The sequence below is a fragment of the Colius striatus genome, chromosome 7, assembly GCF_028858725.1.
Source record: "Colius striatus isolate bColStr4 chromosome 7, bColStr4.1.hap1, whole genome shotgun sequence".
NCBI classification, from domain to species: domain Eukaryota; kingdom Metazoa; phylum Chordata; class Aves; order Coliiformes; family Coliidae; genus Colius; species Colius striatus.
Window position 1 is genome coordinate 18,930,748 of NC_084765.1, and position 71,110 is coordinate 19,001,857.

The following is a 71,110-nucleotide window of genomic DNA, read 5'->3' on the forward strand; positions in this document are numbered from 1 at the left end:
TCCTGAGAGGCTTTTAAAAGGACTTTTCACATTCATGGCCTCTGCTGGACTTGGCATGTGTGGGCTCATTTCAAGCTGGGGGAGAAGATAAGGCTGAAGAGGGGCAAAAGCCACAAAACCCAGGCATTGGGCTTCATGTAAAGGTAGCACTCTCTATTGAGCAAATACTAAAAGTGGATTTCTGAGAGTACCTGGGGTGGTGGATAGAAGAGGATGAAAGAGAAGTGGAGGGGCTCCTGAGCTGCTCCAAAAGTAGATCATGGGCAAGCAGGTTGAAGGTGACATTTTACAGGCAAATCCTCGGCCCCATCTAGTTATCAGGATGGGCCAAGGCCTGCGCCAGCCTAGGCGGAGGTGGCCTTGGGCAGCACCCATGCATCAGCAGGATGCTCATCCCATCTCCCATGCTGGCTGCCCGGGGGCTAGCACGCTGCCCTGGCCTGCCTTGAATCCCAGAGGGGGTTTGCATTCCCTGCGAGAACACAAGCAGGGTTTGGAAAGGTCTCTGCAGCATGTACCACTTGTCTGGTTACAGCTCCAGCAAGAAAAACCACCAGAGTCCTATTTTGCCATCTTGATGAGCTTGGATCATCTCTGGCCAGGTCAGGCCAGCCTGGCAGAGCTTGGTAGGTCACTTGGGATGGGGAGGAACTGGGAGAGCTTGGCAATGTGAGGTTAGTGGTCGGACTCGATGATCTTAAAGGTGTTTTCCAGCTGAAACAATTCTATGGACCTCTGCATTCAGACCACATGCTGTGCTTTAGGATAACATTGTCTGGTGCTTGGCTCTAAAAACCAGACATAAATCCTGGGGTCCAGGAGCAAGCCGCAGCAGCAGGAGACACCTCTGTTCATAAACCAGGGACAAGCAAGGATTTGTCTTCCAAAAAACTCATCTGGTTTTATTCATCTATTAGTTGGTCCAGCTCACTTCCCTGACAAACCTTCTCACAGCCATGAACTTGGGAGAGCTGAAAAGACAAAGTTGCTCCTGCATTTTAGATAGGGGGATCTTCACCTTTTTAAGCTAGAAAGTGTAGGCAATAATTGTCACAAAACTTTCATGAGGACTAGCTATTCATCCGGCAGCCAAAGCCTTCCTTGTGCCAAGTTCACAGCCAGAGCACTCAGCATCTCCTGGGTTCTCATAATAGCAGTGGTTTGCAAATGCTGACTTTCTGCTAGCAAGGGTTTAGTTTCACCAGCTTGAAGATTAAATTATGCAGACAAATAGAAGTTTAAGAAATCCAGGTCTGACTTTCAAAGATTAGAAGCTTAAAAAACATGCCCCCTTTGAGATCAAATAGCTGAGAACTTCCATCCAGAGAAAGCAGGTTTGTATTTTACATCTCAGTAAGAGTGGGTTAGAGTGTGTTAAAACTTCAGGTTTCTGCATGTAGTTTAGGATTCTGCAATAAACCTAATTTTTCACTCATCACAGTATATAATCTCAAGCATGGAGGTCACAGTTAATGCTGCCAGAAGCAGTTAAACAAGCATAACTGGCCTTGCAAACAGATTATAATCCAGCTAAACCCACTACTTACCCTGGAAGAGCCTAGTCAACTGCCTTGGCATCCCTGACTGTTCTCTTGCTGCCTGGGCTATTTGGGAAGGAGCCCCAGGCCTCAGCTCCAAATAATACAGATGCTAATAGTGCTCCTGTTGAATCTGAAAGGGGAAATCAAGCCAACTATCTGAAGAATTAACCACAGCTCCTCTCTTCCTTTGAAAACAGGACTTGCCATCTGACTTGACATCTTGCCAGTCCTCTGCTAAAACAGCCTGAGTTAATTCTTGCCTGAATTCTTCTTTTACACATCAAATTCTGATTTTTCATTATCATTTCCAATGTGTCTTTATGTGTGCATAATTTCTTGGTCACCTCTTCCTCCCCAGCACCTTCATTTCATTGAATCTCTTTTAGCAACAGGGAAAATACATCCTGACAAAATAAAAACCAATGCAAACCCAAGAACTAAGGTGGAAAGTCCCTCTCACCATAAGGCAAGAAGAGTTTTCGCCTACTTTAACCATTCCCCTGCTTACAGCTGCGAATGAACCACAGAGGTCTTGCATTTCTCCTCCTACCACTGACTTGTGGAAACAGACTCTATAACTCTGTAAGGGATGTTTATTCGGCGCCGGGCGCACGGGGGATGGGGGATGCTCCACCACAAACGTGCTCACCCGACTCGGCAACTTGCTTGACTTATATTTGTTACAGAGTTACAAAAGCATATGATGACATTATCCGCCTAGACAAAGACACAACCTGTCCCCGATTTCGCATGTAAATTGGGTCTTTTCTTCCTTTCATTTGCGTGGTGTCTCCCGGTGATGGCCGGTAATGGTCTTTGGGGCCTTGGGAGATGAAGGCTGGTAAGTCCTGAGGCTTTCTCACCCCTGATCTTTGCACAACTTTAGATATCGCTTGGCCCCTCGCAGAACCGGTTTCTGCCTTCAAGGAAGTTGGAGGACCCCGGAGGTATTGTGTAAGGAGATAAGCACAACCTTTTTACAGCTTGTGTGTGAATTTAGTCCCGTCTGAAAAATAAGCTTTATACCATTGCGATAAGTTAGTGTAAGGTTCATTAATACAGGTCACTATAAAGCTCCACATCACCACAGACATCTTGCATTTCTGCTCCCAGGGCACAGCATCATAGCCTGTTCTTTGCTCGCATCTCCCACTCATCTCACACACATGCCAAGAGCCAGGAAAATGCATTCCCAAGTTGCCAATTGACAGCTTTACAACTGTGTGAAGTCAGTCTTGCCTCTCTCAGCTACAGCCAGTTGCACCCACTCAGGGAGACAATGCAGCGCTGGCAGCAGAAAGAGGTGTGCTGAGTCCTGCATGGATGATAAGCTTTTCCATGCCAGAGGGAAAATTGATGGCTCATGGGATTCAGGACTGTTTAACTGGGGGGATGGGAACTAACTGGCCATCATTGTGTCAGGGTCCACAGTTAAAGGCAAGCATGCTGTGGGAGAGGTGATTTATTGGCAATTCCACAAGTTCCTGAAGATGTTCCAGAGCAGACACTTAGAAAAAAAAATCTATCAGGCTGGCACACAGCAGCCCATGGTGTCTGCAGAGAGAAATAAAACACCGGCATGGCTGGTGGTTGTGAAAGCTTCCCTTATTTCGGAACTTTCGCTTTAAACACCGGACGGCGATCACCTCAAGGAAGACGAGAGACCAGCTTGCTGCAAAAACACGAGGTGGCTTTATTTCGGAGCTCCGGGCCGTCTCATACCTCACGCAGGAGATAGAGGAGGCGACCACGAGGCCCGGCGGGGAGGGTTTATATAGAGAGGGGAGGAGGCGGAAAATTCCAGCACATCTGCACATCAATAGTGTGGGGAAGGAGAGTGGAAAATCCCAGCACACCTGCGCAGTTCCATTCGATACAAACCCCAACATGTCCAGACATGCCCAAACGAGCCAAAACCCAAACAAGCCCCAACCCAGGTCACCCTGATAGCGTGGGGGGGGAGGGAGCAATGTCCCCAGTTTTACCCTGCAGTTTCTGACGCCATTTTAGTTCAATTTTTTCCTTTCTTTCATTCCCCACTCCTTTTTGTTAATAATTCTAATCTTAGAATTCATGTTCACGCTCCAGGGTACTTGAGTTGGGCTTATTACCAATCCTATCATCTAACAAAAACAACTAATCTACTAATTATTGTAACAAAACAAGGCTGGAGACCAGGTTGATCAGTGCGAGCCATCCACGCAGACCCCAGTCTCTTGTCAAGCCTTTTCTGACAGAAGTTTTCAGGCTACTTCAGCTCTCTTCTTATGTAACCTTCTCCCATAAGTCGGCTGATGCTGCGCTTTTCTCTGGCAATGATTCCTAAAATACACTTGTAGACAACATAAATCATAGCTACTAATACAACAAACATAATATCATCATCAGGACGTGCCCAGCTCCCCAAAGTCTCATTAATGGGCGGGGCGCCCCATACATAATCTCAAAGGGGGTCAACCCCGTGGGTCCTGGGGTATTTCGCGCGCAGAAAAGAGCAAGGGAGAGAAGGGCTGTCCAATCACCCCCGCCGGTCTCTGTAACCAACTTCGTTAAAGTCTCCTTTATAGTTCTATTCATCCTTTCTACCTGTCCTGAACTTTGGGGCCGGTAAGCACAATGAAGCCTCCAATCAATCCATAATTGTTTGGCCAGCCCCTGACTTACCTGGGCGACAAAGGCAGGTCCATTGTCTGACCCAATTACCTTGGAGACTCCGCATTTTCTCAGGTCCCAAGTGCGTCAACTGGAGGCCACACTCTCTTCTTCAGACAGGATGACCTTTTCTCTGGTTTCTGAGCTTCCCACCGAGGTGAGTTCTTTGATTTTGGTCAGTACGATCATGGGTCCTGGGCCGCCTCCTTGGCATGTTTATCGGCCATTTGGTCAATTCAGCCTTCTGTGCTGAGGTCCCTTCAGGCAAGGCGCTGGCCCATACGACCCTCTTCCCATCTACCACTGCTGCTCCGGCCCTTCGCTTACCTTCCACGAGGTAGCTACTCCCATCTGTGAACCACGACTGCACCCCTGGCAAGGGTTGGTCCGGGAGATCTGCCCGAATACCAGTCTCTTCCGCCAGTATTTTCTCACAGCTGTGGACAGGAAGATTCCCTACCTCAGGCAGCAGGGCAGCCGGATTCAGGACAGCCGGTGGTGCGAGAACGATACGATCTGTTAACAGCAGGCTTTGATAATGGGTAAATAGGCCACTGGGCGTTTCCACAGACCAAAGGCCTGAGTCAGAACCCCTCGGGCAATCCCATTTATTTTTTTGTCCGCTGGCCCCAATTACCAGAGTACAGAATATTCAGCTCCTGTATCGATCAAGAAGTTAACAGGAGTTCCCCCCACACTTAGGGTTACCCTAGGCTTGGGGAGGGGGGCCGAGCCCCGTCTCCCCTAATTTTCGTCTTCCAAGATCATGACTTTCAACCCTTTCTTCTTAGGGCATTCTCGGGCCCAATGTCCCTTCTCCTTGCAAAAAGCACATTGATCATTTTCCAAGGGCGCCCATCCTCTTCCGGGTCTCCTTGGCCCTTGCCTTTGACTGTCGCCCAGGTTCCCTCCCTGTCTGGATCTCTCTGCTCCTTGTCGCTTTCCCTCTTGTATTACTGTACTTAAAATCCTAGTTAAATTCCTATCCTGACACTTCTGTCTTCTTTTTTCTGCTTCCTCCCTTTCCTTTTTTTCTCTCTCTTGTTTCTCCTCCTCTGTTTCTCTCTTATGATATACTTTCTCAGCCTCTTTTACCACATCCCGAAGAGTATAGTCCTGTAACCCTTCTATATGCTGCAATTTTCTTTTTATGTCTGGGGCAGACTGCCCAATAAATGACATAATAACAGACGCCCTCTGCCCTTCTGATGTCAGATCAAAAGGAGTGTATATCGGATAGGCTTCCATAAGCCTCTCAAGAACACAGAGGGAGGTTCGTTAGAACCTTGCATAATTTCCCTTACCTTAGCCAAATTAGTAGGTTTCCTTGCAGCCCCCCTAAGTCCTGCCACCAGAGCCCGGCGATAGATGGACAGCCGTTCCCTACCTGCTGCTGTATTATAGTCCCACTGCGGCCGTGTCAAAGGAAAAGCCTCATCGACTTCTGCCGCCGTCAGCGTTGGTCGCCCAGCAGGATCACGAACAGCTTTTCGCGCCTCCGAGACAATTCTTTCTCTCTCTTCGGTGGTAAAGAGGGTGTTTAGTAATTGCTGACAGTCGTCCCAAGTCGGTTGATGGGAGTACATCAGAGACTCGACTAAACCTGTAAGAGCAGCAGGATTCTCCGAAAAAGGAGGGTGATTAGTTTTCCAATTATATAGATCAGATGAAGAAAAAGGCCAATATTGCAACACCTGCAACTCATTTTGGTCTGCCGGGGGTGGCCCAACCGCTCGAAGAGGCAAAGTGACGGCCGAATCAGGCCCATCCGCCCACGCCCGTCTCCTGCTGCGGGTGCCGGCGGGCGGTCCCCCGGCAGGCACTTGAGGAGGGGGGGGTTGATAAAGAGGGGGCTGAATTAGTTCCAGTGGTGGCGCCGTGGGCCATTCAGGAGGCCCTTCTATTTCAGGGTAAATTTTGGACGGTTCTTTTTTACTTTTCTCACTTTTCTCCTCATTATCTCGGTCAGCCCCTTCCCCAGTATTTAATGTCAAGGCACTGACTTCTGCGGGTAAATCCATTAATCCCCGGGAGGGGAAAAAAGGTCTAACCCAGTTAGGGGGGTAGAGAACCAGGTCTTCCCATACTGAGATGTAAGGTACCTGGTCCGGGTGCCCTCCCTTGATAATAGCCTGGACTCCTCGAACGGTTTTGATATCAAAAGTACCACTCCGAGACCAGCCCACTTTAAGGGTGGGCCATTCGTTTACACAATAGGCTTGCCATTTTCCCTTTTTTACAATTAACGATAAATTCCGTCCTCTAGCTGTAACGTCCGCCCAATGGTCCAGAATCAAAGATAAAGGAGTAGATTCAGCTTGACCCATTTTACTCCAATAAAAACCGAGACTTCCTAGCACGAAAACAAAGAAAAACACTAACACCGAGCCTGTTTCCAACCAACTTTGTTTACACTCAGACAGCAAAGACTGAAGCATTACTTCAGATGGCCTGAGGCCTCTCCTTCCCATTCAACAAAGACCACAATCGCCTGTTAAATACCGATACCGACACCTCATTAACAGAAACAAGACCACAGAAACAAGACCAGCGGTTCACTGAATTCTGGGCAGTCAGACCCTCCTGACTGCCTTCCACCCTTGAGGCGTCCCTCAGGGCCGCAGCCTGCGGTTCTGGACACGTCTATCCCCGCAGTCACTGAGTCCTCACGGTCCTCAGTGACAGCTGCACCAAAATACCAACGGGATCCCAAATCGCCAACACGCCAAGTGAACCAAAAGTGGGACTTTAACCCACGAGTGGGACTTAAACCCACAACCAGGGGTGGGACTCGAACCCACAATCCCTGTCCTCAGACCAGTAAACCAAAAGTGGGACTTTAACCCACGAGTGGGACTTAAACCCACAACCAGGGGTGGGACTCGAACCCACGATCCCTGTCCTCAGACCAGTGAACCAAAAGTGGGACTTTAACCCACGAGTGGGACTTAAACCCACAACCAGGGGTGGGACTCGAACCCACAATCCCTGTCCTCAGACCAGTGTCGGGTATTTTGCTTCCTTCAAACAGATCTTATTCTAACAGGCTAGATTACTTCGTGGTTTTTTTGTTGGTTTTTTTGCAACTATTCTCACGCGGCTCGGAACGACGACAAAAACGAATAAGTCCTGCAATCCAAACTCCCAGTCGTATACAATATAAACAACACTCACTAAAACATTTAAAGAGACACAGACCAGCCTTCCAAAATATACACGAAACAGACCCCCAAGATATAGCTCAGTAAGACACCCACAGTACAAACCAGATTCCCAAGAAAAATGCACAAGAACATTAGTAAAGACATGTAGTGTATCCCTAAAACAGCATAAGATTTTATAGCAGCACAAAAATTCTTTTTCAATCACTCATGTGGCGCCACACACTCACAAACACTCACAAGCACATTCACACAAAAAGCTCACCTCCAAGGGGTCGTCGTTTCCTGAGGTGTTCGTCGATATCCCGGACGAGCCCCCAAATGAAAGCTTCCCTTATTTCGGAACTTTCGCTTTAAACACCGGACGGCGATCACCTCAAGGAAGACGAGAGACCAGCTTGCTGCAAAAACACGAGGTGGCTTTATTTCGGAGCTCCGGGCCGTCTCATACCTCACGCAGGAGATAGAGGAGGCGACCACGAGGCCCGGCGGGGAGGGTTTATATAGAGAGGGGAGGAGGCGGAAAATTCCAGCACATCTGCACATCAATAGTGTGGGGAAGGAGAGTGGAAAATCCCAGCACACCTGCGCAGTTCCATTCGATACAAACCCCAACATGTCCAGACATGCCCAAACGAGCCAAAACCCAAACAAGCCCCAACCCAGGTCACCCTGATAGCGTGGGGGGGGAGGGAGCAATGTCCCCAGTTTTACCCTGCAGTTTCTGACGCCATTTTAGTTCAATTTTTTCCTTTCTTTCAGTTGCACAAGTGTAACTGAAATCTATGATGGAAAAATCACTCTCCCAACTAATTTTTTTTACATCTTAGAAAGCCAACATGAGTTTATTGATGCACTGGGTGCATGGGGGGGATCTCTCCTCCTAACATGCACATCATGTCATGCACATACATTTCTTATGTACATCAAAGAAAATTAATATTCATACTACTTCCATGAACTACTAGTACATATGTTATACGGGGTGATGTTTAACATGATTTGGGTGGAGAGTTGAGGAACATAGTCAGATGTGTTTATTGTGTATCTCTTTTAGCTCATTACCATATTCAGCAATGTACATTTTAATATTAATATTATGTTTAGTGAGGCAAAGGTCTCAAAGGTCTGAAACAGTTTCAAAGTTGTCTACTTGGTTTGTCTTGCTGCCCCAAGGCTCCCTTCCTTGGCTGCTTCTCATGCTGGTTCTCCAGCCTCCTCCTCCCAGGTGTCTGCACAACACATAAGCAGAAACTGGCACTTTTAACCCTTTGCATGCAATTCTCACATAATTCCTTACATTACTATGGTCACTTAAAGCCAAAATCACACTTGTATGAAATATGATGTTAAATGAGGAGAAGACTCTGGAAATCTGTGGTGTCTGGTATCACCACCTCGTGCCAATTCTCCAGTGCTGCTCACTGTTTCCTACCTGACTACCACCTTGAATACTGTGTTCAGTTCTGGGCCTCTCACTACAAGAAAGACAAAGAGGTGCTGGAGCATGTCCAGAGGTAGGCAATGGAGCTGAGGAAGGGTCTGCAGCACAAGTCTGATGAGGAGCAGCTGAGGGAGCTGGGGATGTTTAGACTGGAGAAGAGGATGAGGGGAGACATGCTCACTACAACTCTCTACAACTAGGTTGTAGGGAGTTGGGGGGTTAGTCTCCTCCCAAGTAAGAAGTGATAGGACAAGAGGAAACAGTCTCAAGTTGCACCAGGAGAAGTAAATATTGGAGATTAGGAAGAACTTTTTCACTGTTGTTGGACACAGGCCCAGGCTGCCCAGGGAGGTGGTGAAGTCCCCATCCCTGAAGATACTGAAAAGCCATGTAGCTGAGGTGCTGAGGGACATGATTTAGTGGAGGACTTGGCAGTGTGAGGTGGGTGGATGGACTTGATGGTCTTAAAGATCTTTTCCAACCAAAATGATTCTTTGATTCTATGATCCCAACTACCACACTGTGTCATTGGGACAGTGTGCAGACCGCCTCAAAGCCAGCACTTCCCATGCCAACTTATTGCTTTATATCATATGGCTTGGTCTTGCCTTGTTTTACACTTCACCTGTATGCTTAGTTCAGACGCTCCGCAAATGATTTAAGCACCTCTGCTTCTGGGTACAGAAATACTCCCCAGGCCATATTGTCATTGTCTAGGAAATGCTGCCTGCCTACCCTGACTTCTAGGTGTAGCTTGGCTAATTGAACTCCCCGTAGCTGTGTTAGATGCATTGTTTCTAATGTGCAGTGACCGCCAACCAAGTAGTGGGGCTGCACTTGGAGATAATTAGAATATGAAGCACCAAAAACTTTTCTCCGTGGTATCTCCCACAAAGAGAGCAAAAAAAGGACTGCTGTGTTGGTTGCTGACTGTGTTGGGGAGCTGCCTCTTACTCCACAGCAGGCTCCCTGGGGAGACTTTCCTCTTCCACACAACAGCCTGCAAAGCAAATCTCAATTAGACATGCTACATGGTGTACAGCCATGTTTTCCAAGTACAGAAAGATCAAAGATAGATATAATCCCCACAAGGTGGGCAAGAGACAGCTCATGAATGCTCTGGATAGGAAATCCAGACAGTTTTGGATGGCTAGATAGAGAGTAAGCAGAGCTCCCAAGGCTGGAGAGACAGAAAGGGACTGATCCAAGGCTTTTTAGGGAAAATCATGGAAGGTTAAATAGGGTAAGGAGGGAAAACCAGCTGAGGGAGGAAAGAGAGTACTGGAGGATAGTGTTCCACCTCCTTTCTCACCCACAGTCCTTGGCCTTGTAATCTCAATGTAACTTAGCACCATCTTCTGAGAGAGAGAGAGAGAACCACTCATACTTCTCAAACAGCTCATTGCTTCTAGGCATTTAGGCTCCTGGATTTTATGCCTGACAGCATTGGAAGAGTATGGAATGGTATTGACACAGCGGAGACTATGGATCTAGGTCCAGTAGTGTGTGCAAAGATTTCCCATTCATTGTGGGAATCTAGGTACAGCAGCCCCAGCTCCAACATCCACAGGACATGCTTGTCAAAAAAAAACAAAAGAGAGAGATTTTACTGCTTTGGATAGAGAAAGAAGAGTTAAAGCAACTACATAGCAAAAGCTGATGAAGAGCGTATACTCTTAGCCCACTCATTTATCCTGTGCTTTTTATGGGCTTGCAGAAGTGGAAGGACTTCACACATTACACATCATCTGGAGTCCTGTGTCCAGTTCTGGGCTCCTCAGCTCAAGAGGGATTGGGAACTGCTGGAGAGAGTCCAGCACGGGGCCACCAAGATGATCAGGGGACTGGAACATCTTTCATATGAGGAAAGGCTGCGGGAACTGGGGCTGCTTAGTCTGGAGGAGACTGAGGGGGGATCTTATTAACATTTACAAATATCTAAATGGTGGGTGTCAGGAGGTTGGGACATCCCTTTTTTCTGTTGTATCTAATGACAGGACAAGGGGTAATGGGATGAAGCTGTAACACAAAAAGTTCCTTTTAAACATAAGAAAACACTATTTCACTGTTCAGGTGAGGGAGCCCTGGCACAGGCTGCCCAGAGGGGTTGGTGGAGGCTCCTCCTTGGAGGTCTTCAAGACCAGTCTGGGCCCGTTCCTGTGCGACCTGATCTAGGTGAACCTGCTTCTGCAGGGGAGTTGGACTAGATGATCTCTAAAGGTCCCTTCCAACCCCTACCATTATGTAATTCTATGATTCTATGATCACTATGGATGGATTTCACCCAGAGCACCATGAAGCAGTCTGGAAGCTGAGCTATTCTCCTGTATGTCCTGCTCAGTGCTCAATGGGCCTCTCCTTCAAGTTGCAAGGCAGCTTGGTGTGGAACAGCTCTCAATTTCACCCCAAGGGCCAGGTTTTTCAAGCAGGAGCCAGCCCTCTGTGGTTTTGCTGGAATTAATTAGAGCAGTAGCCCCTCCACCACATTGTTCCCCACATATGTCCTATTCTGAGTCAGCTTTGTCAATATTGACTATTGTCTTGCTGACACGGGTGGCAACTTGCTCTTCTGACACAGCAAATCAGCAGGGTGGCAATTTGCTTTTCTAATACAGCAAATCAGTCTCTTACTGTGTTGGTTGCAGCATGGCACATATATGCTCTCAGAGGGCTCTCAAGGACCTACTTTTACACCATTTCTGGAGATATGACTTTCATTTAAGTTGCCTAGTGTTGAATCAGGCACCTGGGACAAGCTGGGAAGGGGATCCTCTTGGTTTTGCAGGGCAATAGATTTCCCAGTCTGATGCTTTCACAGGGCAGCCATGCTGCTGCTGGGGTTGTCTCCATGGGACTGCAGTGCTTGTTACTGGCAGAGTCACTACTGTACGTGTGCAGTAGCACTGGGTCTGCTATGGGCTGTCACTGCCAGGGCAGGGAATGAGGGATAGAGGGACGGGGCCATGGGAGGACAGGGAGAGGCATGTGTAGTGTAAAGCCTGTTGTGCCCCTGTTGTGTGACAGCAAAGCTGCTCACATCAGTGTATTCTGGCTCACTCAGCAATGCTGGGGCAGTGACTGTCTTCATACCACTGAAAGTCCACTCCACACTGGCAGAACATGTTGTTCCCCTCACTGATGCAATGATATGCAATGGAACCCTCAGCTTGATTACTGTTTCCTTTCCCCAAGACAGGTATCAACTTCCCTGCTATTGTATGAGCTGAGAGCACATCCAAGGATGGCAGCCATCTGTACCAGTGCTTTGTACCTGCTGAGTGAGCATAGCTTCACTCTGGGCACGTGTCTATGGACAAAATCTGGCTGTGGTCCTTACCTGAAGGTTTTGGGGGTCTGCTAAGCCTGCTAGTGGAAGGGGCCTCAGATTCATGAGCAGCTCTTCCCATCCATGCCTTTACATCCATTCACACTCAGATTCATGAGCAGACATATAAGGACTGGCCAGCACAGGAGGAGGTGATGTGATAGGGCCCCCTCCTCTGGAGCAGCTTCACTAGTCTAAAGACAGTATCTTGTGGCAGGTTAGCAGTGAGTGAAATTTCTCAGGCTCCTCTTAGTCATATTTTTTTTCAGGAACAAAGTTGATAGTAAGTGTTTATTTAGGTTGAGATTTAGGTCTCACCCACAGAAAGACACTTCTGCCAGTCACCTCCTGTTGTTTGCTATCACTTCACCTCCAGCAGTGACTGCTGGTGGTACTTTTTTCAGTGCCACAGCAGCTGCATGGGGTCGTGCACCAAAGGGACAGATAACACAATCAGTGATGAGAAATCATACAAGGAAATACCTGGTATGAACACCAGCTTGCGTGGAGGTGAAGAAATCATGAATATTCAGGGCTTCTGTGCAGGAAGATTGATTAATTTGACCTCTGCTTTAAAGCTTGTTTTGGGATGCATAAATGAGCAGCAATTCCTTGAAACAGGTCTTAGCTAAAGCTAGGCACTGTTTCCTGGCTGCTCTTTCTTACTAAAGGTGGGTTAAATCATTGCTCTCATGGCAAAACTAGTGTTTTAATCTCACCTTAGGCAAACAGAAAAGAAAGACAGCAAGTGCTATTCCCTACCAGATCTTTAATGTGAATGGATGTAAAGGCATGGATGGGAAGGGCTGCTCATGTATGAACTCCCCATCCCCTCTTTCTATATGGATTCAATTCTCTCCTGAAAAGTGGGGAAAAGCTCATAAGATATCCTTATCCTGAGGGCACTGGGCAAATCTCTTCCTTTGGCCCTCATTTGGATTACTCAGGCTAAGCAAGGATGAAAGACTATGCCGAGCTGTAGGCCAACAGACCGCCACTCATCTTGGAGTACTGCAACACAGAAGCCAAATTATATTGTTACTTCTTCCCAGGTCTGTCAAGTTCCTTCCAGAGGCACATGACAGACTCTCCAGATTGCTTTCTCCAAATTTCCAGAGACTTCCCCTTGACCTCCATTACAGAGACCAATCAGGCTCTCACACTTGCCCAACAGATCAACAAGTGGGCACCTCAATCCTGCTTCTCCCTGCCTCTCCTCGCTTCCCATTGCCTCCTTTGCCTGACTTAGACCTCTTGTTGCTGCCTTAGACCTTGTTGCTCTACAGGCTGCGGCTCCTTGGGTGTCTTGCTGTCTAGACAAGTCTTCAGACGAGTGGTTATCTGCTGCAGGCACCACTGGAAGGCAGGCACCAAAATCTCCTTGTCTGACGAAGCTGCCTGAAGCTGCTGAGCCAACAGTTGTCTGACTACTGGCCAGCTTACTTCTCCTCAGCACAGTGAGCAAGTCAGGTAGTGACCTCCCAGATACTAATGTCATCACAGAAAAATAAAAAAGAAAAATCTCTCCACCAGCTTCTTCCTCCTCTTCCCAGCTGTGCCAGGTCACAGGCCATGGCCATGGCTCATCCTACTTCTCTCATCCAGAAACATCAGGCCCAGTGCCATCTGAGCACAGCTTGCTGGGTTTCTCCAGGATCCATGTTTGCTGTAAATAGGTCACCAAGCTGTCCCAGAAAGCCCAAGCCATATGGCATTCACATCACATCATCCCTACAGGAGGAGAGGTTGGGTGAGGCCATCAGATCCACTGCCCATGCCCTGGTGTTGGGGGGGACGCACCTTTCCACTGAGCTGGGATCTTCCCAGCTGGGCAGCCCTTCCTTCCAAGACACAAACTAAAGCACAAATTATGCACAAATTAAAGCAGTTGAAAGTGTAAGACAGTGTGACAGCAGTGTTGTCACCCACTGCACTAATTTTTGGGGAACCTGTCTAAACACTCTGCTTTCCAGTGACTGGATTCTCAAGAAGTTTTTAAACTCTGGGCTTGCTGATGGCTTTCAAAACCTACTGAATAAAAGTCCTCTCATCATCATCTCCAAATGTCATCATTTCCAAGCTGGATGGCACTCACTCAGCTTGTCTGTTCCCACAGAGGAGACATGCCCCAAGGAAGGCTGCGTTAGACAGAGAACAGGCTTTGGGGGAGGAAAACACCACTACTTCTACACAACACCACTAAGAAAAGCAATGCAAGCATCAAGGCAAGTACATTGATGCTATGGCAAAGTCAAAAGCTGTCCTCATTTTCAGAAGCCCCACAGAGCCAGTGATGTACTGACTGACCATCTGGTGGAATACATGACCCAAAAACCTACAGCAAGAAAACATACCAGGAGAGAGACTCTACAACTGAAAGGAATGGAGAAGCAAAGTAGAATAGAATAGCATATATTCTATATAAAAGAAAATATTGCTTTTCCAGTTATATCTATGTAATATGAAATACTGCTCTTCCACTTGAAAGAGCAGCGTGTGGCCACAGGGCCGCGTGTGCACCAGGGCCCTTGTTAAATCAATCTCCGCTGTTACAGGATGGTGAGGTCTTACTAGGTCCTACAAACTATGTACCTACCCACATGTGATCACCATGGCCAAGGGGCCTGGTTTCCAGCAGTACTGAAGCCAGCATAAGCTTTGTTGCCGGCTTTGAGAAATGTGGGATCAAGCCTGAACAGCTGCAATACTCGGCTCCTTTCCAGTAGGACTGCCTCATGCAATATTATGTCTAGATTTGAAATGCCCTTCCCCTTTCTCTTCTCCTCCCAGATGTATATGTGAGAGGTGCTTCCTGTAGGCACCATAGAAAAAAGCACCAGCAGTCCAGGTCATGGGCCCACATACTGCTCATTAACTTCAAGGAGACTTTCCTCTTCCACCTGCCCAAGCCTCAGCTTGGGACTACACTGTCCTGATCATTTATGAAGTGAACTCAGCCCCCAGGCATCCCACTGCACAGGCCACCCTGAAGAAGAGCAATGTAGCTAACCACAGGGACCTCCAAGTCCATCCAGCATGCTCTGCTCATTCAGAAGGGAGGTCTTCTGCAGCAGTTGCCCATGGTGAGCCTGGCCAGGTTTTCTTTCACGAAGACAAGCCAAGACAGCGTTCACAGTGGATCAGAGCCTCAAATCCTTGCTCCCTAAGACAGGAAGAGAGGCAACAATCTTTTTGCTTTCTGCCACTCCTTGCTGCTGCTCCTGCTAAGGATAAGTTTTTGACCCCAGCTGATCCTGTGTCCTCTTTAGGACAGCAGCAGGGTTACAGCAGCTCCCCCAGCCGGAGAAGGTTTGCCCCTACGGAAGGAAATTCAGCCTGCCCTGAGGCGCTCACTGTGAACAGACAAGAGGAAAAACGGGTGAAGGGAGGAGCGAATGATCCTATTCATGAGACAGAAAAACACTAAAAGGTTAATTGACTCGTCTAAGCTCAAATGAGAAACGTAGCTGGGAGCTGGAATTTGTATTGTGATCCTCTCCAGCACCTCAGAAAGTCATCACTAATATTTTCCTAGCAGGCTCCAAGGATCTTATTAGGACTTCCAAGTCTATTCCGGGAAGAGCGAGAATGGAGGCCCTGGGGCCACTGAGTGAAACTGTTTTGCTGTGAGCACCGCCCCGCTGGCACGGGAGCTGTTGCTGACTGGAAGGCACAAGCCACCTCTGCTCCGAGACGCCACCCAGAGCCCTTCACTAGCAGCACAGCCATCCCAGAGCTGAACACGGACACCTCTCCCTGCACCGTGGGAACGAGAATGATGTGTCGTCTCTGCCTTCCACGAGGAGGCAACTTCTTTTGCTGCCTGGAAGGAGGCATCTCTCTCCAGGGAAGGATTCTACTCCCTGCAATGCCAAGGTGACCACGACAGCAAGGATCTGCCTGGCTTCATGGCCAAACACAGGAGGCACCAGGGCAAGACACATCAGATGTCTGCCCACCTCCCATCATCCTTCTGCCACAGGAACTCCCCATGGAGCTGAGCTGCCTTCTCACTCTCCTCCCCACTCCAGCTGCATCTGCTGACTCAAGTGTTTCCTGCTCACTGAAGTGGGGAGTTTAATATACTTACTGACATTTTTACTGGCCTTAATTCTAAGTGATCCTGGATATTCTTGCTGTCCATATCCATTTTGCCTTTTACTGAGGCATGATGTATTTTGGCCTTTGGGGATTTCTGGGGCATGTTCATTGCATGCCATAGGGGAAAATTAAAAAGAGATTTTTTTCACAGCTTAAAATTTCCTTTCACCTCTCTCCACATCTTGATGTGATAAGAGAGACCTATTTGTCCTTTTCTGTACTCCAGGCACATCTTCTGACAGATTTCTAAGGCTTTCAAAGCAGCAAATTCCCTCCCACCAGAGCCATCCTCTGCCTTGCCTGGAGGCAGGTATGGGTTGGAATTCCAGTTTTCCTTTGGTTCACATTTTATCTTTGTGACACTGCTTTAAAATCTTGCTGCTCTGCCCCAATCACAAGACACAGAAGGTCTCACCTTCTGAGAAATCTGTTATATGTGTGGATGGATTTTGCATAGAGCATAGCCAAAAAAACCCAGGCTTATATTGGCAGGAGAAGCAAGTGAAAGGAGGCCAGTAGAAATGAGGAGGAAAGTGAAGGTGCTGGTGTGGAAATGGATGCTCCTGCAGCCATTCACACCCTTGCACAGCTCCTCTTGTGTTTGCTTGCCCTACAAAATGTCTTGGTGGCAACATGGATACGACTCCCACATCTGGTGAAAGCAGGAAGGACGCAGTTTGGAGGAGAAAGGCTGGAGGAGGGCTGGTGGTGATGCTCGAGATGGGATGAGGTGTCTCAGAGAGGCTAGTGTTCAACTATCTGAAGTGCAAAGGCAGAGTAGGGGGAGTAGATGACAACTCAAGTGTGTCTGCAGAAGGTGGACAGGATGGTGGTTCCTGGGTAGTGGCAACTTTCCAGGTAAACAGCATCACAGAGCTACAAGGAAGCAACAGAACAGAGCTGATGTTTTTGCCATCCTCTGTACTGTCTTCCCTGTGAACGTAAAACATGGTTTGGTTGGCTTTGGGGTCTCCTTCCTTTCATCCATGATCACCTTCAGCCCTTCCAGACTTTGGTCTCCAAAACTATCCAGACACATCACCATCATCATCATCATCATCTCTTTTCTGACACAGAATGCCCATTGCCCTGACTGCTACCACACTGGAAGCAGAGGCTTTCTCTCGCCTCTTGAGGGGTGTGCTGCTCACTCATGTCTTTTGCAGTCTGCAGTGGACAATTTTCCTCTCCCACGCATGATATATTGAATTTCATGAACTGCATTTTCATTGCAGTCAATCTGGCCTTTCACCGTGCTGCTTTCACATGACAGCAGGTCTGACTCCAGACTGAGCCAAGCGATGTTGAGGTGAGGAAGAGGTGGCTTATATACAGGAGCACAGACAGATGGGGAAATAGCTCTGCAAATCCTACTAGAAAAATACCATGAGAACAAAGTGCTACCAGGCCCCAGAGCTGTAACTCTAATTTCCTTCACATGCAGATCTCCCATCTCAAGGTGAATGAGTGGAGAAGAAGGCAGCCTCTGGCTTACAAGAGACAGTTATTCCACCCTCAGCGTAATGACTCACTGTGTTTACACAGTTAAACTATTAAGATAATTTTGCTCCTCGGACTCTCAAAGCTTCTCATTAGCCTCTGGCAGCTTTAGGTTTGGAGCCATTTACATGAACTGGAGACTCCTTTCCATGCAATCGCTTGTCCCAGTTGCCAGCCTTGCTGGGCTGGTTTGGCTGTGCCCAGGGCAGCTCTGGTAGCCAGCTGCAGGCTCCAGTTCTCACATAGGACTTAGTCCTGCTCCAGCCTACCTGGAGTAACCACAGGCGTTCTAGGACTGGAACACTGAATGTTCCAGTGAATAGCAGAAAAGGTTTTTGTGACGCACGGGTGAGTCAGGAGCTGCAGTGTCTGAGAGCAGCCTGGTGGCAGCACCGCAACCAGAACAGAGCAGAACCGCCACAGCCCTCACGTTTGAGTGGGGCAGCTTCAGCCAGAGCTCTTACCTACCTGTGGTTACTCCTTGCATTTTCCAGGGTGTGTGCAGCCTCTCTGAAGCTCCTCTCCTGGCGTTGGGGTGGCAGGTCTTCAGGCAGGTCTGTGCAGCTGCTTCGCTGGAGGCAAGTGGGATTGTGCAGTTCAGGATATGGTCCAGAGGGTCTGGTGTCACCACAGCCTGGGACCTGCAGTGGCCCCCAGCAGCGCTGGGGCTGCCCCCACAGACACCATGCCCTGCAGCAGAGACAAGCTCTCCTCTGCATGTAGCTTGGATGGAGGAGCCGAAGGAGAGGCCGTTTCTTTCCTCAAGCCCAGAGAGGTTTGCACTTGAGGAGAGCACATCAGACATGTGGCTGCGGGTGTGGAGCTGCGGCTCGCTCACATTGCATGGTTCTCCCAGCATGACAGCAGTGGCACATGCTTTGCTTTTCTGTATAAACAGGCCTAGAGGACTTTAAGTAACATTTGGATAGACTTTGCAAAACACCAAGTAAATGGACTTCCAGTTCAGTTACACCCGGACACCAAAGTACGTGGGTCTCATTTGGTCTTCACTCAGTCAGACATGTTAGATCTCCCCAGAATATGACAGATCTCAGATTCACCTTTGGAGACAAATTTTAGGACCCAACCAGTTCAGCATTGAGCTTCAAGTCCCTTAAGCCACAGTTTCCAGTACTGTGCTGCCATGCAGCTGATGGGAAGGACTCTGAAGGCAGTCAGGCTGTGCTTTGAGACCTCTATCATCTAAGTCTTGTCCCAGCTAGGAGAATATGCAACCAAGCCTTTGCTGGTGGGAACACAAATTCAGATGATCACAAATTTGCCTCCATTGAACAGCACCTTCCTTCAGCTGCTGGCCAGGCAAAAATCACTTCAGAGGTGCTGGCAGCAAGCTCAAGGCACATGTGTGCAGGCCTGAGAGGCCTCTGATTAGCTCGGCTTGTTAATCTGCCCACACGTGCCACGTGTCTCCTCTCCAGGAGCTCCCAGCTGCTTTGGTGCCTGGCAAACCTCCCACATCCCCCATTCCTCCCTCCTCTTCTCTAAGCACCTGCTTCTGCAGCAAGAGGGCGAGCGGATGCCTTTCCCCTTCTGCAGGCCCGATTTCTGTGCAGTGGGAATCCTGCCGCCCAGACACGCATCCCCAGTTGAAAGCAAGGGACAGGCGGCAGCTGCCCTGTGCCCCCAGCCATCACCCCCCTGTTCCCACACTCCCCACGCTGCTGGACCTTTGCCAGCTCTCTCATGCTGTCCCACTGTTTCATTCATGACTCTGCTCCTCAGACTCCACATGGGCACTTTGGGTGAGCAAAAGCCACCCAAAAGTGCACTCAAACGTGAGCCTCTGCTCCCCTGCCCGCAGCCTCCAGCCTGGCAGCAGTGGCCCCTGCTTCCCTCCCCTCTCCCTCCTGTCTCCTCCTCCTGGCCCTTGCATCTGTGTCCTTAAGTCAATGGCAGCTGCTGCAGGCAAATAGGGAGACGCAAAGTGCCAGTTTGTGATGGGCTGTCATGGGAAGGAGCCAAAAATTCTGAGAGTCACCCTGCCTGCCTGCCCCTGTAGGTGTGAGTGTCTCCAGGAGCAGCTCAAACCTCCCAAATGGTGCTCCTTCCTCACTGTTGGCTGGAAACATCAAATCTGGGATAACACTTGCAGTGATTTTGCCTGGGCCAGGTTTTAGTGGCAGGGGTGCTACAGGGGTGGCTTCTTTAAACAAAGAGCTGCCAGAAGCTTCCCCTGTAGCTGATAGAGCCATTCTAAGATGGGCCCCGCAGCTGACCAAGGCCTGGCTGATTAGTGATTGAGGTAACACCTCTATTTAATAATGTTTGAGACAGGAAAAACTTGCTGTGCAGTTGCTAAACTGCAGCAGCAACAGGGAGTGAGAATGTGAGACACCAAGGTCAGTGGAGAAGGAGGGGGAGGAAGGTGCTTAGGCCCTGAAAGAAAGACTCCCCTGTGACCTGTGGTGCAGCCCATGGTGAGGCAGCTGTGTCCGTGCAGTCCATGGAGGCCACCAGGGAGCAGAGATCCACTCACAGCCTGTGGAGGAGCCCACGCCGGAGTGGGTGGATGCCTGCAGGAGGCTGTGACTCTGTGGGAAGCTCACATTGGATCAAGTTCCTGGCAGGACCTGGGAGCCTGTGGGGGAGAGAGTACCCCATGCCAGAGCAGGTTTGCTGTCGGGACTTGTGATCCTGTGAGGGACTCAGGCTGGAGCAGTCGGTACCTGAAGGACTGTTCACCCACATGGGGCAGGGTGTGAGGAGCTGCCCCCGTGGGAGACTCCATGCTGTGAGGAACTGTAGCCCATGGGAAGGACACACATTGGAGAAGTTCATGCAGGACTGTCTCCTGTTGGGAGGGACTCCACACTGTAGCAGTGGGAAGTGTGAGGAAGCCTCCCCATGAGAAGAAGCAGTGGCAAAGTCCATCTGTCATGAACTGACCATAACCCCCATCCCCCATCCCCTGAACTGCTAGAGGGAAAGGAAGGACAGTCCTGGGAAGAGGGAGGGGTGGGGGGAGATGTTTTAAGATTCAATTTTATTTATCATCTCCCTGTTCTGATATTTCATTAATAAATCAAACCCTTTTCTCCCCAAGTTGAGTCTGTTTTGCCCATGATGCTAATTGCTGAGCGATCTCCCCATCCTTATCTCGACAAACAAACCACTCATTTCATTTTTCCTCTCCCATCCAGTTTAGGTGAGGGAGTGATAAACGACATCTGGCACCCAGCCAGAGCTAAAACCACCACAATGCTAATCCTAGTGACTGAACAGCATTTGATGATGCTCTGGTGCAGCCCTGTTTGCTGGTGAGGTGAAACAACCCACCTGCCTGTCCCCCTTCCTCCTCTCCCCACATGCCAGTGGTGCTCCTAGTAAAAACATTAACCACGGCTTCTCTGGAAAAAAACAAACATGTGACTGTTACAAATCCAGTACGGTTGAAGCAGCCCTGAAGAGAATAATCCCTTATTGAGAGTGCTTGGCAGAAGCTGCTGCTGCTGCTGACCCTCCCCAGCAGTTCCTTCCGATCTCACCCAAACCTTGCCTCCAGCACACAGGCTCTGGTGCTGGGTACCACCTTGCACCCAGATAGAAGCCCCAGAGCAAGATCAAACCTGACATCCATGAGGAGGTCACCAGCAGGGAGTCAGGAGGTGTCCCTGTCTGTGCCTGCCTGCCCCAGCCATATACCCCCACGCATTCCTCACATGCTCTGCACTGCGGGGTGACCCCTCTGGGATCAAATCCCTGTGGTTTAGGATTTTTCTGTGCCTGCAAGGACAGAAGCAGGATGTGCTTGGGCCAGCTCTGTGACTGCCTCCTCATCCGATGCCCCACCAAAGCTGTGTGGTTCAGCATCCAGCTCCATCAGGCACTGATAGCCCGTGGTCCCTGTCTAGACAACCAAAGCAGGGAGTTGTACCAATAGCCCCTGTCCACCCAAAGAAGAGAGAAGTTGTGCTTCCCTCCCCCTGTGTTTACCTCACATACACAAAATACAAATGAATATTTAAAAACATACCCTGCAGAGCACTGGCAGGGGACCAGGTGGCATCTCTGTGTCACTGCGTCAGCTGGGTCAGGGCCTACAGCAGCATCGCTGGGATGTCGGTTATCCAAGAGAGGTGCAGGAGGAGCAGTCAGTCCCTGGAAGAGAGAGCAGCAGCATGGGCTTGGCCAGTGGGCCTCCAAGGGCTCCTTGGCTCTCAGTAAGCATCCACCTCCCACACACCACTTATTTCCTTTTCCGAGGCTTCCATTACATACTCCAGGTGGCTTCATGATTGATTAAACTTTTCCAACAAAATAGCTGGGAGGCAAATGTCTCATGCAAGAGGTGAGGGTATACTGACCAAAATCACACAGAAATCCTATTATAAGAAGTAAGAGAATGAAAACCTGCAGAGCCCTGGTTTTGCTCATTAGTAGCAGGCAGAGGCTCTGCTCCACATGGGAGTGCAGCTGTAACCCAAATGAGCTATTCCTCACCCAGACTGGAGACTGTTGCTCCTCAATTGCAATTGCAGTTTGTACCCACATGTCATTCAGCTTGCTGTGACTTTCTGGTATTCCTCCTCAGTGACAGAAGCCACCATGGTAGTAGCAATGCAGATGATAGGTCTTGCAAGACAAAGGCTGATTTAGCAATTTCATCTCTGCTGAAGTCTCTGTGGATTTTGAAGACCCATATCAGGTTTATAGGAGAGTATAGTTTTACCAGCAGGAGAAAGGAGGCCTGATGTGCAGATACTGTGCTAATGATGTGTTGACAAAGCAGCAGCCTGTGCTCCAAGACTGAGCACAGGTCTGTCTCACATGATGCAGGGCTCTGAGTCTGTAGCTGAAGGCAAGTCACTTAAATGCCAAACCCATTTATTTCTTTGAAGAACTCTAAGTTCTTTGAGTGGAGGTGGAGAGGAACAGAGCAACTCCTTCAGTGATGCATTGGGATTAACGAGGAGTTTCCATGTTCAAGGTTGAGAACATGGCTAGAGTGATCAGAGTAGATGCTTGCACCCATTTACATACAGAAGAGTCTCGAGAACAAATCTTATGATGACCAGCTGTCGTGGTTTGGCCCAGCCAGCACAGCAGCACCACAACAGTCTCTCGCTCGGTGCCCCCATTCACCCCCACCCTCGTTAGGATGTCAGAGGCCCCAGAGACATGGGAGTAAAAAGATAAGCAAGGTTGTTGTGGATTGAGACAAGGGCAGGTGAGGGCTGGCTGTCAATTATGGTTCTGGGCAAAACAGACTCCAGTACTCGACTTAGAGAGGAAAGTAGGAAAGTTTATTCTACAAGAAACAGAACAGAATAAAAGCAAAAAGGGAGTAGGATGATGAGAAAATGACACCCAGCACTTTAAGATCTCCTTCCCCCATCCCTCCTTTCTTCCCGGGCCCAGCTCACTGCTCCCGATATCTCTACCTCCTCCCCCCCCAATGGCTCAGGGGGGCAGGGAGTGGGGGATGTGGTCAGTCTCTCACAGATGGGCTCTGCTGCTTCTCTCTTCTCAGATGAGGACGACTCCTGGCATTCTTCCCCTGCTCCAACACGGGGTTCCTCCCCCGGAACACAATCCTTAACAAACTTCTCTGGTGTGGGTTGTTCCCAGCAGCTGCGGCTTCTGCCGATACAGGGTCCCTCACACGGGACACAGTCCTTGGTGAATATCTCTGGTGTGGATTCTTCACCACGGTTGCAGTTTCTGCAGTTACAGGGTCCCTCTCTCAGGACAAGGCCTCTTCTGGGCATGAGTTTGATGAGCTGCTTTGTGGTGGGTTCCTCCCCACAGTTACAGCTGTGGATATTGGGTCCCTTCCTCGGGACACGGCCTGCTCCGGCCATAGTGATAAAGTTTCTCTTATTCTCAGTCAAAAGAAGCCTGCAAATGTTTCTCAGAGCCTTATCTCCAAGGACACCAATTTAACAGTTGGTCTTTTTATTTTTTTTCTTTTGGTTATGTGAGACTGACAGCTGGAAAAATACATCTAATGGAACATTAAGAGGTATTAATAAGAGTAGTCCTGGAATGAAATCAACTGGTGCAGACTGCAGCATGTCCTGTGTGACACAAGGGTCATGCTTTGTGAACAGCTGTCAATGGGAAGCAAACCCCTTCAGCCCAGGGGGTACAATACTCTTGAGAGAGCAGCTAGTCCAGAAACCCAATCCCTGCAGCTCAAAGACCAACTAGACAGCAAGATATATTCCAGAGCATTTGCTTAATAGCACCATGAGATTTTTAACTAGAAACATGTAAATTGAAAACCAAAAACTAGCCCAGAGTGGTTCTGGGTGTGCATCACTTCAGCAGCACAGCAACCATCCAGGGCCCAGGCAAGAGAAAGCCTTCAAGGAGATAGAGCAACGTCATTTCTGCTGCATTTCTCCTTCCAACAAATCCTCATGAGGAAAGTCCCTCTGAGAAACAGAGATCTTGGCCTTCATTCTGGCCTTCGCAGCATCCATTTTGACAATGTTGCTTCAAGATCAGTCCTAAATTCACCCTCTAATTTCACAGGGCTGGCAAGGATGACCATCACATAATGGTTTCAGCTCTCTTCTGGCCAGGGCAAAGCATCTGCTTGGAAGTGATAAATCCCTCTGATATTTAGCTTCCTTTACAATATTTTGTAAAACTCAGGTCATCTTTCCTATCACCACGACTCAGTTTTTATAAGCAAGGAAAAAGGCTGTTCCCACTAAACAGGAATTAAATGGGAAAGCGTGCTCCCCAGAAGACATCGCTAAAACTGAGAAAATCATTTTCCTGGAGCATTGGAGAAATGTTTCAAAAGCCCTTCCATGCCTAAGCAGTTTTTAAAACACAAACCAAAATAAAATCCAGCTGACCAGATGGCAGATTCAGATGATCTAGTTGTCTGCCCAAACCCCTACCAATTGTAAAATACCCTTTTGTAAAATACATTTTATTCCATAGAAACACTTGGTGCTCACCATCACACAGCCCAAGAGCTCTGCCAAGACTCTGCCCAAGAACTGGGGGTTTTAGACCTGCTCCAGACCAGCTCCTCTGAGATTCAGTGCAGCTCAGAGCTGCTCTGCCATGTTTTCACACTCTCCGGTTGCTCAAGAGGCTTGGTGACAGGACACTGGTTCAACCAGTTTGCAGTGGAAATGCAGGCCCAGAAGCATCCTGGTCAGCCCTGTGTGCCAAGGTATAGAAAGGCCTTTACTTATGTGTTTAGAAATAACTACACTGCTGGTGCTCCAGGTTGTTTGTTGTCCAATTTAGGTACTAGTTTTGCTGTATTTACTTCATTTTAGGCCCTTTCATCCCAGTCTCCAAGTTGTTTAAAGGTGAAATGGTACCTTTTAGGGTCTTAGTTTTGTCTTTTTATTTTTAAGGCTTTCTACATGTGGTCTCAGGGGTGCTTGGGGCTGATGTTTCAGAGATGGTCTCTCTCACCATCTGAGTCTCAGCCATTTGTGTAACTATTTTCTTGAGCAAGGCAAAAGATTGTGGGATTTTGGAGAAAATACCCTCAGCACACAGTCTTCAACCTTGTGGTTCTCACTCCTGGGAAGTGAATGAATTCCTTCCCTAATTGAAAAGGAGATATAGTTTTGGGTCAAACCCCCACTAAACAGATGCCTTCCAGAGAATGTCCTTGACATTTGGTTTTAAATGTGTGTTAGTGATCAAGCCAATGCTTCCAAGCAAAGTCACAGCTCCCAGAGAAAGCCTTAATCATTAACCATAGAACAGGCAATCTCCCTGCAGTTTAGAGAGCAGGGCTTGGGATGAAGAAAACATCAAAGGCTGTCAGGATGTGGGCACAGTCCAGCATGCCTGGGGGAGCAGTGAGCAGGGACCACTCAGCCCAACAGTAGATTGGAGAAACTTGCTATAGTAAAAATTATTCCTGACCATGGTAGGGGGGCTGGGACTAGATGGTCTTTAAGACTCCTTTCAACCCAAACCATGCTTTTATCACCTGAAGATGTTTTTTCTCCCCTCAGCTACTGGTGTGCAGCAAGGACAGGACTGGACTCTGACTGTATCCATCTCATGAACACTTCTGGTTTCTTTAATAGCCAAAAATAGGTTCCTCACCTGTATTGCTCCTCCATATTTAACCAAAAGTATCCAGAGATAGCTGAGCAGGTCTCAAATTCAGGTGATTTTCACATCTGCTGTCACAATTTTATGTGCAACCTTGAAAGGAGCAACTGGGCTCTCAAAGTCTTGTGAAGCTTTTAATCCCCAAGCTAATTTGTTTCTAGTTTTTTTGTATTCAAATATTCAGATGGCCTTGTGCAAGCTCTAGCTAGCTACGTTTTGTTAAACAAATGAAACCAAACTGTGACCCTGGGAGGCAGAACTTGCTTTGATTTTCTCAAGGCTGAAGCCAAGGGGGCTGGAAGCACAGAAGTCATGCTGGTGGTTCACTTTGCAAGGGCACTGCCCTGGGGGTGGATTGTCTCCTATTGTCAGCCCAGCATTTCTATCAGCTGCCCCACAAACTCTCGTGGCACACACAGAGAATGTTTGCTTTCAAACGCTGAAGCCAAAGTCAGTCGCTGAAAAGGACACCCAGGACTCGAATGGCCTGGATGGAGAGAGGGTTTTTTTAAATGTCTAGGTGTGTACATAGAACACATTGAGCCAGCTCTGCAAACAAACCTGTGCCATCAGCTGAAAGTTCCCAGCAGCAGGAGAGGAAAACTGGCACCAAAGAAAAGTAAAGTCTGCAGCCAGGACCAGGCACGCTGGAGCTGAATGAGCACCAGATTCCGGGTAACTAGGCCAAAAATGTTCTCTGGGTTTTTTTCTCCTTTGTTTGCAGAGCTTGTGTTGTTCTTTCCTTACACCTTAATGCAGAATCCAAATAACATTCTCCTAGAAACAGCAGGCAGGACCAAATGGCATCTCAGTGACTAGTCAGTGCCTGCAGTCTTCTTAAATCCCAAGGAAACAGAAACATGGATATGTTAATGAAAGGGGCAGTGATCAGGGGACAGTCTTCTGCTCTGTTTTGGTGGGAGGTAAAAGTTGAGACAAGAAGTCTGTAATTTAGGGCTTGAGGAGAAAGCGCTATAAAAATAACCTTTTCCCTTCAGAGTGATATCCTCATCCTCTGTGGTGGGGTAAGAAACTCTACACAAAAGGCAACTGGCCTTGATGTCAGCCCCCATAGCTTGGCCCTTCTTTCTTCCAGGAGGATGCAGGGAAAACCCCTGAATTCACTACCAGTGAATCAAAAGCAATCAGGGACTGTAGGCAGAGCTTGAGCTCAAAGGTTACCCTGGGGAAGGAACAGAGTCAGAATAGGCAAAGCTGTGTTGCAATTTCTGGGACAAAAAAAAGTGTAAACAAGCTATTGACCCACTGAACTCTAGCTACAACAAGGGGACAAATCACACAGGGAACACTAGACCCTGAGTCCTGCTCCCTCGGGTCAGGTTCCAGTGAGCACAAGTTACAGCTATCAAAAGAGCTGCTTTAAGCATCATCCCCTGCTGCTGCTTCAGCTGGAAGCACTCCAAGCTCCCTGGCATCATCACTAGGCTCAAAAATATTCTTTTAAATGACTTTTAATAACTTTTAAAGCCCACACTTGCTACATCTCAGACTCAGTGCCTTCACAACTTTATATGTGTATCCTGAGCCCAATACATCAACATGTGATACTTCTCAGGCGTCAGTGTTTGCACTTGCAGAGCAGTTTTGCCAGAGAGTGTGTGGCCATGCAATACCAGCAGCTTTCCAAAATAAAGCTGGTTCAATGTGGGCACATCACCAGGCTGATGCTGTTCTACCCCTGAAGGTTCTACCCCTACTGTGACATACAAGTGCACTGAAGCTAGCATTGCTCCTAGAACAACATATACAGTGAGAACAGAGAGTAACTACCTCACGGAGATGGTCAAATTCATGCCAAGTTGAGAGATGACTTAGACTTGGTATGAGGCATCTACAAGACAGGAGAGCAAGTTCCTTAAGGTAGGATGAACCTGCTCATTGTGCTGAAAGCAGAGTTGCTAAAACGTGTGTGCTGCCCAACACAAACTCATACTGGGAGCGGAGACAAGTCCAATTGAAAGAGATGTATCCAGAGACATTGACTCACCATTGAACTCTGAAAGCTCAAGTCTCTCCCACACATGAAGATAAAAAGGGAACATGACCAGGAGATCTGAGACATAAACTCCGTAATGATTAAACTTTTCAGAGGGAGACTGTTTTTATTAGGTCCTCTGGATTCCATATTACCACATCCAGCAGCCAGCAAAAGCAGGAAGCTCAGCTTGAGTGTCTGAAGAGAGTGAGGATGCTGATGTCATCTTCCTCAGGACATTACTGCCTAGAGGATCTGTGCTGGAGATCCCACTATGGCATCGTGGTGTCCTTTGAAACCACTCTCTTGTTGCCAGCACTTGCACAGTGTCAAGCTAAAAAACTGGGAGGTAGTTGCATGCCACAAAGCAGCCAGGCAAAAGCAGAAGTAACATGAGCTGGAGTTGGGGGAACCGCTTCTCTGGGACACCCACACTTCAAAGTTGCCACCTCGCTCTGGTACTGAGTGCCAATCTGTGGCGGGCCAGAGGGGCCATGGCAGAGCATGGCCCTGTGGATGCCCTTGGAGAAGCAGTGACTTGTGTAACAGGGACAGTTGCACAACTGCTATTTATAGCATCACCAATTTTGCCTGTCTTCTCCATCCCTTCCTCTTTTTGGGTCTTCTTTACTTTCATGAGAAGTGAGAACAGAAATTGACACAAATGGTGGTTTCATATATAACACAGTTGCAGCAGATAGCCATGGAAACTGCTGCTTAGACATGACTTCATGTTTCTTATTTTTGTCTTATTTTAATTAAACTGAAGCTTAGAAAGGATCTTAACCATGAAATTCACCTCTCCTCAGGAAACATCATTACCTGTAAGTTACTCAGTAAATACTTATTTATACAAGTATTTTATAAAAGCTTCCATGTTTATAAAGAAACCTAGTAAAAAATATACTAAGAAATCAAACCTAGTTGGGTGAAGTCATAAAGAAAAATTGTTGTAGTGGTGCAAGCAATATTGATTCAAAGATGTAGAGAATCTAGGTAATGCACATGCAGAGACAAACACAGGCAACACAGTACAACCAACAGAGTTGACTCACAGCCATCCTTCCTTTGCTAGCTACCTCCTTATATGCTGCTTCTGCCCATGTGATCACCCAGGGCCCAATTGATTAACTTGTAGCACCTGTTTCTGATAATTGGAAGGAGCTTGCCAGCTGCATTAACTTGTCATTACCATCTTTATTCAAGCTGGCTGGTCCAAGCCACATTTGTGCCTACAAAAAACAAACGAAGGTGTTACGGAAAACTTTGATTTCACTTCGTTGGTCACACTTTCAAACAGAAATGAAAACCTCAAAGCAAATTTCAAACACATAAAGTCTGAGTCTTGAGCATTCATCCAAAACATAATTCATTCTAATTGAAAGGTTTGATTCATTTTTTTCCTTAAGAGAGACCAGTACTTTTCCAAACAACCTCACCGAGGGATTTACAAATTAGCCATGCTTCTTTACAGCTGTAGCTTCCTAATTAGGCTTTAATTCTAAGGTGAATTTTTAAGACCTTCAAATCTGAGACCCGATCCTTCATAATCTCTTCCTGAGGAAATGATTGTATTATTTAATAGTCTTTGTGTCGGGTAATTACAGCAGGCTTCCTTCCTCCTTTCTGTTCCCCCTCCTCTTGATTTACATCTGCAAGAGGCTCATAGGGCCACAGTCTCTGCTGACTTCCAGGGTAGGATGATTCAGTGAAACGTGGGCAAGAAGAGAGAAGAACATGGGCTGAGTGAGATTATTGTGGAAGATTTGGAGTTTTAACATGGAAGTCGCAGCCTCTTTCCTTCGGTACGTATGTGCCAAGGCAAACATAGCACAGTGGCTTTCTTGCAGGCTGCAGGAGGAAGTGCAACAGTGGAGAAAGATCCCACATGCAGAGGAAACTCTGAGAGTCTCCAGATGGCAAAAATCAGAGCAGAATTTAGCAAGTCTTTGATCAGATTCCAGACAGGGATTTTTCTGTAAGCCAACAGAGGTTAAGTGTCCTCCTAGGTGGGGAAGATGTCTCAAAGATGTCTTCAAGCTGTCTCCAACGCAGAACACAAGTAACTAGTAATATTTTGGCCCTGTGCAATGCTGTACCTTTTGGCTCCCTTGCTTCCCTAGTGACTTGGTGGGAACTGGGAGCTTCTCATGGATGTGGGAGCTCTGCCATGTGCCATTTAAACTCTGCCTCTACCTTGAAAATTTTGGGCTCTGAAAATTAGGAAGGGCATATTTCCTGAGTCATATTTCATTTCCCTAAGGAGTGAAAGATGAATGAAACTAACACTCCCTATGCCTGGCAGCAGAGTCAACATTTGTAAGGCTTTCTGAGCAGAGACTTATTCCAGCACAGAGCACTGCCTGTGACCTGTAACAAATCCCTTCACCTCCACTTGCCTTTGTGCCTTTCCTAGCATCATTCCTCAGAGAAGCAAGGGGGTCAATGTATTCACAAAGCACAGAGTGGGCTGCCTGCAGACTTTAGCAGCTGATCCCTATGTAATAAGACTGGTAAATATAAATCATATACACACAACCATATAGAGCTTTGTTTGCACATTATAATACAATTGCACTTAGTGCTAAGTCAGCAGCAGCTCTCAGTACTTTGAAAATGAAAGACACGCAAAGTGAATTTCACATCAGAAAAAACCCAAGCAGCCTGTTTGCTACCCATCAGTGTTGTTGCCTGGGTACCAAGGACAGTAGCTCCTTTCTGCTCTTGCCAGGACTCTGTAAGCACACACTGTATTCTGTTTCACTCCAGAACCATTATGGCCATTTATTCATCTCCGGTGAAAGCTCCCTTTGCTGCTGTGTGTGGATCCAGGCTAGCACCAGCTGCCTGCATGCTGAGGGAGCTGGCCCAGGGCTGCCTTGTGGATCTTTGAAGGGAGGATTTGAATTCCTAAAAGCCTTATCACCTTTGTCAGGTGTAGCAAGCAGTGCTTCTTCCTGCCTTTTTTTTTTTGTAAGACACTGAAACAACAAGGAGTAACAGGCACAACCTGGAACACTGGAAATTCTATTGGAATATGAGGAGAAACCTCTGCTGTTCAGGTGAGGGAGCCCTGGCACAGGCTGCCCAGGGAGGATGTGGAGTCTCCTTCTCTGGAGGTTTTCAGAACCCACCTGGATGCATTCCTGTGTGAACTGATTGAGGGGAACCTGCTTTAGCAGGGGGTTGGACTGGATGATCTCTTGAGGTCCCTTCCAACCCCCACCATTCTGGGATTCTGTGCAAGTAGGGCTGTGCCATGCTGCCTCTCAGCTCCTGGCAACAGCTGTATCTTGCTGGGAGAACTGAACAGCAGAGAAACAGTAGCAGGATCTGCTGACTTCTGGATGCTGGACTTGTGGTTTTATCAACTCTGAAAAGCTGCAATGACTTAAGATGTGATCTGCAGAGAAGACAAATCCTGAGGCAGCAGCAGATTAAGTTGCTGATTTAACAGTGTCACTCATCACCTAAGCCTTAGGAGCCCACAGCATCACAGCTGTAAAGGACACATAGGTTCAGAGGTGCTGACACTTGGGCTACTGACAGTCAGTTTTCTTCATTCTGGGAATTCAGCAGCTTTCTCCTTCTCTATTTGCACACCAAAGGATGCATTCTCTAAGTCCCAGACTCCTGCAGAATTAAGCTAGGTTCTTCCCTTCCCATCATTAGGTCCAGTAAATGAACTTCAGGACTGTTAGGTCCCTGGACAATGTGGCTGCAAGCCCCCATGCCCTCAGAGGTTGTCACAGTCCTGTCAGCTGGGATAAATAATTACAGCCACATGAATGAGCAGAACTCAGCTCACTCCTTTTAAGCTGCAGTGCAACAACAATTTGAGAGCAAAAGGCAGAAATTCCTACTGGTATTAGCAGATTGAGACACACAGACAAAGCAAGAGAGTCAAGCTGCAAAACAACCTTTTCAGGTAATTGCTTCTCTGAGCACTGTAACACCTCAAAGCCACTTCAGAGGAACATCAGTCAGTCAAGGGCATCATTCCTATTAGCATCCTCTGTGCCAGGGAAGCAGGATGGTCCAAGGCAGCTTTTGACCTTGAAGAGCAGCAGCCCAGCAGTGAAAAAGCAAGAGTTCTCCAAGTAACTGGTCAACATATTGGTCATCTCTGCTTCTTTCCACTACAGCAAGTAACTCTCAGGCATTTGGTGGCAAGACCAAGAGTCCTGTTACACAGAGAAAAGGCTGCACTCACCTTTCACCATCCCTGCTCCATGCAATGCTCCCCAAGGGCAGGGCTGGAAATAAACTCCCTATCAAAAGAATAGCAACTCCAGAAATGTGATACTCATTCTATTTAGTGGCATCACCACTACAAAGAATGTTTCATTTCTCATGTCAGACAAATAGCTTCAATTAAAAAAAAGAGAGCCCATCTGACATGGCTCCAGGAATGCAGAAGCCACGTGTTGCAAGTTAGGTCCTTCAGGAGCTGTGGTAGGACATTTTACCTCAAGTCTGCACATTCATACTTTCATCTTCTACAAAAGGCTGTAGAAGCAATAGGATATACCCAGGACTCTGCCCATTACCCACCAAATTACTCCAAAGGGGCAGCTGGGATCAGGCAAGCAAATTTCCTTTAAAAGGTTTAGTTGGGAGTTTGGTTTTTTTTTGTGGGTTTGTTTTTTCCAACTCTCATACCAAAAGTCACGTTTTCACCACCTAATAGCAGGTCCTTTCACCAGTGACTGAGGCCAGGTGCACAACAAGACAAGAATCCATCAAGTAGAAATAAAGCCCAGTAGTTTCAAGAAAGAGCTCAAGCACAAGTTGTATTCACAGTCAACTGAAGTAAAGATTAGTCAGTAGTTTTAAACTGCCTTTTTGAAAGAGATAAAAAGAAAAATCCCCTTGACCATTAATATTAGAACTGAAAGATTTAATTCCTTCAAGTGGTTTGGAAGCCCATATACCCTCAGAGATCTGCCACTGGAACAGCCACAGGGGCAGCTACAGCAGTGACCATGAGCAACAGCAACTGTGCTCCAGTTCCTGGCTATGTGCCGCAGTCTCTTGAAGAAAGCTTAAGTAGCTTGCCCTCAATAGCCAAATCTATTGTAAAAACATCACACCAGGAAGGGACTAAGTATTGCTGCTCCCTGCTCATAAGCTTTTACTTCCCCATATCCCCATAGTCCCACCTGGAGAATGCCACTCTTTCAAACTCTGTACATTAGAGAGGGCACAGGATGAGAGCATCTTTGCTTTCCTTAGGGCCTTTTCCTTCACCACAGCCTCAGAAAAGCAGCACCACTGAAGTACAGCTACAGCTCTGGGACTTACTTGAAGCACCTTCCAGGGAATTCCACAGCTTCCCTCTCTCAGCCATCTTGGCTCTAAGAGCTTCACCTCTGACAACCATTTCCTACAGAACCAACCCTTTTGGTTCCATGAGATGCAACAGCTGAGTCAGAAAACAGTCTCTATGAGCTTCCTGAGAACTTGGACTTACCCTTGGAACACAAAAGAAGGCTTCCTACAGGATCAAGACCCCCACGAGTATCAGGCCCTCCCAGCTAGCTCCTTCCCCTACCCCCCCTTTTCCTTCCTATTGCCATTCGCCCCAGGTTTCCTGTGGGCAACAGCACCTGGCAGCTGAAGCTTCCAGTAGGCAGGAGAAAGTCCTTGGCCCCTTTGTACCACACGTGCTTCATCTCCTGGGCCAGAAAAACTCAGCATGTGCTGGTAACTTCTACCTTTGTTTTCAGGTCAGTTAATAGGACAGAAGAGTGCTTAAATCTAAACTTTTCCCACCTCTAGAACTACAGCTTCTATAACCTGATCATCAGCAGGCTTTTCACCCCTTGCTTTACCTACCTTTCTTCCCCACATTTCCAACCAGCTTTGTCACACAATAAATGCCAAAGACATTTAAGGGCAAGGTACATCCCACAGCTCTGAGCCTGAAGCTTGCGTTGCCTTTGAGGGTAAGCATGGAAGCATTCTGGCCTAGATTAAGGCCAGAAACAGTACTTATTTCATCCTGCCAATATAAGGAAGAGTTAAAAACATCAGTTTATATTAAGTGCTTTTTATTATAAAGAAATAATTGAGCATATGGAAAACAATTCTCTGTCCAGAGAATAAAATGTCAGCTTTTACAAGTTATGCTATACAGTACATGAAAGGCTGCATGTTTTTTCAGCTGCTTAAAACAGTATTTGCTATACAAGTGGAAAAGGGTAGACTTAGAAGTTTATTATTTACCATACAGTGTGTTAAGAAAGCACAAACAAATAACATTCAAAATAAACAGGCTCCCCCAAAATCTAAAGAGCTCTTTAGATGGCATGTACACAAGATAATACTCAAGTTTCAATATACACATTACTGTTCCCTATGTGATGCTCCACCTGACAGGGTGCTGAGACACAACGAGAACCAAAGGTGCCAGAAAAGCACCTCCCAAGCCATATACGTGTCGGATGGGTAAAGCAGCCTTTTCCTCAAGTGTTTCCCAGTCTTAGGCTCTATTGTTTCCCACAGCCACACACTGTGGCAACACAAGGAGAGAGAGGGGCTGCCACCACGGGTGGTGTCAGAGCCAATGCCAGTGCGAGGAGTGGCTGGAGTAGTCCAAGGCACATTCCCCATGCTGCCAGCCCACAAAACCCAGCATGGGACTCAGCATTTGGAGACAGGCCAAAACATGCTCTTGAAGGACACGGAATGAACATTTCAAGACAAACTCGTTCTGAATGGTCCATTCAAAGTCCACTCGTACTTCTCTTCCCAGGCACAGGCTGGAGAGACACATTCACATATATGTAGGTAATACTTTGAAGTCTACTGCTTCAACATGTTTAGTTGCTTCATGATTAAAAGTGGTGTAATGGATCAGCAGCTTTGAAGATTAGTGTTCATGGGGCACATTGAACCTAACCTCAGAGTAAGATTTTAAGCCTACTTCAGTTTAACAGTTGTCTCCTTCACTTTTCCTTCTCATTAAGAGGCAGCATCTACAATGAATCACCTTTTACAACTGTTCCGCTTACAGAAGCCATAATGCCAACACTCCCGTAGAAAACACAGTAACACTGTTTGCTCTGATGTATGTGACATTGACACTTAATTGTAAGCTTCTCCCAGAATACAAAATACCTTCTAGATAGAAAGGATTAAAAGATATTGCACTGTTGTATTTTACTTTTGCCTCCCAGTCTCACTCCAAGTATTTCCAAAACTGTAAACAAGTAATTTTTACACAGTCTTCAGCACTATACACCTGTGTTCCAAGGAACCAGCACTCAGTGCCACCTTCGTTAGAGATACAGTAGCCTAAGCATGGTGTAAGTTCTGTCCAGCTGCCCTCCTCCTACAGCACGAACAGGCCACTCGTCCCAGTCACACCTTCAGCTTCTTCTTCTGATCAAAGTATGCATCAAATCGGGACAGTGCATATTCCTGGGGAAACAGGGCAGTCAGACTCAGCACAGCAACCACAGCCCAGCTGGCTTTGCTGTGCTGGAGAAGCATAGGGAAGGCATTAACAGCAGTACCTTCCTCGCCCATCACCTGAATTAATTAGCTTGGCTGAGGAAGGACAATCTCTCCAGAAGTGTTCTGGCCTCTTAAAGTTTCCTCCAATTTTATTTAAACTCTAACACGATTCACTACCAGGACAGCAAAAATGTTTGCCTTTGTCAGGAAAACAACAGGAAGTAAAAATGTCAGGGTTTCACTAACAAGGATGGCTTCTGCAACACTTCCTTCAGGATACTCAGCAGCTCTGAAAGTTGCGGCACTTTACAGCACTCTAAACCAGCATCAGGAGTCAGACTGATCCTTTCCCCGAAGCCAAGATGCTACTTGGCATCAACATTGTTGCACACTGAGTAATGACACTGTTACATGTGTACTTTTGGCTGCTCAGTTCCCAGGTTCACACTTCCTGCACACTGGGTTCCCTCTTGCACAGGGGCTCATTGCAGAAGAACAGTTCACTGCAAGGCACCATCCAACTGCAAGGTCTGACACAACATAACCATAGGAAGACCTTCTGAAGTTTTTACAGTCTTAGATGTTCTTTACATTAAGGAAACAGCACAAACTAGTAGCAGAAAATTATTTTTTAAAGTTTTAACTCAGAAGGTTGCTGCAAGAGGCCCTTTACTTCTTGACAAAGTATCAAGGGTTACTTAGAGTGTACAATTTTAGTTACACAAAGCTACACTTAAATAACTTACCAGGTAACCAAACTCAATGGAGGAAATCTTTGCTTGTACAATTGACCACAGACCCCAGAAGAAGTGCGATGCAAGGGCAAACCTGGAATGACAAGGTTATGAAATACCCAGCTAAGCCACAGCACATCAGTTCAACATCCTGTTAGAACAGTGTTCTAGCTTGGGGATATCCACACCTTTTCTTCAAGTATGACACTGTAAAAGTAATTCCAGTAGCTTCCCCAGAGCAGTGTTTTGTTTACTAATAGTGATTTTTCTTTACCACATACAAACAGCTTCTCTCTCTTGGCTGGAGTTTCTCTACACAACAAGGTGTAGAAGTACAGGTATCACAGGGGAAGTTTCAGGACAGTTGTGAAAGACAAGTTACCTGTTAACTTCTATCAACACTTCTTCTTCTAGTTTGGACTTCTCTTCATTGGTCAGATTTTCAAAGCCATCCTGGAATGCAGGAAGGTAACTTCTGATAAAATGAAGCTGAAAGGCAAGTAAATTGAGTTACCACTCAGGACATACTCACTTCTTTCAGAACTAGGCAGTTCTTCTAATAAGTTTTCTATGATTTTTTTCCAAACATCAGCAGTGCTGGAGTTAGCTTTAACATTAATGGTGGTTCTACTAATTACTTGGAAGTCTGATTTAAGGAGAGCCATAATGTTATGACAAGAGATGACATTTTGCCACTGTCAACTAATTTCCAAGTTGTAGTCCACAACTACTGGACTTTCTGGTGGACAGTTACATGGCACATCGTAAATATTCTACCCTGGATATCTATTACGAAGTTTCTATGATTTTTAAAGCAAAGGTGTCAGGCCCACAGAAAGTGTTATACTTGAAATCAAGGAAGAAAGGTTTTGGGACAGAGTAAGTCCAAAACAGAATGGGAAACAAAAGTTAAGACTTGGAGATTGTGGACACTGGTATTTTATTGATTATGTCTTGGGTGCCTACCTGTTGCTTCTTTGAAGGATATTTAAGAAAACTGGCTTTGAAGAATGGGTACTTCTCATACGTGTAATCATACATCCATTCACAGAAGTGATTTCCAATGTCAAATCCTCTGAAAAAGAGACAGAGTATCTCAATGTTTGCATAATAGCAATTTGGTTTTGCTTAAGCAAACCCAAGATCGAAGTCTAAAAGCACAGTGCAACTTAGAACTTACTGCGGCTTGCTAAAGGAGGTAGACAATCAGCAATTAGAACACAATTTTTGCCAGTTATTACAATCACTTTGTAAAGATGGGCTGTTAAGAATGAAAAGTATCAGCTAAATGAAAACCCTAGACTTTGCCTCCAGGTTTTATACCAATGAAGACAGTTAAAATACTCAACACAAAGCACAAAGTCCTACACATATCTAACATTAGCATTAGTGCAGGCAAAGAGGTCATACTCAGTAACATACCCCACTTGCACATTACCAGAGTTCAGGGCTTCACCATGTTCCAGCTATGGTAATGTTTAAGGATCCCAATGATGCCATATACTTAGCTCACCCCTAAACACAGGTATCAGATGACTGAGGTAGGAACAGAAGGAATTTTGTGTACCCAGGCACTGAAAAACCTAGGATTACTCTCATTTGCATAGATGAGAAAGCCATTTGAAAGGATTGAAGAAAAAAAGTGCAAAAGCAAACCTGTCCTACATCCACCTTTCTCCTCATTGTCCCACTAGAAATTCTCATGTGCAAGAAGCCAGTGGTGCAGAAACAAGCTTGTCTGGACAACCAAGCAGCTCCAACAGCCTGGACTCTGCTGCATGCCAACACATGACACCATGAGGGTCAGAGCTGGTTTTACTAGCTGTACTTGCTGTCCACCACTAATAGTGCAGAAAACAACCCACTACAAGAGCTGGGTCAGCAGCAGCACAGCACTTGCTATGTGTAGCACGAAGAAAGTAACACCCTTTCTGCTAGGTAGAAACATCAGTGATTTACCGGTAATTATAGCTGCTGTATTCAAAGTCAATGAGCATCAGCTTTTGGTTTTCCAAATTCTCTCGGCCTTCCAGAAGCAAGATATTACCTGAAAGTGTTAAGATAATACAGCATATTCAATAAAGTCCCAGGAAAATGACAGAAAAGCAATACTGTATCTGAAGTAGCAGTGTTCAGATAATCCCAGTTATCCCTTCCATCTGTGAAGAATGACAGGAAAAGCCAAGTTGTACTGGCTTGCATATCGGCTTCCTGAAAGCTGAGATCCATACTACAAACCCTGAAAAGTTGAAAGCAAGAAATTTTCTTCTGTAGAAGCAGAGGTAGGTTTGTTCTCCCAAGGGCCCTGGCTCTCCAGTGTTTAGTTTGCAATGACAGTGACTAGCAGCCCTAGCAGCCCTGTGTTTCCTTCCACAGCTTGAGATCTAAATTATGCAGCATCTTCCATGCCTGCATAGCATTATCATTGATCACACAACACTTGGGACAAGGAGTGCTTCTTAGCAGACTAAAAGCCACAGACTGATCACTTTGCTCTTCTAGTATGTGGCACAACCAGTATCTATTAAAAAAGGTCAGGCTTTGCCTTTACAACAGGGAGATTGCTTTATCTGTCTTTCAATTTACATTGTCATTATATTTCAGATGAAAAACAAAATCTCCCTGTAAAGGGCCACCCAGTAAATAAATTTAGAGTAATTTCAATTTCTCCAGTCATTTGTCCACTCCCCACAGGTACATTGTTCTGTATGTCATACTCCAACAACAATACAAGCACAGCATTTCTCCCAAACACTCTTACCTTGGAAATTTAGGCTCCAAAGCTTACCCCAGCTGTACCATGCTCTGACATCTCCAGTACTGCACCTTGTCACACCAGCAAGGACATTTCCAATTCTACTACTGTTGTGCTAGTACTTCAGACCTCAGATCAGTGGCCTTTTCTCCCCATGCTGCCTATCCTTCTGTGTCCATCCACTTCTCAGCCTTAGCTAACAAGGCTGGGACTCCCCAGAGAGAGTGTCCAGTGTACAGTCCCAGTCTAGCATCCCTCCAGCTCAGCCCAGCTTACACTTTACAGGTGACAGGGAGCCCACCACACAGCCCACCCAACACCTTCAGTCCTGCCTCCTTTGCATCTATTTAGAAAAAGAAATTGAAATTAGCCCTTTCTTTAGGCTCAGAAAAAATGGTTATTTCCTCCAAGACCCCAAGAGAACTAAAAAAAGGTAGATACAGTTTTCCTAATGTTTGTTACCAGTACAAGCTGAGAACTGTTGACTCAAACTACCCCAGTCTCTATTTTTGCCATTCTCTATACCTTTTCAGTATTCTTCTTTGAAAAGGACTAAAGCATACCTCACCCTGACCTGCAGACAGCTAAGGGAGGTATGGTCTGACCAGAGATCACCCCTGGCTCCCAGCATCAGCAGACCTGCACTCACACATACGTGCCACAATACCAGATTCTGTCAGCCCTGAGGGCTGCAGAGCCCAACATGCTCTGCTTCACACTGGGAGTGCACAGGCTACTGGCTCAGGTCAGCTGCTGAGGCAGGATCTCGGTACCATCACTACCGCTCAGAAAGCAAACAAGAGGCCAGGAAAGGCTTCACACTGCCTCACTGAACAAGGTCATGAAATACCAGCAGCTTACCTTCTTGACAGTCATTGTGGCAAAACACAACTGGTGATGAAGTAGCTTCAAGCACAGCTCTGGAAAACAGCAATACAGGATCTTGTAAGGAATAAAGCACAAAAGTTCAGTTCCACTTGCAAGAAAAAAAGGGATTTTGTGATAAGAACGAGGTGTGAGACTCCTAGCAAGACTATTTTCTTAATTAGGAGCCCAAGATCAGGACTTCACTGACTAGCAAGTCAGAGCAGCAACTCATTGTATCCATCTGCAGTCGTATGGGACTCATTGGTTACAGAACCAAAACCAATCCCTAACTTGTAGAGTAAAATTACTACAGGGTGTTATACTGTGTGATGTGTTAGAACAAGAATACAAATTCACAGTGAAACTGTGAAAGTTGCAAATCAAGGTATACAAACTAAGCCTACCTTAGATTTTTCATTTCCTGGGGGAGATTGTAACTGAGGAGTTTGTTAAATTTTCTAGTTCTGGATTCTCTGGTGAATTTAATCCTCAGTACTTGGTTTAGATACCTGTTCAAAACAGAGACAAAAGTTCAGTCTTTATAACAATAAGAACTTTAGTTTTCCTATACCAAGATATAATTTGAATGAAAATCAAGACAGTTTAAAAAAGTGTTAAAGAAAATGTTACTATTCTTTCAGGTAATTTAAGTTCCTTGAGTAGCTATGAAACAGTTTCTGGGTACATGTGCTCTCATGCATTCAGGATGAATGATCTGTTTACCAAATATTGCAACAGCTCACCTTTTTTCCATACTTTAAAGTATTGCATAACTTACTTTTCCATTGTTCCAAAAAGCCACTTTGGTTCTTTATTAAATGGCATCTTCATGCCATGGAATCTAGCCATCTTCTCAGCTATTTCAGCAGATATGTCAGGTAAGTTTAGTTCTTCAGTACTTAGTTTCCTGCTCTGTAGGAAAATACAGTATTGTTACAATACAGTGAATTGATTAATTACAAAAATGTGATTAACTACAGATACTAACATTAGTCTCTAGATAGTAGAGTATAAAATACTAGCAGAGTATTTACGTGATACCCTTTTCACCGCAAATGAACTTAGAAAATTGCTGTCTTCAGAAAAGCCAAGTCAGCCAGCCTAGCTTACTTCTGACTTAGTTCTCTTCTAGATTAAGACCTGGGGAATATCACATCTCACACTAAGAATATCTTCAAAGCAGATTGAGTATAAATATTTAAGAACATCAAAAGCATCTGTTCCTGTTGCTGTTGAAGTGTTACTCCGTAGCTTCCAATGATATCTTTGGTATCCAATAGGCTTTTTTATCTTCATTTATTAGTCTCTGATATAGCCAAAGTGTTTTTAGATCTCTCTCCCTGGCAAGAGCTATAATTGGGCTCTCCAACACCGACTAACTGTATCGGGTCAGAGACAGCAATTACTGCAGGCTGCCAAGTATCCCATTCCTACATCCCTGCTTTTCTGGGCCATCTAGAGACCTCCTTGTCACAAACTCATCACAAGCTGGACTTACAGGAATGAATTCCTCCAGTCGTCCTTGTGGAAAGATCCCATACAGTTTTGGGCCAAGGGCTCTCTCTGCAAGAATGGCAAACATAACACTTTCCAGGACCATAGCTTCTGCCCCCTACAAGAACAATTAAAATATTAGTTAGTGCTTGCACAGAAATCAACTTTGTTGTGCCCAACAGTTGCACTTCCATTAAGTGAGAAATTTCAAGGTTAGCTCTAAAAAGACAACTCAACGTTTTACTAATCAAAGTTCCTTGACTAATAACAACTTTTAGTTAGCATGGATGAAATATAAGTGTTTTGTTTTCAAGTTTAAAACTTGGGAGGATATTATGTATTACTAACAGGTACTGTTGGGGGGGTCAGGTCAAAGGAAAACTATGTAAAAACTAAAACACTGTCTCCTCCCTAACCTGTGGGAACTCACTTCCTAAAGGAGCTTATCCTACTGAAGCACAGCACAGGAATGATAAATATTATCCTTGGCTATTTTAACACACTTTGGAACACTGCCCTAACAAAGGATATTTTAACTATGCAAGTGAATGACTGAACTAACCCATTTCTTATTTAGATGGATGATTTAGGAATTGTTTCTATTAAGCATCTCTTAGGTCTTCCCTTCTTCCCCCCCCACCTTTAAAGAGAGAACAATTTGTTCTCCCACTAAGGAACATGTGTATGAGAATAAACATTCTTCTGTTTCTATTTCCAAATATACCTCAAGTTTCAGTAACTTTTCTTCAATGTTTTCCTGACATCAATAAACTCAATCCATTACAATCACAAGCAGATAACCTCTTAAATACTTCAAAATTAATAGAAATGTCTTGCCAACTTTGCCCTTTTCAAGCAATTATTAGGGGACATCTTGTGGGACAGGGTATTAGAGGATAAAGGGGCCCAAGACAGTTGGTCTCTGTTCAAAGATCACTTTTTCCAGGCTCAGGATCAGAGCACCCCAGTGGGTAAGAAATCAAGCAAAGGAGCCAGGAGATCCATATGGTTAAACAGGGAATTGTTGGGCAAACTCAAGTGGAAGAAGAGAGTCTAGAGACTCGTGGAAGGAAGCAATGGCAACTTGGGATGAATATAAGACTGGTGTCAGAGGATCTAGGGAGGCAACTAGGAAAGCTAAAGCCTCATTTGAATTGTGCCTTGCAAGGGAGGTCAAGGACAACAAGAAGAGCTTCTTCAAATACACTGCAAATAAAACTAACACTAGAGGCAATGTAGGCCCGCTGTTGAATGAGGCAGGTGCCCTGGTGACAGAGGATACAGAGAAGGCAGAGTTACTGAATGCCTTTTTTGCCTCTATATATACTGCTGGACACTGTCCTCAGGAGCCCCAGACTCTAGAGGAAGTCAGGTTAAAGGAGAAGTTTTGTTTGCTGTCTCCAAGCATTTAAAAGACAAGAGAGCCATTAGGAGCAGTCAACATGGCTTTACCAAAGGGAAGTCATGTTTGACCAACCTGATAGCCTTTTATGAAGATGTAACCAGGTGGATAGATGGTGGTAGTGCAGTGGATGTGGTTTATCTGGATTTCAGTAAAGCATTTGACAACATCTCTCACAGCATCCTGGCAGCAAAACTGAGAAAGTGTGTGCTGGATGATCAGGTAGTGAGGTGGATTGATCACAACTCTCTGTCTTCTTCCCTTCAACCAGTTAACAATGGGGCAGGGTCTAGTTGGAGGCCTATGGCTAGCAGAGTCCCTCAGCGGGCAGTGCTGGGACTGGCACTGTTCAACATATTCATTAATGATCTTGATGAGGGAACAGAGGGCACTGTCAGCAAGTTCGCTGACGATACTAAACTGAGGGGAGTGGCTGACACGGGAAGGTGTGAGACCTGGACAGGCTTGAGAGAAACCTAACGAAATTCAACAAGTGTAGAGTCTTGCATCTGGGAAAGAATAACCCCTTGTACCAGTACAGTTTGGGGAATGAACTGTTAGAGAGTAGTGTAGGGGAAAGGGACTTGAGCGCCTTGGTGGGCAGCAGGATGACCACGAGCCAATGGTCCTGGGGTGTATTAGAAGGGCTGTAGTTAGTAGGTCAAGAGAGGTTCTGCTCCCCCTCTACTCTGCCCTTGTGAGACCACATAAGAGAGATACTGGAGAGAGTTCAATGCAGGGCCACCAAGATGATGAAGGGAGTGGAGCATCTCCCTTATGATGAAAGGCTGAGGGAGCTGGGGCTCTTTAGCTTGAAGCAGACTGAGGGGTGACCTCATTAACATCTACAAATATATAAAGGATGGGTATTGGGAGGATGGAGCCAGGCTGTTCTCAATGATGGCCAACGATAGGACAAGGTGCAATGGGTATACACTGGAACACAAGAGGTTCCAAAGAGATAAGGAAGAATTTTTTCACTGTTCAGGTGAAGGAGCACTAGAACAGGCTGCCCAGATGGGTTGTTGAGTCTCCATCTCTGGAGACATTCAAAACACACCTGGATGAGTTCCTGTGTGACCTACTCTAGGTGGTCCTGCTCTGGCAGGGGGTTGGACTGGATGATCTTTTGAGGTCCCTTCCAACACTTAAGATTCTGTGATCCGAAAATTCTGTATCATACTTGATACAGTCACTGAACAAATCTAGATACCCAACTCTTCAGTGAAATGTTCACCTGATGACTTTAAATGATCAAGCATTGTAACTAATGAAATTACATATCTCTATGACTTCAAATACTTTGCAATATACTTACATTTCAAAGTCAACTGTTTTAAGCTCTGAAGCTCTCAATTTTTATCACTTTCAAATGGATGTAACCATACACACTTGTATTTAAAACAAGCTTCTTGGGAAGATTTGACCACTTATACTTCCAAATGAATATTTAGAGCTGAATGTTGCATTTCAAACCAAATAATTATAAATCCCTGTTAAAGCATCTTATGAGATAACATCTTTCACCACAGCTGTCAAACACCAGGCAGCTCAGAACAGCTTGTGGGTTTTTCTTCTCTCCAAACGTATCTACAATTTCTACCTAGACTCCAGAAAAACTAGAACTTCTGTCAGGATGGATTTGTTGAGTATACTGATCCAACAGTGAAGCTCTAGCACTAAGAGATTAAGAGCAGAAAACTACAACCTGTGAGCACAGAATCACTATTTTCAGGCAACACACAGTTCTCAAGTTCAAAGCCTTGCTTCCTGTACTGCAAAACTTCTATGACCTGCTGGCACCAGGGTGGGGCTTGTTTAAATTTTTGTTTTTTGGTTTTTTTTTTTTTATAACTTTAGGAACCTTTATTTACTGGATTGGGGCAGACTAAGAGTCAAGCCACCTCCATTTTTTGTCTCAGAAGAAAGTTAAGGAATCAAAACAGTACATTCTTCAGTTCAATCTTGGTTCAACTGATTGAAGCTGTTCCAGTAAACTTAAGTTTAACAAATAGCAGTCATTCAACAACAAAAAAATTTAAACTAGGTTCAACTCACTACAAAATCCCAAATACTTGAAGTGTTTCAGACAGCATTCCCAGAAGGCAGAAAATACACAGGGAGAAAAACAGCACCTCACAAGTAAAATGTACTTCTCCTCCCTAATCACATTAGGGTTGAAAAACAATAGTACATAACAAGCAAAACATACAGCTAACTTGCAGCAATGTTATCCCTTACTGAAAAAAATACTGTAAAGGTACAAAACTACATTAGTAAAAACCTCTTCAGATGACCATGAAAAATTACACTCAGCTAAACATTATTATGCATGAGTAGAAATGGTTCCAAATGCAAGTGTGCAGAACACAGATGATCCAAGCACAATGCCAATCAGAAACATTTCATGTTCAAGTGGAAGTTCTCTCCAACTCCATACACTTTGCTCAGAAGAGTTTATCAATGTAAGATAAAACAGGGATTAGGCTGAACAGAGTACTGATCTTTCTCTACAGAAGAAAGAAGAGCATAGTATTAGAAAGAGTGGTATCAATACCAATGTTAGAAATGGTGAGAAGCCATTTAGAGTAGAACTGGGGTGGGAGGGGGTGTTCCTATTAATGTGGAATGCTTAAAGTTTTTCAAACTACATACAGGCACTCACGATGTTACTTCTATGATCAAACAAAACTTTTCTTCATTACTGTTTATAGTTTCCAGAAACACAGCACAGACACCAGGTGATGTTACTACAGGTTTAGAACAAGTAGGATCATCACATTCCTCTACCATCTATAAAATTCTATGAAATAAGCAAATTTAATTACTCACTTGCAAGTCATTTTCCTTCTGAGACTGTACAGACTCGCCTTTATTACAGGACCTCTATGAATGAGAAAAAGCAAACACAGTAAGAAAATGAAATTTAACATGATTAACCTGCAGCCACCAGAACAAAGGGAGTAGAAGTACCAGCTACAAGTAACTAGATGGCTCAACACTGTCTCAATCTGTGACAGCTACAGCACTAGTAATCCATCTGATCTCTGACCACCACACTATGTCAGCAATGCCAAAATCTTTCAAAAGGATGTGCCACTGAGACTAGGCCACTCCGGTAAATATAGCCCGAGCACCGATTTACAGGTATGTTTTTATTGTTTCCCAATATTTCAGAACAAGATTTCAATGTATTATCAGCTTAGGGGAACATTTTTAATTAAGAGAAAATTAAATCTTCCTGCATGAGATCTGGGATGTTATTCTTTAAGCTAAAGCTCTTGAGACACATTACACAGACTACACAAAAGCTTTAGCAGAACTGTTAGAAGAGGCAGGCTATGAAGCTTGCAGAGTACTTGGGTTTTTTTTCAGCTACCTTGTTTTCCAAATTTCTTGTGACTAGAATTTCATTATTTACGTCACACCATGACAATACAAGAGATTTCTTCAAATGAACTGCCCGTGCAAATTAGATATCTCAGTGAGAACTACATACTAGGAAAACTGGAATGAATCCCATGCATAATGAATTGTACTAGGATTGTTAACAGTCTTTATAAAGTAGTTTCAGAGTATCAAGCTGTACCCTTAGCAACTGAACCCTCAATAGCACATGCTTTTAACAGAGCTGCACATTTAAAATTCAAGATGTAATAAAAACCTTGTCCTTTATAAAGGGCTTCAAGGTAAGGAGAAGAGAAAGCAAATATTTGCTTGCTTAGAATTAGTGAGTTTGTAGCTGCTATTTATGTTGCAATTCCACTGTTTACTGTTTAAACCAGCCTAGGTTTAGAGGCCTATAAAGGCAGCTTGCATCTCCACCTTCTGAACAAAACCACTTGATTCATAGACCCATGTGCATACCTTTCTGTTCCACAGCTCTAACAGTCCAAACCAAGGGTGGAAGTATGAACTTAATGGAATACAGTTAAGCAACACCAGCTGTCTTACATACAGTACAAGCTAAGGATTTACAGAAGCTATACAGTTACAAGTATTTCAGAAGCTATAGAAGAAGTATAGTTAACATGAATCCATGGTCTTTCAGCCAGTACTTCCCACTCCACTAGGATAGTAAGTTTAAAACAAGACAATATGGAAACTACTATTAGTTTATATTCTTCAAAGAAATTAATAAAGTCAAAACATATTCACTAAAGCTAAATGCATAATTACTCAATAGCTTTACAGTCATTTACAGAAGGCTTCTCTGAATAAGCATGTCCTACATCAATACCGCTCTTGCATCTTACAGATTTTTCTTGAACAGTCAAAAAGTTACTCACCATCCAGGAGTCTTTCCTGATTAATGGTGCTCTCAGAATGGTTCATTTCATCAGAAGATAAGCAGATTAGGCTTTCCCCTAGAACCTGAACTGGCATCCACTTTCCAGAAGTCTTACTGTATAAAGAGCTAGCCAGTTCCAAGAGTCCACCTCAAATTAGCATTGAAGATAAATAGCCTAATAGCATCTACTGTGCCATTAGAAAGAGCCAGTTAGGGATGTGTACTACAGAGTCATCAGAAAAGGAGACTTCTGCAGCATCCCTTCCTCTTTTCTGTTCCCTCAGCACATGGAGCATTAATGTCCAGAGGAGAATGAATACAAAGCAATTTGTAAATAACTTGCAAATGTGAATGGGAGATTGGAGAGGATCGGTCTTCACAAGTGGCCATGTATTCAGCCTAGAATTAGGAAAGTCTCCAGTGCACATGGTCAAGGAGCAGGAAGTAAGCAGGATGAAATTATATGTAACATAAGTTTTAAGAGTTCAACTCTAGGAATTTAACAAATGTTTAAGCAGTAGGATAGCCTGGTCCAGCTTACATCCAATTCTAAGAGCTATTTACTTCAGATACAAGATTTTAATTATGCAAATAAGAGAATGACTGAATAATTACAGGAGTTTTTAAATCACTCTCTATGGTAATATTAACTGGAAATGGACATCTGCTTCACATATCTAATACTTCTTTAAATATTTGTTCAGTGCTTCTTCCATTACAGGAAGATACAGACTCAAGGCAGATTAAGCAAGCTCCCTGCACTTTAAGTAAGGGAGGACAGCTATATGCAGAGACAATAGATGTTTTTATAGTCTACTTTGTGATCAGGTAAATTGTTTTTGAGATGGGAAGCTTCAGGTACAAGATGAAAGTCCCAGAACAGAAGGCACTTCCCATTATCTGATCTGGCATCAGAAGATGACCAAACAGTGTTTATACCTCTGTCAGTCTGACAGAGAAAAGTGAGTTTTTTATTTTCTCCCTAATGACCCAAATTTCTCTTGTAGCTGGAAGATGAGCTCTCTCACAAGTCCCAAATGATGCTTGGCAGGAGAATTTGGTATAGAGGAAGAACTTAGTTTTTTCCTCTCCAAGTAACTCTTAGTGCTGCCCAAAAAATTTCAATCTTACATTCTAACTTGATTTTTTCTGAGTTTACTCAGCTTTAGTAGTTTAAGACTTCAAAATACTACAAGACTTTGACTTAGATAAAATCCTCAGAATTCCACTCCCAAGAAATTGTAACATTACAAAGAACTGCCTGAGAGGTTAGAGGCAACCTTCGCAGGAGAAACATTTCTTAACTCTAAAAGCTGTTGGAAGACCTCAATTTGAACTTGAGAGTACAGGAACACAAACAGTTTTAGATTCAGCAATAACTATTTCTGCTTCTGAGAATCTGAAATTGACCACTGATCCCTGCCAAACCTGAAGACACTGATAATAAGTTTTTCAAATTGAGCATGCAAAGAGCAATTCCTAGTTCAAGTCCTAGAAAAGCCACAAAGACATCTCTCATCCTCTTCACTTCAAGTTACCATTCTCTTCTGAGGGAGCAGAGTAAAGGAAGGGACAGTACTTTGATATTTTGTTATCGCTGTAAACATTCAGATGCACAGATAGTAGCTGGTGCTACTTAAGCCTTATTTTTAAACAATGAAATCCAGTACTAAAGAAAATGAAAGCTGTAGAGAATGCTCCAACTTCAGAGATCTCATACTATACCGTGAATCGTGTCTGTCACCTGGAAACCAGAGTGCTCTAGGCACGATCGCATGGGCAAGCCTGCAGCAGAGAACACATGCATATACAACTAAAGTGGTACATTACCCCCCGAAAACCCTTAACTCCACCCAACACAAATATATCCCCGTAAGAGGTGCTTGGTTTCTTTCAAGCCGTCTGCCAGTGCCAGGGATTTGGAGTTACTCCATGCTACAAACAGACATGGACACCAACAACCACAGAAGACGTTGATAATTACAGTTACACAGCAGTCTGCAACTTATTTAGTTACAAAAAATAAAAAGGCAGCAAGGCAGGTATGGAAAAATATTTACCACAGAATTGTGGCAACCATTTATACTTTTTGCATCTGCTCACATAAAAATTTAAGGGCTAGAGAGGAACATTAGGTATACAGGTTTATTCTTCCTCATTCATATATAAAATTTTCAGTAAGAGAGCCCCAGTGAATCAGAGTTCAAGGTTCCCTTGACATGTGTAAAGAAATGGGAATCAATCCCCTAGTTCAATATGCAAACTTCAAAGAAATTCACCTTAATTTGAACTTTTTGTTGCTATCTTATGTTGAAATCCTATCAGCATTTCTAAGATGTGGGAAGTTTTGGTTGTTCTCAATTTTAGTATAAACACTACAGTGATCTGCATATGAAATCCAACCTAAAAGTCTGGATATTAAATGGCACATTATTGGAGAACCTTTTGTTTTGGTTGTTTTCATATCCTTAGAGCCAAAACGGAAAGATATTTCATCAGGAGGAAGCTCTACTTTCAATGTTCCCCTCTAAATTTAGCAAGTAAGCTGGAGCAAAAATAAGTGAAGCAGAGTAAGACATTGCCCTTTTTTAAATGTAGAACATATCTGCATTGTGCCTCAAACTCGGAGATTTAATGTGGTTAGTACTTCAACCTGTCACAAGCACAAATACTTGTCTTAAAAAAAAAAAAAGAGTTCTGCTCAAGGATATACTGAAGAGAAGTCCTTGATTTTTAAACATCCATGCCAGTGTGACCATTCATCATAATGGCTGAGCCATCTCAGTTCATCTCCCCCCAGCTCCCCCCAAAACACTCATGCACACAAAAAATCGGCTTAAACATAACTATAACAGAGGAAGGCACAAAGCCTTCCCTGTGTGGCAGCCTTAGCCAGCTGGCATGGTTTGTATTGGATGAGTTTCATGTACTGACATTTGTCTCTTCCAAGAGTCATAATAAGCAAACTGGGGCTATTTTCAAACTACAAAAAAGGTTCCTTTAAAAGGTGGCTTGAAGAATTATGGTGCCAATATCTTTCATTCTTAAGTTAGTATCAGGCATCTATTTTTCACACGTATTCAAAATATTAGCTTAAAATTGTCTTCTGTACATACCACAATTTGGTGCATATTGCTATAGATCTATACTGTTTACAGTAGAAGAGTAAGGAGAGCCGATATTATCACTGGCTTGTGCTCCAATTTCACCAGAAAGTAAAGTGGACAAGAGTTAAAAACATGCTACAAGGCTTAAACAAACAAGTGGTAACTACTAATATCCAGGGGCAGTTACAATTAAGACATTGAGAATTAAGTTGTAATTTTAGCATAAGATCTCAAAACTCAACTTAAGCAGCATCCCTTAATTTCTATAGGGTTTTAAACTTAAGCAACAGTACTAAAAAATAGCAAATACTCCCTCTTAACTGGCTTGCCATAAGATTCTGCTTATGCCACCCAGAAATTCATAAGAATCCTAAGTGAGGTTTTCAAAATACCCCAAGAAAACAGTTTGCTTATAATTTTAACTTGCATTTAAGACAGAGGGGCTGGAAGAGACAAATGTTTGTTGACAAAAATTGTGAACCTCAATGCAATCTGAAAGTTTTACCTTGGGACTTTCTCTGCTTACTTAACCTTTAGTGAACTGCACCAACAAGAGCAGTCATTGCACTGCCACTACGGAAATAAAGGAAGTTAGACATCTCAAAAGATCCTTTAACACCAAGAGCAGAAAGGTTAGAAAGTTACGAACACACTTTCAATTTTCAAACCAAATTAGTTATGATTTTAGAGCCCGAAATTTTCTTTTGATTTCTTCAGAGGCTAGGGGCACAGAAAAGGCAAGTTAAAAAATGCTGGGGGAAGAGAAGGGCACCTAAATTCTAGAATATAGTTTTCCTTTGAAATTTAGGGAAAGGGCCCCATTTCTTCACAGCTCTTGGGCCACAGAAATTCTATCACTACAGCACCTTTAGACCCCATGTTCCTACTCAAGCCTTCTCTATATTAAGTCAGCATTATGTTAATGCAATTAAGCTTTAAAAAATTTTTTAGCAGCAACCTTAGGAGTCATTTCAAAAACAAAGTTTCTCAACATCATTTTTTTTTTACTTCGCTTTTGGTTTCTCTTCAACTAAAGAAAAACTATTTAAGCTTGAATTAACTTCTACATGCTTGCCTTAACAGGTGAACTTTCGTCAATACATACGGTGGTGTAGCCAAGCATTTCATACTATTTCAAACCACTGGAATATTTTACATATTTCTGGTAAAGTCTGCTGCCACAGGAAAGTTAGAATCTCACATAGTACAATAAAAGAATACTTTAAAGCCAGTTAAGTGACAGCAGCTAGTGAGATTTTTAACTGTGAGTTTAGTCAAGTCAGCAGAAGCAGGAAGAATGGGCTGAAATTTCAGGAACGGTCAATCTCCTGCAGATATTGGATCAGTTATTCAATACAAGCGACTGAGTACTAGAAAATATCAAATTCATGGATAATAAAATCAGACCCTAAGTAAAACAGTTACCAACATTCACAAGTAATTTTATGAAGGTGCAATTTTTCATTTATGTTATGATTATTTATTTATAATCTAATGAAGCCTCTAGTAGCAATAGGTAAGAGAAGATCTGCTGTACAGTCCTACAGTAACAACCTGCAATCTTCAGAAGAGATCACCTTTACAAAATATTATTTTAAACCTTACAATTTGAAACAGATTTGCCAACCACTTAAGGTCTGACAAACCCCAATGTTATTTAAATTCTGATAACCAAATAAAAGAAAAGGAATATTAGAAGAGTTTGACAAGCATCTAGTTGTGCTTCTATGCCAGCTACAAGGCATTTCACACATTTAGGAGAGCGTGTTTTGGAATGAGATGGCTGTACAAGATTGATGTTTGTGTTGTTTTTATCCTAACACTATAGATAAATTTTCCAGCAACATGATTACCCATGACACCTAATCAAATGCTCAAGCACTGTATGAGTTTAACAAAACCTTCAACTTTAAGCTCCAAGATTCATAAGTGCTACCAGGATTAAAATTAAGCAGTTCAGACTCTTGCAATCTTGCTAGTTATGCCAAAGTCCTACATACTTTAGAGAAGCAAACTTCAATAATTTTTCTGAAACACCACAGTCCAAACTTAACACCACAAACAAAACATTACTGAGCAAACAGACAAGTGAGCCTTCAGCTGATACACGCCAGTCAGGATCTGTATAGAAAGGAGCATAAGTTCTAGACAATAACAAACTATGGAGAAAACTGCCTTAAGCAACCTACTCCACTACCAATAAAATACATTCCCCAAAGGATAAAAGCAGCACACATCTGTAGCATGTCACATAAGTGACCAAACCAAAACTACTGCCATTAAGCTACAGAACCCCTCCCACTCCCAAAGCACTCAACGTACTCACCATCTGCAGGATTGCACCATATAAGCGCAGGAGAACTTTCCGTGGTTCATCTGCAACTGTCTCAACAGTATCAGGCAGCGAGCACTGAAACAGCATGTTGCTGAGGCCACCTCTAGCAAGACAAAGAGAAGTTTCAGTTAAATAATCATACATGTTTCTACAAATTAGAAGCACACTAATCATCCTTTCAGTGTGATTAACTGATTTACTCTAACACAACACATTATTTTCCAACAGTAATAAAAACACATAATATACAACGCTTCAATAAAAAGTTGGCAGTTTCATGCTCCTTGATATATAATTCATCATCAAGATCTATTAATCCACAGTATAGCTCAAGCTATCAACACAAAATGCAACAGGCAATTAAGATGAAGACTTCTGTTAATTATTTTCAAGACTCCTAGAAAGCAATGCTAGAGTCTTGTCAGACGTACTTGGATGCACAAGCAAGATGACAGCAGAATAAGTTTAAAATGTTGCACCAAGTAGAAAACCCCACGTTTCAATTAAAAGCTGGTATCATGAGGATGACAGCTACAAAGACTTAACCTGAGTATCTCTGATACAGCATTGCTGATCGAAGCCTCACTCACTCTATTCATCTTAGAGACTCATTTTCAATTTTTAAATTCACAATTAACGCAGTTCTTTAAAATAAAGTGCTCAACTAGTTTGTCAAAACTAAAGTTATCCTCAGAATCTTAACATGTACAACAAACTATGAGTCCTTCCAAACTATAGAGTGCTTCCAATGTTTCAGGAGTTTTACAAGCATGCTGGCTTTTCATATAATTACAGTTTTACAACAGTGAATGTTTTTACAGAAAACACCAACAGCATTTGTTTTCTACAGGCTTATCAAGCCTGATAGATACTAGATTAGAGAATCTAAGTTTCTTCATTTCTAGTATCCTAAGAACATCAGTCTACTCAACCCACATTTACCACACTATCTTTCTGCATCTCCTACATTTACCATTATGTTCATTAATAAGTCTTCAATTTTCCCTTCTGCAAGAGATTTTCCCTGTTCTTCCTCCTATACTAAAAGAGGAGGAAGTACCAAAACTGCTGATTGACTTGCAAAACAGAAATGCCCATCAGCTCAACTGAAAAAAACTTGTATCTCTCACCATTAAAGAGCTTTATAAAAAAAAATCCAAATATAGTAGCTAGCAGTAAAGGGATGAGGCAGCAGATTTTGAAAGCTGTTTTACTTGTAGCATGCTACATATCTTAGTGCAGTAAACTCCAGAATTCAAAGAGCAGTACCTCTGTCACGTTGTGATTTTCTTCACAATGTAATACGGTTTTTTGTAACACTCAAAACTTCAATATTTAATGTTACTTTGCAGTGAGCTTTGACTGCAGGAATCCACAGCAGATTCAAACTGCAGTGGCTGAAATGCAGCTCTTACCCCTAATCTGCCACTCGGTGCTTTTTCAAATATTTTTCTGGGTTTTCTTGCAATGCAGTGGGAAACCAGTAAAAGCTTTCTAAAGAAAGATTCCCAGGGAGATGAGTTGTGTGTGTTTACTGAGAGGATACAGAGAAGGGCTAACTTACCTATCCAAAGCCAATGATTGAGAAAAAAAAAATCTCCAGAAAACAGTAGAACAGCAGTTGCACAATATTCAAGAAAGAAAACAAAAGAGAGACAGGTGGCTTGGCAGGCACCCAAAAAAAAAGGTGTTTTGAGACAAGTACTTTGAACCATGAAGGGTAACAGGTAGAAAAAGACAGATGGGAAAGGTATCAAAGGCAAAGCACAGCCAGACTATTCGGATGCAATCAGAGCACCAGTTAGTGACAAAAACTGCATTTCTGGCTTTACTTAAACTGCGCTAGACAGGTTTTTCTTCTTGAAAAACATGTTAGCCACCTCTTCCAAGCCTCTGATGCGGAGTTTGGTGAAAATATCAATACTTAAATAGAAGAACTAAACATACTGAAACTCACTTTAAAAGAAATAGTAGACTAGAGCTCAAAATCTTGTATAAAGGGTTATATTACTTATTTAAACTTGTGCTTAGCCTGCACTAGAGCCCAGAAATTACTGTTTAAACCTCTCCAGCCAAACGGCAGTGTCCTACTAAGGCTGCACTCCATTAAACAGAAGTTTCACCACAGTTTTATGCACTTAAGATTTCAAAAGTTACGTCTAATCAAGGAGATCTATATAGGAGGCTAATAAAGGGTATTGTTCTCATGAAAGGTCAGTAGACTCAGAAGCTCACTTAAGGGTCAAAAGGGCTTCTCTCTCTTATACAGATAAAGCTCCTACCTAGACTACTGCCACAAATTACTTCCAAAAAGGTCACATACTTTCCAAGCTTCCTATAGCTCTCCCCAAACCACAGCCACAGCAGTAAGACGCACTTATAGACTTTTATTCAGATTAAATATTAATCTATTTCTTTGCTCTCGTGCAATATGGACCAGACCTGTTCATCTTACAGTACAAAGCACCAACAGCTCTCATGAGCATTACTTGCATTAATGCAGTTGAAACAGCCCCGACAGTCAGGGTGGAGAATGCACCACCAGTGCTCGGCTTCTGTGAAACTAGAATCAGCAGATCAGGATGATACTGCATTGTTGATGAACGAAAGTGGGGGGAAGACTTTTGCAAAAATAAATGCAACTGCCAATTAACATGGTTTTACACATTCTTAAGTTTCAGCACACCCGCTCTTTCTCGAGACACCATCAAGTCACTCTGGTGTCTCAGAGGGAAAGTTTCCAAGAAATGAATAATAACTGTGATAAAATCTAAGTCTTTAGAAAAATAAGCAGCAAAGTCAGCAGTACACACCAGTAAGGATGAAAACAGAATTAAGTCAGACTACAGACATGCTAACAGACTAGTCTACGGTCTAGGAACAATATCAGTCTTCTAAAAATTCCCTCCCTTCATAAGCTTATCACAGTTAGCTGTGTCGTTATCACGTGTGAGAGCTGATTCATGCCCGTCTGGTGAACTGGTCTCTCGGCTCAGGAGAAAGTGATTTAAAAATTACAAATACTCATTTTTAATATGGCTTTTAAAGCACATTTGGAAATAAGCAGATGAGTTCTGATTGTACTTTCACATATCAGAACTCTCCCAACACTTTATATTCTCTTAGCCAACTGGGGGGGAGACTTGCTGGTATTTTATGTATCTACAAAAGCAGAAACACTAAGAAAGCAAACTCAGGACTCGAGGGGAGAAGCTGACAACCGTATCCTTTGAAACTGTATGCAACCCTACATTTGGTCAGGTGGAATAATAGAGCACCACCAATACATTAAGCAATCTGTAAAAAGGAGACTCTGAATTAACACTGGTTTAACTAGAATAGAGGATTGACACAAAAATTAGACTATTTAATTCTGCAAAGGCAGTAATAATCTCAAACATATTACATAGGTCTTCCAGAACATCCCCAAGTTAAATAGTTCTGCTGTCAACGTGCTGAGTCACAAGCTCTTGTTACTATATATGCTAACGGTGATTCATATCATTGACACACCGCATGTTACCTGCTCCCTTCCGAATGTCAGAGCGGGGACAGGCACGGCAAAAAAAAAGCGGCTTTTGTTTTGTTTTTTTCTCAGGAGGGAGCTCCGCACTCGGTGCATTGGTTTCTCCCGGCTCCATCACTTTCAGCGTCAAGGTCCGGGGCCCCTTCCCGGCTGAAGGCCGCGGTGCACCTCCCAGACACCTCGCACCGCCACCCTCTCCTGGGAGGAAGGGATGGGCGGAGGGGCGATGTGACATAGCGAGCCTGAGGCCTCCCACTCGTCCCCGGACCAGGCTCCCCGCGCCGCGGCACTGGGCTCGGCCGCGGCCTCGCCCAGCGACCCCCGCCGGTGTGCCGAGCGGGTGCTGCCCTGGAGCCAGTGTGGCAGGCGGATCCGCAGCCGCTTCCCCGTCGGCTGCGAGCCGGCTCCCCTCTACCCGGAAAAGCAAGTGGAGGAAGAATCTAGGTTTGGGTTCTTTTATTTATTTCAGGAGAGAGACCTTCCTCTCCCGCGTCAGGAAGCGGCTGGACCCCAGCGACCCGCCATCCCGGCCCCGCCCCCTCCCACCGCGAGGCCTCCCCCCCGGCGCTGACCTGATGGGGCTGATGCGCAGCTGCTCCTCCCGCAGCCCCCGCCAGGCCCCCGGCAGGAACTCCTTACACCACAGATACGCCTTGCGCCGCGTTCGGGGGTCCAGCGGGGGCTCCTCCTCGGGCGGCGGCGGCAGCAGCAGCGCGGAAGGCGGGGTCGTGGCGCCCCCGCCTCTGCCCGCCACCGCCGGGTCTTTCCCCTCAGGATCGACGTGAGCCAGCGGCGAGGAGGGCTGCACGGCGGCGGGGAGGACGCCCCCGCCGGAGCTACAGCCGAGCAGGAGCCCGAGCGGGGAAGGGTCGGTCTCGCCGTTACAGAACTTGGTCTTCATAGCGTGGGGCGGGCGGGCGACGGCCGTCAGGGCGCAGAGCTCGCGCGCTCCCGCTCTCTCACCTCGCGAGCGTGTCTCCGTCGCCAGAGCCAGCGGCGATTGAGTCGCGCGCTCGCTCCCGGCCCCCGCTTTTATAGGCAAGCGCGGCACGCGGGGCCGCTCGCCTCACGCTGCCCCCGCGCCCCGCCCGGATTGGCTGCCGGCTTTCGGCTGCGGCCCGGGGGGGGGGGGCGGGGCGCGGGATGCGGCGCCGAGCGAGCGCGCGCGCCTTCGCCCCAGCTCCCGCAGCGCCCGGTGATTGGTGCGCCCGGCAGCACGAGGCGCTGGCTCGCGCCGCGGCGGCCGCCCCTCCGCGCGAGAGGCGGGCACGGAGCGCGCCGATTGGCCGCTGCCCGGTTGTCCCGGCGACCGGCGCGCGCGGCTCGGGCTGGGCGCGCGGCGCAAGGTGACCCCTCCCCCCGCTCCCCTCGGCGGCGGCGGCCCGTGCGGTCCGCTCGGGTCCCTGTGCCCTGCCCGCCAGCCGCCCGTCCTAGCGCGCCGCTCAGGGCTCGGCCCCCGCCGGCCGCTTCGCCGGATGGGGATATAATTGGGGGAGGGTCGGGCCTCAGCGGGGGCTCGGCCGGGGCGGGCACTGAGGGGGGAGGGGGAGTCGGCCGCGAGGCGCCTCGCGGCTGCCGGGCGACTCCCGGGCGACGAAGCCGCCTGCGTTGAGTCTCGGCCCGTTCCCTCAGCGGTGCCCGTGCCAGGGCTCCCAACGTGCCGTTGTGTCATTCCCTCCCGTGAAGAGTGGGGAATCTCTGTGCTTTACGCGCTGGATCGCAGCAACCGACAGTGTGTTTAGCTGAATTCTGCATCTTATGGAAAGTTACAGAGCTATGTCGTTATCACGTGTGAGAGCTGATTCATGCCCGTCTGGTGAACTGGTCTCTCGGCTCAGGAGAAAACCCTACCTCAACAGAAAGCTGAGCCACAAGAAGAAAAACAATCTCCACATGCCATGCTTCAAAGATGAGTTTCTTTGTTAGCTTTGGCAGTGGAAGGACATTCTCCTGTTACCTGAAACGTCAGCACCTGCCCTCCACTCCTCAGCAACGTGAGCGTTGGGGCAGTCCCCCACAGGCAGGGGAACGAGCTGCTGCTCTCCAGGCCTCCCATGGCCACAGGGGATGACAATCATAGACTCATAGAATGGTAGGGTTGGAAGAGACCTTTAGAGATCATCTAGTCCAGTCCTCCTGCAGAAGCAGGTCAACCTAGATCAGGTCACATAATGTTGCCCAATGTGTTGTATCACCCCATTGTAAATGAGCAGTAAAGGAATAAATCACGTGTAGGCTTTGAGCTACCTTTGCACTTCCCTGATTTTTTTCCTCCTTTGGCTGTTCTCCCTTGATGGTGTTTTACTGTGTATAAGAGAAGATTGCTTTTAGTAACCGTCGCTGTTACTGTGGAGATGATTGTTGAAACTGAGGACTGCTGGCTTGTGAGCGACTTCCTTCCCTCCCAAAAGTGTTTCACTGCATGGGCTGCTCCCTTATTTGACCTGCACAATTCATTTTGCCAATCCAGTGGTGGAGAACCCCTGAAAAGCTCAGGGATTTCTTGAGAAGTGACAGGAAGACTCCAGAACTGGCTTCAGAGCTGTTTTATGAGGGCAAAGCATCTTTGGCACAGCTGCAACCATTGCAGCTGAGGCATACCAGACTCTAGTTCAGAGAAGGAGTGGTGTGCGGATTAGAGGTACTAAACTGGAACAGAACAGGCACAGAGTCCCTTTTCTTCCCTCAGCTCTTAATTTATGAAATAAAATCCCTTACTTAGAGCTAGAGATGCTAGAGATGTGCAGCAGCTGCTGCGGATGGCAACACAAGGCTGCAGAGAAGCCCTTTCTTTTGCAGGTCCTTGCTGAGGTACTTGACAATACCCCTGGTAGTGAATAACTAAAAGCCAAAAAAGCCCAGTTCTACAGGTGCAAAGCTCATTCCACAACAAAACACTGATGATGTCTCTACATGTTGGAAGAAATTGTGAAAATACCAGAAAAAATTGCCTTTCCAAATGGCCGTTCTGTTTCCAAGGGCTTGAGCTTCACACTGCTCTGTCATAGCATGACTAACAGGACCTTTGTTTTTTCTTCCTAATTAGAGTTAGTTGACTGTTTTTTCTAGATTACTATCAGTGTGGAAAGAGAAGAGTCAAAGACAGAAAAGGTCTATTTTTCCTGGCTAGGAAGAATTCTATCAACTTTTACTAGACAAGAAAACACAAACTTCTTGGTACCAGCCATTTCACTGACATTTGTTCATACTGAGTCATCTCCAACGGTTCCACACCTCAAATAATCTCAGAGAACTTAGAAGGAGATTGGAAAATGATGGCTTTATTTGTTTTATGCTTTTTTGACAACAACACACCCTTTCCCAGTGTCAGTCTAGCTTGGCTTTCAAGTCCTGTAATGACTTCCGTTTCGATAAGTAGCCTGGATCCATATGAAGGCCATACACATATTTCCTTCAGACATTTGTTCAGCTCATTACATCATTTATTAGTTTTACACTTTATTAATATTTAGTAACTCATTGTAATTTAGTATTGAGTTTACGAAAAGGGTGTAACTCACTTGAAAACCATTTAGAGCGTTTTACAACAAGTCTGGTCTGTCTGCTAGGGAGTCCTGAGACTGTACAGCATGATAAAGGCAGGAACAAAGCAGCAGAGGAACTTGTGACAGAAATAAAGGTGAGTAATCATGAGGGCTTGCAAGGTCAATTTATAGGAAGGTATACTGATGTGTTCCTTGCCCAAATTATTTTTCTATTATTTCTTTCAAGTCAGTGTTGGTTAGGGAATTCATTGTTGATTATTTTCATCTGTAATTTGTGGGCAAAAGTCCTTTCAGCCATGCTGTGTTGTGCATTAGAGATGAGGCTGATTAGAACATGACATCAGTAGTGTGAAGTTGGACTTAGTGAAAACCCAGGCAGCAATGCTGAAGATGATGTTCTGAAGGCATGATGCAGAACCCAGCAGAGCACGTGGAAAGACAGCTACTGGTTTCAGTATAAGTGAAAATAAATGATTCTCTGCTGTTACCCAAGACCTTCCCTGGTTTGGCTCAAAGCGGGCAGGAGGAGCAATGTGTGAGAAATGTATATTGCTCTTCTTTATGAAGTGTCTTTTAAATGGATAAACAGAGAGGGACCTTCCCATTCTAAAGCTACTAAGAGGGTGCTTTTTATAAGTTTTAAGCCCAAGTTCAAATAAAACAAACAAACAATTTATTTCTTCTGCTTGCATATGCGATTGTTTTCTTCTCTTAAAGAGGAATCTATTGCATTTAGTGCATATAGTCAGTTCAACAGAACCAAGGCTTCTGGCATAAGAGTAAAACCTCAAAAAAGAGACTAAAATACTGGGTTATTGGCTCAAACACCCCAAGACTGAATGATTAAAATACCAGACTTGGACTTGAGAAACCTGATTATGTTTTGAGCAGCAACTGACCTCTGCTTCCATTTCTTGTGCACTAGAAGCACCTTGTTGTTAGGTAACAATGCAACCCAGTGGATTAGTCAATCAACCAGCTACCTTCTTAAGTAACGGAAAAAGGCAAACCTACATCTCTCAGCACCTCAGCTACATGGCTTTTCAGTATTTCCAGGGATGGTGACCCACCTCCCTGGGCAGCCTGGGCCAATGTCTGACAACCCTATCAGGGAAAAAGTTCTTCCTCATCTCCAATCTAAACCTCCTCTGATGTAACTTGAGGCTGCTTCCTCTTGTCCTGTCACTCATTACTTGGGAGAAGAGACCAATCCCCACCTCACTACAACCCCCTTTCAGGTAGTCGTAGAGAGTGATCATGTCTCTCAGCCTCCTCTTCTCCAGACTAAACAACCCCAGATCCCTCAGCTGCTCATCAGACTTGTTCCCCAGCTATGTTGCTCTTCTTTGGACATGCAATACTCTCAGCTCGGTTCTACATTCAAGTTGTACTTCAAGCAGGGAGACTACTTTCATTTTTCGACTCCTTAGTTCTATGTCTGGTGACACCCTTGATGAATTTTAAGCAAATATTAAGGCTGCTGTTTCTTATTCCACACATCAACAGCTAAAAAAAGTGCTACTCTGAAAGCCAAGGATTGAGAAAGTTTGAAGTTGTGTTAGCCACCTAGGCACAATGCAGCTGCAAGAGGCTGCACAGTTGTCTCCTCTTTCTCAGAGATAGAAGATATAGTAGGATAGTGGCAGACAACGTTTTCTTAGATCTATATACCTGGAAATGATACTGCATGGAAAAAACAGACAACAGCCAGCCAAGGGAGAACAGGACAACTGAGTATTTCACCCAAAGCCCCCTTTGCTCATCCTTTATCAAGAGAATTCATATCTTCTGTGCTAGGCCCCTAAGAGAGAAATTTTGGGGACTTAATTTGAGGCAATCCTAGGTAGTTTTATTTTCTTTCTGTGTTTGTTTACTTTCCAGCATAAAATATGAACAAAAAACAAGGTGTAACTTTGGCTCCTGTAGTGTACCTGCCAGAGCACAGGGGGTTAACAAGGGCTACAGATGCAGGATTTACTGTAGGCTCTGGCTTGGTATTTATATGTCTCCCGTGAATGCGAGGGAAGCATTACACCAGAAAGCAGCCCTACCAAAAGGATAATATGCTCATTCATTTTCAATGTTGGTCTAAGATAACCGTCGAGACCTAGGGCTCACACAGTGCCAGGTACTCCCAGCAGCAGGCTGAGATAACAGTGGCTGGCTCTGCTCCCAAAGAAAGACTTTTCTTGGAGTCAGGCTAACCAAGCCTTTGTTATATTACAAGCTACTTATTATTCTGTACCAATTTCATTTTATTGAAGAAACACAAATGGGAACCTTTTTAGTGGATCAGAGACTAACTCAGTAGAGTTAGCTAAATATTTTCTTATTTCTTTTAAAACCTCCAGTTTTGAAACCCCTGGTTGTGTGGGGGTCTGTGGTAGAGTAACTGCTTCAGCTGTAGCTGCAACCTACAGAACAATACACCATGAGGTATCACTTTTAATGCAGTCTCAGTTTAGTAATCTCTTCCATCAGCTCAGGCACTTCAACATCTGGTTTACTTTTGGACAAGCGTCAAACTCTTCTGCAAAACCATCCCAGCTCCCCCTGATACCCGGCAGAGTTCAAGAGTGCAGCCTTTGTTGAACCAGATTCTTGAAGCAACCTCGCCTCCCAGCCTGGGGACTGCACAGAAATCCCCTGGCAAGGGAGTTCTCCCAATCTATACTCAAGAAAACAGTTGCTATAGTAACCAGCTCTCTACCTGCACTGAATAGGGTCTCTCCTCTTCATCTGCTTTGCTTTTATTAGTTTGGAGAGAAAAGCAGCTCACCAGGTCAGTTCTGCAGGCTGGAGGAGTGCATGGGAGGCCCCTGGGGCCTTCCATCAGGTGCTCCTCTCTCTCGCTTCACCTGCTGCAGGATGTCCTGTGTGGAGGTTGGCACTGCTGGCACTTGCTGACAGAGCCACCCAAGCCGCAGAGGCTCTTTGCTTCCCCTTCTTGCCCCTGGCTTGTGGTAGAGCTGCCTGAGAGCAGACCTGTGACTGCTCTGCAGGCTCGCTTGCATGTCCTTTGCAGTCTCAGTCACACATCCTTTGCAGTCTCACTGGGATTGATTTCAGCTTGCTAGTGGAAAAAGAAACTGGATACAGCCTTTTTCCCGTGATAGCACATATTTGCAGCTCTCCCTAGGGTTAAAAGTGACCACAATAACCACTGAAAACACTCTGAAAGTTCTAAATTGTGATAAATTGCATCTTCTCCTGTGGTCAGGCCTTGGATTAGTAGTTTTCTGCATTATGAACTCCACTGTGGAAGTATATATCTGGAAGGCAAAGAAACCTGCTCTAAGGAAGAACATACCAGAGCCACCTCCAGTTTGTTTTAGAAGTGTGAAACGTGGGCAAATCACGTGCACAAGCTGGGGCATGCTCCCCTGACAGCCAGTGGACAAGCATAAGGTGCATATGATGTGGCAACTAGGAAGGGGGAAGAAAAGCCACAGAACTAATTACTGTGGATGTAATAATGGTCGGTAGTCAAAGACTGCAGAGAATTGTGTAAGACAAGGAAGGTGATGCACTGTGACGAGACATCAGGAACTGACAGCATTTGTATTAAATGCTCAGAGCCTGTGTACTGTGGAGAACCTGGGAACATTTACTGGACACTGCAGGGACTGAGCAGGAGCAAAGCCAGTTAGAAGATTTGCACCATATGTTCATTACCACGATAGCAAAGGCTCTGTATTTAAATACAACACAATAAAAATATACAAGAGCACGCCCACATCAATCTGTTGCTTGAACAACAGCCAGTAGTAAAATAAAAATGTGCATACAACATTTCAAACATTTCAAAATCTATTATTGACTCAGATGACAAGGGAGATCACAGACTAATTTTAAAATGGCTTGCACTTCTAAAATAGCTTTTCTTTCTCCCCCCCCCCCCCTTTTGCTCATTGTGCAATAATTTGCTATGCTAAGCATGCAGAGCAAGGGACTAATACCAAGCTGAAATAACTGATTTGAGATGGAACTTGCAACTCCAGTACTGCTGGTTATTCAAGCATGCTGCAGTTTTTTCCCGGGTTAGTACATAAAAGGGTGGATTCCAGATACAGATTCCAGAGACTGTAGTTTCGACTTGGGTACTGATTGTAATGAAGTAATTGTCAGAGTTTTCAGGGCATCCTGGCAGTTTCTCATTTAAGCCAAAGAATGGTTTCTATCTGGTTATTTCCTCATGGGCTGTTAAGCCTCTATCATGAGCGCAGTCAGAGTGAAGAAGCAGCAGAGAGAAGTTTCTGAATCTTCGAGGGCCTCAGGCTGCAGCAGTGGCAGTCACTGGACTCTGCTGGCACGGCATGAGGAAAGAGACACCTTCCAGGCAACAGCTTCAGCTCTCCACTTCTCCAGCTCCTTCCCAGTGATAACAATGAACAGCTGGAGGTTAAGGAAAGGTCATTGGGTTACAAAATGTTTTCAAATAAGCAGCAGTATGGTTGTTCATGGGGAACTCCCCCTCACTGGACTTAGAGCCTAAACAAAAGCAGACAGGGTAAATACAAGACCAGCAAAGCAAAGAAATGAAAGCATTTCAGGGCTGGCTATGTTCTTCATGATGTACACAGAAACACAGACACAAACACATACACATTGACTTTCAAGTGTTCAAGCTAGAAACCTAGAAAATTATAGGTCTTGTCTGTTTTACACATATGTTGAAGATTTCTTAACTGTTCAAATAATTTCCATTTATAGGAGGAAACACATCACTTTTGCTGATTTCTTTTATAAACAAAAAAAAAACAAAACCAAAAAAACCCAATAAACCCTACAATTTTTCCAGAGATCAAATAGCATTTGCAAAGTCAGTCCTTTGCCCTGCTATCTTTGACTAACTATATCTGGTTTTCTGGTCTTTAGACTTTCAATAAACTTTTTATTGCCATATTGGCATAAAAAGAATGCAATGGATTTTTCCGTGAAACACTCCACACCATCCAAACAGATGGCCTTCACTCACTGACAATGCCCAGCAGGTGAAGGTGACCTTGTATACAGCCAAAGTGATACCTACACATCAAAGCTGCAGACTGTTTTTTGACCCCAGTTCAATGTTAATTGTTACCAGAATGGTGTTGCACATTTTAGTGTTTTTTTACTGTGGCATCTGTAATTAACTAATGTAATCTCACTTTGTTTCCATTTGACACGGAGGAATAACAGAGTTACTGATGACAAGTAGAAAATGGTCACTGAGCAGTTAATCCAGGTTAGAAACCCTCTGAAAACAGAATGAAATCTATTGCCTCTTTAACCAGAGCATGTGGTACTCCATTACAGGTATTTAATGAATTTATGAATTAGATACAATATGATGTAATGAATTTCTCCTTTCCATTCTGATGATAACTTGTGCCAACTGAGTTTACAAACCTGGTTTGTTATGTGTTAACCAGTCATCTGGGAATCTGGTTGAGTAACACAGCAGTTGTCGCAATACCAAGACTCCCATATAAATCATGCTTGAGTCCTAAGTAAATATTGGTTCAAATATTGATTCTCATGAGAGATATGACTGCAGTTGAAGAGGTTACAGGTGCTGGCTGAACGACTTTAGCGAGGACCACTCCCTCCATGTTCATTTGAGACTCACATCCAAGTGCTCACTTTGCTTTCAATTCATGGGAACAGGGCATTTCCCTTCACTTTTGATATTGACACTCCCTATATCAGAACTTATTTTTGATGCAGTAAAAAATAAGATATCACTTTGTGTACAAGTACCAAGTTATTCAGTTATTTACACTCTGGATAGATATAACATCTGGAAAGAAAGGAGTGAGACACAAGTTATTTTTTATGGGGCACTGAAAGCAAGAAAAGAATGGGACATACAGGTTTTTTTCCTGACATATAGATGCTGTAACTACTGCTACCCAAAAGATCAGAAGATCTTTGAGGTGAAGGAAACAGCTAACAACAAAGTGAAAAGCTGTCTTCCACAGGAGTCCGTCATCAGTTGGAGGAAGCCCAAGGGAAAAGGAGTGCCGCATCCTGTTTGTTTTTACACTAACCAAAGATATTGTGAGCCACAGTTACTCTAGCACTATGTTCTTCTCTTGCAATATAGATACCTCGATCACTTAGCCTCCATTCCCAGTTGTTCTGAGCTGGAAGCGACTCACAAGGATCATGGAGTCCAACTTCTGACTGCTCACAGGGCAACCCAAAAATTAAATCCTATATCCAAGTGCATTGTCCAAATGTTTCCTGAACAGCAACAGGCTTGGCACTATAACCACTTCCCCAGGGAGCTTGTACCGGTGCTTGACCACCTCCTCATTGAAGAACTTTGCCCTAATATACAATTAGGCCAACAAAATGTTCTCCAAGCAACACATTTACTGTGATATGCTTTCCACAACACCATAACACGTGCAGATTATCACTGTTCTTCGAATTGTGCAGACTCCTTGCCATGGACATATCCCATGCATGTGCAACTGAGCACTTTTCTCCTGCAGGATCTACAATGGCTGAGTCTCCCTGTGCTCTGTGGAATGAAGGACAGAGTGAATTCAGTTATCTCTCCATGTCTTCTAATTGCCAATAGCTGTGAGACAAACTCCCCACTTGTATCGTTCCTCAGCAAGTTGTGCAATTGTAAACCCTTTCCTTACATATGCAGTTAGCTATCATACTGCTCAGAATTGTGAAATACATTCTTTTGTTCTCTGGTTGACAAACTAGTTACTGTTAAAGACCTTTTTGCTATTGTACTCCAGCTGCTGTGGCTGAAACAAATTTCTGTTGGTTCCCAACTATATTTTTTTGCTCTACAGAAGCCACCTTGTCTGCCACAGGAATTCATTCTGCTTCAAAACTAGCCTCCTTTTTGGGACAGAATTTGTCCAGATGGAAATCTGCCTCAGCTTTTCTGCAGGCTCTGACATGGGCCTGGCAAACTTACTCACCCTGAAAGAGCATCCAGCAGCATGTGGGACTACTCTGATGTGCCTTCCAGAGGTACGTCAGGGATCTCAGCTGTGCACCTCACAAAAGCAATGCAATACCTCATGGCCAGTCATCAGCCATTGCACTCACCGCTGTGCCCAGGCAGGAGGATGAGAGTGGCCATGGTGCTCCTTCCTCCACAGGTTACTGTGAGCTCTGCACCCCAGCTGCCTGGGAAAGCTTGCGCTGCCATTTGGAGAAATGCCAGCCACAAATCCAGGGGCAATCAACATCAGTGTGGGGAACCAGAGCTGTGTGGGACACAGTAGAGTGACAACTACATCAGGTGTACTCTGAAACAACTCATTTAAGAACTAACTTCAACAAGTGCTCCTCTGGTCCTGCTGCACACCTTTCCTGCTCGGAAAAGAAGATTGTGACAGACACTTTGCAGTTCTCAGGGTGACACTGGAGCAGAGACAGTACTGTAAGCAAGGTGTGGGTAATTGTGTAATTCCCTCTCAGTCCTTCATTTATGCTCGATTCAGGGGAAGGGGGTAATTTTGTACCCACCATTACTGTATTTAGAGGGTTTCTCCAAGCTTCTAAACAATAACATGTAAAAGTTATGTGATTTATGAGCAAGCTTGAGATGGAAAGATATCAAAATATATCTCCATCTCATCAATTGGCTCTGCTATGAGAAATAATTCTAGGTCATTAAAATAACTCCAGCTCATTGATTGTATAAACCAAAAATTATTGTGATTACAGGCCTTCACATTAACAGACAAAAATCCATTTTAATTCTGACTCCAAGCACCATATCTGTAAAATGACCATCACTCTGAGGTCTTCAGGAGAGTGTCTTGCAGAGCATTTAAACGATAATAAGCTCTTCCAAGCATAAGTAGTTAATTTGTTTTCTTCCTCCTATATCATAGATTTTGCCAGACGTTGTTTTGCAAGGCTCTGAAACCAGCATTTCTGCCAAGCAAGGAGCTCGTGGACAAGAAATCTTTTCCTTGGGGAAGGGATGAAAAGGCCTACTTAAGCCTCCATAAGAGGTTTCCTTCTTTCACTTGAGCCTGCCAAGGCTGTGGCTGCCAAGGCTACTGCTAAAAAAGGTTTTGATTCAAGGATGGACGACTTGCTTAGCACACTGACAGCTTGTGCAGGATCTTGGTGAGATATTCCTCATACAGATACTTAGAAGTGTGCAGCTGTTCTCTTGTGACCACCATTCCCTTCCTCCAGGAGGTCCGTTGCCAAGGACCTGGCAGACAAAATCACTTCCATGGGGCATGCCAACAGAAGAGCAGGGCCAGGCCACCTCTTCCCTGTCATTAGCCTGTTTGGACCTTGTTTATTTGTCCTTAGAGGACACCAGTGTCCCCATACCTGCCTGGCAGCTGTTGTTCCCTGGCACAGCCCCACCAGTTCTCTTATCCTGAGGAAGTGGGAGGCAGAGACTTGGGAGTGAGGGCCCGGCCTAGGGCATTCTGGCAGTTGTGCACAACCAACCTGTCCATGCAGCCTGAGGGACACTGCCAATGTTACTTCTCACTGCCCTTCAGACACCCTTCCTCCTGGCTGCGTGGCAAACTGCCACAGAAAAATGCCACTCAGTTAAAGTTCAAACCAAATTTGTAGCCAAAAAAAGCAACTCTTGCTCCCTTCCAGCCTCGAATTAGAATTACTTCAAAACAGATAGAGTGACCTCAAAAAACAAAAATAGAAGTGCTATTCAGTCACCACTTGCTTTCCTAGAAAAACCTCTTTCCATCATTTGCATCTACTGGCCAGCCCTACAGGGGCTTCTATCAGTGTCCCAAAGCTGTGCTGCCCAGCAAGCTACACTGAAAAGCATGACTTACTCTCTCCAGTGCTTTGTCCCTCATATTGAAGTCTACAAGGGCCTGTTACATTTATTTTTCCCCATTAGAAAAATGATCCATTTCCATGTAAATTTGGTAGAGTCACAATCTTAACAGGACTTTCTTGTTCATTTTTCACTGTTATCTAATTATTTAAAAATAAAAATAGTTTGTTTACTGTCTTCCTGTGATCCACATCTTCCTTTCACAGTGCAGAACAACTCGAGTCCCAGGATCTCCTCCAAGATTTTATTACACCAAAGATAGGATTTCACCACAAACATCTGCATCTCAGCTCACCCAGATTCCTGCTTACTGTCTACAGCACTAAGGGCAAGGCTCACTTAACGTCTGAAAATTCATCAGGCAAGTGCCCATTTTTTTCCTTTGGCTAATAAAGGAACCCAGACCAGGCGACTCGAGTGTACACATCTACTTTGCAGATGTCCAGAATGAAGGTGAACACCATCCAAAGTGACTGAAAAAACCTGAGATGGATTTACCTCTGGATGATTTTCCCACTGTTCACACAGCTGAAGGGAAGGCTAAGAGAGGGCCAGACTTACTTTTGCTTTGTAACCTCTACAGCAGCAGGGTCTCTTTCCTTAAAAGTGTGCCATAAACAAGTGAGAGTACATCCAGCTAAATTCAGTGTAGCCTTCTACACTTTGGGTGAGACAGTTATTTTCTTAAAGAACATCTGCACTCCTGAAAGATGTAAAGTATCTGCATGAGCATCAGGCCTTGTATTTTCCCAACTCTGGTCCTTATGGGGGCTTTTTAGTCAGATAGACATCCCTTCTCTTCCTTGGTTTCAAACTTAACAACTTGTTTGCAACATGGCCCCCTTGAAAAGACAGAAAGCTGTTGTGCACTCAGGGGAAGAAGAGATAGCAACTGCTGGAGGTAGATACAGGCAGCTGTAAAAAAACATGTCTTAATAGCAACGGCAAGACAGGAGGGAAGGGAAGTGTTGCTGATTTACCGTTGTAGGGTGGGAGAGAGTCAGCTCTCAGATGGCAGGAAGCCTGCTCCTAGATGGTGGCCAGGATTAGGTAAACCAGGTTGTTTGGGGTGGGATGAAGGTCCTCATGTCCCCTTGTCTCCTCAGGAAAGATCTAGAGAAGTATCAGAGTATCAACACAAAGATTCAGAACACGTGCTGCAAAGGCAGAAGGGTTGATATTTTCTTATTTAGACTAGCTGTTGCTTTTGGTTGATAGCCAGTAAAAATAAAACTTTACTATTATTACTGTATTTGAGAGATCAAATCAACCTTCTCACCAGTCAGAGTGACGCAGTGAAGAGTCTAATAGCTCCCTCCTATCCTTTTCTTTCAGACTGTGCTAAAATGATAACAGTTGCCTTATCTGCAAACTAACAATAGCTCTGCAGCAGCATAGGAAAGTTAAACAAGCCTGAATTCCAGGGGATGTAGCCTTTACCCTTATGCACTGACTTACGCTACAGACCACATACTCTTCCAAGGAAAGAAATGCAAAAGGAACAGATTTTGAGTTGTTATGGACCTAAAACTACAGTCCTCTGGCCCGTCATGTTCCAGCTAAAAAATATGTCCCCTGTCCTGGCCACAGGCTAGAAAAATCACAGATCTGAAGGTTTTTGCCTTTAGATGTAGCCCTCATCAATAGCAGATGATCCCTAATAGTGGATTTAATCTATGCACCAACACAGATAGGAAGGAAGCCCCTGATATCAAGCTGGTCGCCGATCGACAGGCCCCGCACAGCGCCTGAGTTAATGTGGCTCCAGAGCTGCACCAAGGGCTCAGTGCCTTTGGCAGAGGATGGAAGAGGGAAACTGGAAAACTTCTGTGCTTTTCTTGGTGTTAATGGTCAGGCAGTTTGCTGATGATTAGTAAATTTTCTTAAAGCAGTTTTAAAGGGAAGATGGAAATGTAGTTTGGGAGCATGTGATTTCCTTGCTAGATTTACATCAACTCCACATATCTCTGCTGCTGAGTAGAACACATGCTGAGCAGAACAGGAGCCCTCTGCTTCTAGAAAGTTGTTGTGCTCCTAGTTACTGAAATCCCAGACAATATACTTCGAGTGGAGTGCATGGTACTTATATGGTTCTCCTCCCATACTACACCAATTTAATGAAAATATTACATACTTCCAGGCAGGGCTTTGTTTCTTCCAACATGTAGTTTCTTCATGTTTGTAGCTTTCCTTTCAGTAAGGTGTGTTCTCCACACCCACGCTTTGGCCTTGAGAAGGCCAGTCCCCTTACAAACCACTCCACACTCTGTTTGTTTTAGTAATTCTTACCCAAAGTCTTTATCTCAGAATCCTGTTTGTGCAGCCTTGGACAAGATCCAATGCTTGGTGGGGAGGGTGAGTGAGGTGGGAAGGTTTTCTTGGTGCCTTTAGTATTTAATATGTTATCTTACCTGTAACTATTAAGTAGATGACTTACACACTTTCTGACGCTGAAATGGTGTCACATCAAGTTTACACCTTACAGTACGTGTAAACACTTAGCACAGCAGCTATGGAAAGGATAAGAGCTGTGGAGAACTACAGTTTCTGAACTGTGCTCAAAGCACCCTGGAAGCCTTAGGAGCAAAGGCTATGGTGGATAGTCCACTGCAAGTCCTTCCTCCTGCTCCTCGCAGGTCTGTTCACAATAGCAACACATGAACATCACATCCATCTTCCTTTGCTGTTGCAGCTGCAAATCCAGAGCTGCAGCGCTACTCCATGTAGCACATAAGAGCAGTGAGTCTGAGAGTCAGTGACTAAATATGAGCCACCATCAGAGTCAGAGGCCCAGCTGCTGCAGCCCGAGCAGTATTAGCTACTTCTGTGCGAACATGGCAGTGCAGGAATGCCTGGAATGTCTCAGCCAGCAGGTACTTGTGCTAGGAAATGTCTGTACTTCTCATAAATGCCAAACCCCCTGCCATTTGCCTCTCTGAGTACAAGTGGCTTCCTTCTTCCCTCCAAGACCCACACAAATCAAAATCTCTCCAGCTCCAGCCTTAATGTGAATTCTTCTTTCCTGAGGCAAAATCATCATGGGAAATGGAAATC

General features: G+C 44.9%; 1 protein-coding gene across 1 annotated transcript; it reads right to left on the bottom strand.

Annotated features, from left to right (window-relative positions):
* Positions 1-33,820: 33,820 nt before the first annotated feature.
* Positions 33,821-56,755, bottom strand: CHKA (choline kinase alpha). Its single transcript, XM_061999725.1, has 12 exons — positions 56,329-56,755; positions 52,222-52,333; positions 45,330-45,383; positions 41,100-41,213; positions 40,380-40,513; positions 40,006-40,110; positions 39,596-39,654; positions 37,939-38,026; positions 36,946-37,054; positions 36,362-36,468; positions 35,992-36,073; positions 33,821-35,209 (listed from the first exon to the last, which is right to left on the bottom strand). Exons 1-12 carry the CDS (start codon positions 56,655-56,657, stop codon positions 35,150-35,152), a joined length of 1,353 nt encoding a protein of 450 aa, XP_061855709.1. The 5' UTR covers positions 56,658-56,755; the 3' UTR covers positions 33,821-35,149.
* Between the last annotated feature and the right edge of the window lie 14,355 nt (positions 56,756-71,110).

Coding starts and splice junctions, on each gene's coding strand:
- CHKA (XM_061999725.1), bottom strand. CDS start 56,657: ATGAAGACCAAGTTCTGTAACGGCGAGACCGACCCTTCCCCGCTCGGG. Junction 40,111..40,379: donor CTTTTTGGAACAATGGAAAA/GTAAGTTATGCA, acceptor TGTTTTGAACAG/GTATCTAAACCAAGTACTGA. Junction 39,655..40,005: donor CAGGAAATGAAAAATCTAAG/GTAGGCTTAGTT, acceptor GCTGTTTTCCAG/AGCTGTGCTTGAAGCTACTT.